This window comes from Leiobunum rupestre, chromosome 1 (genome assembly GCF_980474605.1).
Source record: "Leiobunum rupestre chromosome 1, qqLeiRupe1.1.hap1, whole genome shotgun sequence".
NCBI classification, from domain to species: domain Eukaryota; kingdom Metazoa; phylum Arthropoda; class Arachnida; order Opiliones; family Sclerosomatidae; genus Leiobunum; species Leiobunum rupestre.
Window position 1 is genome coordinate 27,543,328 of NC_143384.1, and position 72,089 is coordinate 27,615,416.

Here is a 72,089-nt window from a genome sequence, read left to right on the forward strand (position 1 = left end):
GATAATGTATAAAAAGCAGTGCGTAAAAGAAAGGATAAAGGGCATGGCGTTTAAGAAAGGATAAAAAGCATGGCGTAATATAATGGATAACGAGCAGGGCCTAAAAGAAAGTATAAAGGGCATGGCGTAATATAATGTATAAAAAGCTAGGCGTAAAAGAAAGGATAAAGGGCATGGCCTAATATAATGGATAAAGAGCAGGGCCTAAAAGAAAGTATAAAGGGCATGGTGTAATATAATGTATAAAAAGCGGGGCGTAAAAGAAAGGATAAAGGACATGGCCTAATATAATGGATAAAGAGCAGGGCCTAAAAGAAAGTATAAAGGGCATGGCGTAATATAATGTATAAAAAGCAGGGCGTAAAAGAAAGGATAAAGGGCATGGCCTAATATAATGGATACAGAGCAGGGCCTAAAAGAAAGTATAAAGGGCATGGCGTAATATAATGTATAAAAAGCAGGGCGTAAAAGAAAGGATAAAGGGCATGGCGTAATATAATGGATAAAGAGCAGGGCCTAAAAGAAAGTATAAAGGGCATGGCGTAATATAATGTATAAAAAGCAGGGCGTAAAAGAAAGGATAAAGGGCATGGCCTAATATAATGGATAAAGAGCAGGGCCTAAAAGAAAGTATAAAGGGCATGGCGTAATATAATGTATAAAAAGCAGGGCGTAAAAGAAAGGATAAAGGGCATGGCGTAATATAATGTATAAAAAGCATTACGTAAAAGAAAGGATAAAGGGCATGGCGTTTAAGAAAGGATAAAGGGCATGGCGTAATATAATGGATAAAGAGCAGGGCCTAAAAGAAAGTATAAAGGGCATGGCGTAATATAATGTATAAAAAGTAGGGCGTAAAAGAAAGGATAAAGGGCATGACCTAATATAATGGATAAAGAGCAGGGCCTAAAAGAAAGTATAAAGGGCATGGCGTAATATAATGTATAAAAAGCAGGGTGTAAAAGAAAGGATAAAGGGCATGGCCTAATATAATGTATAAAGAGCAGGGCCTAAAAGAAAGTATAAAGGGCATGGCGTAATATAATGTATAAAAAGCAGGGCGTAAAAGAAAGGATAAAGGGCATGGCGTAATATAATGTATAAAAAGCATTACGTAAAAGAAAGGATAAAGGGCATGGCGTTTAAGAAAGGACATAACGTAAAAAAGGATTAAAGTCAAGGCGTAAAAGAAAGTATATAGGGCATCGCGTAATATAATGGATAAAGAGCAGGGCCTAAAAGAAAGGATAAAGGGAAGGTATCACAAATGGTGAATGAGGTATGTCAATTACACAAGTTTCAGTCATCAGACTGATTTTAATATATATCAATTTGTATTTTATAATAAAATACGATAGATAATTAAAAAAAATCATTAGAGATAACAAAATTTCAAAAAATGTTAATGTGTTTTCGAATATCAAATTTATATATGAAAACCGATACAAGTCTTAAAATATTAAAGTAAGATTTTCGTTCTGGTTTATGTTTAATTTTAGTAGCGATTGTTGCTTGGATTTCAGGATATTCTTTTTGTTTTCCAGATATTAAAATATGTTAAGACAATGTTGAGGATTGGTCGCATGTTTGACCATGGGATATATTAGACAACTCCGGCGTCTTTGACCAAAGAGAAAAAAATAGAGCTACAATCTGCTAACAGTTGTGAAGGTTTGTCGAACTCCGCAATTACTCCGTTATCCAGAACCATAACTCTAAAATAAAATAAAAATTATATGCAATATTACATGTAGATATATTACAATCAGGTTAATCTTAAATATATAGAAGATTTTATTTTTTGCCACGACAAGCTGCATTTAATCTACAAACTAATGATCGCTTGAGTAACAATGAATTTATTCTTAAAAAGCTCGTTTTGTCTACAGTTAATTAATTAATTTAATTTAAGTAATAATATTTAAATGTTGATAAGTCAAATCGAGGCATAACATAATATTGTAAAAGTAGGTGATAATGGACAATTTTCGATCAAACCATCTGTATTTGAACTTTTTTGAGTACGCTATACAATTTTCAGCATAAAATCTGTTTACCATTTACCCAAAACTGTTAATCTTTAAAGTATAGAGTTTTCTATTGAAAATAAAATAATCTTTGCATTTTTTGAAATTAAAACTTACATATTTTATTAAATCGCCTAATAGATTAATTTTACATAACCCCGTATATGCAACCATATTCCTAGGGGATAAGTTCTCCGAAAACTAGACCTTCAATAAGTTTTGTCCGGTACGAAAGGGTCTTTAGAGATAAGGGAGTGCGTATGCCGATAAGGGGGCACCTGCGGGCGGGGGAAACGGGGGTGAAACAGGCCCCTGTAGGGGCCCCATTTTGCGGCAATATTCGGAGGGGTCAAAAGGTTAGGTCAAAAGGTTAGCTTATTTACGAGGTTAGATGATTTACGATGTTACCCTGGGTCAATAGGTTATCTGCCCCTATGGCGGTGTGGACACGATGCAAACAGCCGTTAAATAGGGGAAATAGGGGTGAAACAGGCCCCTGTAGGGGTCCCATTTTGCGTACATTTTCGGCAGGTCAAAAGGTTAGGTCAATAGGTTAGATGATTTACGATGTTACCCTGGGTCAATAGGTTATCTATGGCGGTGTGGACAACGATGTTATGCAAACAGCCCGTTAAATGGGCCCGTCATAGTTAATATCTGGCGTGGTAACCCATTTTAGGTCAAAAGGTTAGCTGATTTACGATGTTATAACCCATAAAACCCAGGTGTTAACCCATTTTAGGTCAATAGGTTATCTGCCCCTATTCGGCAGACGGTGTGGACAACGATGTTATGCAAACAGCCGTTAAATAGTTTCAGTCATAGTGAATGTCGGGCCTAGGGCACCTGTCTTTCGAGCTGGTAATAAATAGTTCAATGGGTTTTCGCCGACAAACACTTTCAAACACTTTCGGGCCCCTAAGGGTTGTAAAAGGGTACCGTAAAATAGCGGGTGGTCATCGGTAAAAGTGTTATGAAAAAAAAGAGCAGAGTGTATACAAATTATAAGGTTTTATTATTGCTCCCAATCGCTAGAAATTGGCTTTTTTTTTCTATTCACTATAAATCGCAGCAGTTTGCCAGAATTAGTTTTATCTCTCCGAAATAATTAATGTACCCAAAATTGGACCGCCAGTTTATTATTCTTTTTAGGGGGATCTCTATGGGCGTTTAACATTACAATAAAGCTAAACGGTCCAGTTTGGGGTACATTTGGTCCAAAATGGGGTACATAGGGGCGAAAATGGTGACTTTGGTCGTTTTTAGGGTACATTGGGTCCATTTGGGTCCATCCGAATTGCAATTGGAAAACGAAGAGCCGTAATTTGTTCCACCCATCCCTAAACTCCTTAAATTTATTGCTATAATTTATTTATCGCTGGCGAACCCTAGAATATAATTAATAAGGACAAGTTATTTAAATTTAATTTAGAACTTTTGTTTACATGATTACGACTAATCCGATATGATATATAATCCGTTTAAATCGTAATTTATCTATATAATTGTAATTAATTCGACATTTTAAAGGGTTGAAACGAACTACCTTCTGCAACTTGTATAAATAATTTAATAAAAAGTTCTAACTCACGTATTTGTAGTGTCTAGCCGCAGTATCGTCTGACATACGAGGGACAGCGACTTCCCACGCCACCACACCCCACAGTCGCATTTGAATCTTCTTTAACTAAGAACTATCTGCATAATTAATTTTTATAAAGTAAAAAAATATCCTTATTAATAGTTAATTAATAAGACATAAATAATTATGCTTTATATGCTTTACGTAATGTGTTTACTTCTATATTAAGCTATTTTATATTTGTTCCCAGTGGCCGTATAAATCATCCCAGGCGCGCGAAGACATTTCAAAGACCTGGTGTGTGATTTTATTGCATAGAGCTACAGATATATCGAGCTCAGACGTAAAACCCGTAGTAACGAAAAGCTCGGATGAAAGTGAATACCGAGGGTTAACTTTCCGCTGAGTCGGATCAAATTTAGACATTTTAGTAGGCCCAGGAACGTTATCTACACAGCTTCGTTTAGACATGATGCTCGAGAAACGGTTTGTAGTGTACTGCCGATGGATGACGGGGATGAATCCCTTATATAGCGATAATAATTTGATGACGTAATCAGGATGAGGTAATGGGTTGACTCAATGACTCACGCGATTAGTCAAATTTTGCGGTGTTATGTGTATAGCGACGGCCATATTGGTAAACCAAAGAGATAGAAATTCTACAAGTCCCATTAAAAGTAAAATCAACGCGATTAGTAATGCGTTTTTAGGATTGTTCGCGATAAGGCGAGTAACGGGAAAGGCGGGATCGTCCCTATTCGGTAGGGCTGGTGGAATCATCTGACATGATGTTATGCAAACAGCCAGTAGCTATAAACCCGAGTAATGGGCCCCCTACGGCATCTGTCAAACACTTTTTTCCACGTGCGAGTGGTGTTATGAAATAAATCCAAATAGTTCAATGGGTCGAGCCTTTTGTGTATCTATTCATAACTATTTTCACCGACAAACACTTTCCCTGTGTAACATTATTTTCAAACACTTTTACGATGCGCAAAGCTATCCGTCTTACGGAATATCGGCCCTAAGGGGTAAAGGGTAGATAGAGGATGGCCCTTGCCCCCAGCGCGTAAAATAGACACAGCGGGTGTCCCCTCTCGCTAGCTAAAAGTGTCGTTTTTACATCAGGTGTGGATTCTTCGCGCTAAAATAGTTATAACAAACGATTGTTCCCACCAAAAATGTAAAATCCATCTCCGCTGTTCTCGGATGAGGACGTAGCCATTTAAGTTTTTATCAATTTTTATATTTTTAGCTTGGCGATGTATTCCAAAATTAAATGGTAACCACGTATGCGTTACAATTTCAAGATGCAAGATACTCGAGAATGGTAAAATAGTCTATATTTAAAGTTAAAATGCGAAAACTATATTTGTATAGTCGAAATTTATTTTAACGTATTAAAATAAAAATTCATCTTTCTGACAAGAGTCTTACCCATCATACATACACCATCTAATCTGGAATCTATGTTTAACAATTGGAGGAATTCGTGTTTACGATAGGCTCTTTTTTAACGTAACTTAGTACATTAATTGAGTATTTTGAAATATTTTAATATCGGAATTTTTTTTGATGTATTAAAAGTAGAGTTAAGATGCTTTTATAGTATTTTCTATGTATTAGCATATCTGAACTTGCGGTTCAATTTTGGGTACATGGACCACTTACACGCTAATGATATTCAAATGAAGTTTAAAAATATTTCCATTTGAACGAGTCCCTCTTTTTATATCAGCAAAGTACTGAACGATTCTATCTTATGGATTTAAATAGTTCTAACAATAGTACAACTACAACATTTGAGAAAGACACTTTTCCCATTGTGAAAGTGGAATACAAAATAAGAATCACTTCAATTTAAAACGCACTTTAAATTTAAGTATAGACTATTTTACCATTCTCGAGTAACTCTTTTTTTTCTTTAAAAGCTGAAGAAATATTAGAAACGACATCAGTGATCAATTAATTGTTTCCGAGTATGACAGACGATTTTTGATATTAAAGAGTCATTTTTCAAAAGTAAGATTGTTTTCGGTTATTTTTTTTTAAAGCTAGCTTAGAAATCACATTATTTTTATATATAATTATTTAGTTGTAATGTTAATTCTTAATTACTGGTAGCCTTCACTAGAAACTATTATAAGAATTATATATGAATTTATAACCAAGCGTGTATTTACCACTAGTGAATGCAATATCAGTCGAAGAATTGAAGAAAGACGGAATCACGTCATTATTAAGAACTGGTGACTACTTCTGTATATATTGTGACGGTTCAGTTTTTCATGTTCCAACTGTCGGACGGCTAGCATGGTACTGTGACGGATACTCAATCTGTTTGAAGTACCGTAAAGCTGTTTATTTCCAATCAAAAAGAATTCTAAGTATAAGAATTCCTCCAGGTGTATTAAAAGCGTTACCACGCATATATTTGTGTTTAAATTGTGATATGTTGGGCACTAAGAGAGCAGCCAATTTGTCATATTGCGAAGTAACTGGTGGATGTTGTGTATTTCCAAAAATTAAAAAATAATAATAGTATGTGTGTGTTTTTCTATTATTTTTCCACCTATATTTGGCGTATTGAAAGCTATTTTAACGTATTGAACGTAGAGTCAGGGGTTTTTATAGTATTTTACTATCTATATTTACATTTTGGAAAGCTATTTAAACGTATTGAGCGTACAGAGTATTTTGCATTATTTATGGTAATAAAAGGTAATTATTGTAGAAAATAAAAGATATTTTAATTAAAACATTTCGGTGATCTATTCCAAAATTAAATGGTAACCCCGTATGCGTAACAATTTCAATATGCAAGATACTCGAGAATGGTAAAATAGTCTATATTTAAAGTTAAAATGCGAAAACTATATTTGTAGTGTTCAATTTAAAAGAAAATTACTTCAGCTTTTAAATAAGATTTTTTTTCTGTATCTACCCTATATCATTTACATATTATTTTTTTATTCTAATTTAACCATAACTTTAAAAACGTTGCACGTCTGAATAGCTGTGTAGAGTACTATTAACAGAGATAAATATTTCTGGGTTCAGTTAATGTGATGATTCGAGTGAAAAATTTGAATATGTTAAAGTTATTGGATTGAAGGAAACTTCAGTGTTTTCAGAGTGATAATTAAGGGAAGTTGCCGTACAATATAGTTGAAAATTATCTTTTTAAGTCTGTGTCCACCCATTGATTATGTTAGGAAGTGAAAAAATTTCATTTAGCAAGCTTTTCTTCAATTTCGGTATCCACCCTGTATCATTTAAATGCTCAAGCATTGTTTTTATCAAGTTAATTTCAAAAATATCTTAAAACAAGCTTCCCTAAGTCTGACTAGCTCTGTAGGGTAATAATAAAATAGCTAAATATTTTTTGGGTTTAATACTTGTGATGCTTTGTGAAAATTTTCCATATATTACAGTATTAGGTTGGCTAATTATTTTTTTCACCTGCTACCATTCTCAACGGGTGAACATAGAATAACAAAGATAATTGTCCAATATATTTAAAGCCAACTTTCCTTACATTTCACTATGAAAACACTGAAGCTTCTTTCAATGCGATAACTTTATTACATACATTTTTTTTCCAGAATTACAATTATTGAATCGAAAAAAATATGGAACCACCCTAGAATTAACCAACACAGGTATTCAGAAGAGATGGTGTTCAATTTAAAAAAATTACTTTTTTTGGGTCCACCCTATATCAGTTATATAAAACCTGAAATTATTTATTTTTTTCAATTCTAATTTAACCATCACTTTAATAAGGGTAACTTCCCTTAAATTTCAAACTGAAAACACTAAAGTTTCATGCAATCCAATAACTTTGACTTTTGAAATTTTTTCACTCAGAATCATCACATTAAATGGGAGCCACTCTGTATCGTAAAATTAAAAGCTCAAGCAATTTTTTTTTCCAAATTCATTTTTAACTTATCTTAAAACACGCTTCCCTAAGTCTGACTAGCTCTGTAGGTTAAAAATAAAATAGCTAAATATTTTTTGGATTCAATAATTTTGATTCTGAGTGAAATATTTGCATATATTACAGTATTAGTTTGACTAATTAATTTTTTTTCATCTGCTACCATACTCAATGGGTGAACATAGAATAATAAAGGTAATTTTCCACTATATTTAAAGCCAACTTCCCTTACATTTCACTATGAAAACACTGAAGCTTCTTTCAATGCGATAACTTTATTACATGCATTTTTTTCCCAGAATTACGATTATGGAATCGAAAAAAATATGTGACCACCTTAGAATTACCCAACACAGGTATTCAGAAGAGATGGTGTTCAATTTAAAAAAAAATTACTTTTTTTGGATCCACCCTATATCAGTTATATAAGACCTGAAATTATTTATTTTTTTCAATTCTAATTTAACCATCACTTTAATAAGGGTAACTTCCCTTAAATTTCAAACTGAAAACACTAAAGTTTCATGCAATCCAATAACTTTGACTTTTGAAATTTTTTCACTCAGAATCATCACATTAAATGGGAGCCACTCTGTATCGTAAAATTAAAAACTCAAGCATTGTTTTTATCAAGTTAATTTTAAACATATCTTAAAACAAGCTTCCCTAAGTCTGACTAGCTCTGTAGGTTAATAATAAAATAGCTAAATATTTTTTGGGAGTCAATAATTTTGATTCTGAGTGAAATATTTGCATATATTACAGTATTAGTTTGGCTAATTAATTTTTTTTTTCATCTGCTACCATACTCAATGGGTGAACATAGAATAACAAGGGTAATTTTCCATTATATTTAAAACCAACTTCCCTTACATTTCACTATGGAAACACTGAAGCTTCTTTCAATGCGATAACTTAATGACATGCAATTTTTTTGCCCAGAATTACAATAATTGAATCGAAAAATTATCCAACTCGGCTTATTACGCGGATAATACAGAAATATAAATTACTTGATCAAAACGTTTTACGAATAATTTTGAGAGCTTTATCTATTGAATAAAAGTTAACCATCCCCAACCTCAAAGGTGGTATCGCGCTTAGATAGAAGACCCGATATGTTCGCGAATTCCGACAACGACCATAATTTCAAACTATGTTTTTTATATTTTTTATTTCTTTCTTTCTTTTATTTTGTTTAATTATATATATTTAAAATTGAAGCTGAAACAAATTTTAAAATGACTTTGGTTTCCCATAAGACATGCTACCCTCCCCACCTCGCCGTCTTGCGCGCGTGCGCTGTTTTCCCCTGGGGGGGCGCGGTCTGGGGCGCGGATTTCTCGGGGGGGGGGGGGCGCGGTCGGTGGGCGCGTCGCGGTTAATTTAAAAATCAAATGAAAACATAGATTTAAGTGTTTTGCGCGGTTAATTTGAATTTGAAACATGGATTTGAGTGTTTTGACGTCATAGAATATTCGTTGTTAAAGTAACGTAGAATGGAAATATTTTTAAACTTAATTTTAATATCATTGTAGTACTTAAATATGCTTGGCACTTGACCCTATATCACGAGTATTTCTTAAAACGACTATACATCTAAACTCTACTTTTAACGCGGCAAAATACAATTCCGATATTCAAATATTTAAAAATACTTAATGAAAAGAGACTTTAACCGTTTTTAAAATTTACAATATATTTATGCCATCCCGATTCTCTTTGAGCTACGGAATAATATTTCTGGGTTTAAACCCCCCAAAATGACGTAATCTATAAAAATGACGTAATTTAAAAATGACTCACTAAAGATGACGTAATCTACACCATGAAACGTAAAGATTACGTAGATGCGTTGTGGTTTTCATAAGCCAGCCGCTATGGGAAAGAGGAAGATGTCTCCGCTTAGTGTACCCAAGAAATGCTGGATATGCGCGGAAATATACCGGTCCGTGAGAGGTTTCAAACAACATTTAATGACTCATTTATCGTGTAATAGAATGAAAGAAGATTCGGATCTGGCGTGTGATTGTGATGCGAGTGAATCTCTCCATTACACGGAGGTCGAGGAAATGTCAGATGATAAAATTATCGATTATCTTAACGAACTTATTGGGGAATGTAAAAAGCGCGGTGCCACAATGGAATCAACCGAGTCAACTACATCTAACCTGCCAGCCGAATTAAAAATGCCGACTGATCAAATTCATAATATTAAAACCGCTGTAAAGAAAATGTGAATAAACGTTTTTATATTGAATACATTGTTATTTTTAAAGGTGACCGTATAAAGTAAATTTTACATTTGGGTAAATTGATACTTAATATTTTTAAAATTCTAAAATACGTTTATAATATTTTTCCAACGTGGGCGAATGAATGGACACAATGAACTATTAATTACGTAATCTAAAAATGACGCGAGCAATGAGAAATAACGAGTCGGATTTATAAGATAATATAAAATATTTATTTTTACAAAAAAATTTTATAAGATGATATATTACAAAAATTATTTTTCTTTTACGAGTCAAAAAAAATATTATAGTGCGATACAAAAAAAAATTAAAATGGACATCGTATTTGGTTGTCTATTTCAGCGCGGTTCTGGGTAATCCAGTCGGCGAAAAGTAGACTTCGTTCCAAAGAACACGGTTGTCGGGTGTTTAGAGTTTGATGTCTGAATAGACATTTCACTGGCGGGGGCGTATCAAAAGTCACAGCTCGGGGACAGTCAAAAGTTTCCAAATCGTATATGGCGGTCTCAATATAATCGGCTAAAAATTTACACTTTACGTCTCCTTTTGTAAAAATCATATCAGCACTCGAAACAGCTGATATAAGGCAGGCGGGTAGTTTATAATAGGGGAGATACCCCGCGGTCCAGCAAATACCGTGAAGGTTCCTAGACACCCAGCCGTTTTGTCTTTTAATGGCGTTCGGAAGTTGTTGTACTGGATAGGGTTGTTCGAAAGTCCAAGCTTGAACGGCGGGAGGGGTCGATACTGTTTATATAGCTAGTTCCTTCACGACAATGTCGGGGGGCTCTCCGCCGGAGCGCGAGGCGGATTTTCCTAGTAGAAAGTCAAATTCGACAACGGCCATTCTCGCCATGCCACCGACACGATACTGAGGGTTTAGTTATGAATAAAACGGGGTATAGTCGCGCGACGGGAATTTATACTCCGTTTATGATGACGTAACACTAGCCTTTGAGAAAAAACGCGCGCGGCTAAAGAACAGTAGCCTCCACTATATGTATGCATAAATATTTTTTCGTCCCAAAGTTCCCCCCGACCGCGCCCCCCCCCCCGAGAAATCCGCGCCCCCCCCCCCAGGGGAAATCAGCGCACGCGCGCAAGACGGCGAGGTGGGGAGGGTAGCATGTCTTATGGGAAACCAAAGTCATTTTAAAATTTGTTTCAGCTTCAATTTTAAATATATATAATTGAACAAAATAAAAGAAAGAAAGAAATAAAAAATATAAAAAACATAGTTTGAAATTATGGTCGTTGTCGGAATTCGCGAACATATCGGGTCTTCTATCTAAGCGCGATACCACCTTTGAGGTTGGGGATGGTTAACTTTTATTCAATAGATAAAGCTCTCAAAATTATTCGTAAAACGTTTTGATCAAGTAATTTATATTTCTGTATTATCCGCGTAATAAGCCGAGTTGGATAATTTTTCGATTCAATTATTGTAATTCTGGGCAAAAAAATTGCATGTCATTAAGTTATCGCATTGAAAGAAGCTTCAGTGTTTCCATAGTGAAATGTAAGGGAAGTTGGTTTTAAATATAATGGAAAATTACCCTTGTTATTCTATGTTCACCCATTGAGTATGGTAGCAGATGAAAAAAAAATTAATTAGCCAAACTAATACTGTAATATATGCAAATATTTCACTCAGAATCAAAATTATTGACTCCCAAAAAATATTTAGCTATTTTATTATTAACCTACAGAGCTAGTCAGACTTAGGGAAGCTTGTTTTAAGATATGTTTAAAATTAACTTGATAAAAACAATGCTTGAGTTTTTAATTTTACGATACAGAGTGGCTCCCATTTAATGTGATGATTCTGAGTGAAAAAATTTCAAAAGTCAAAGTTATTGGATTGCATGAAACTTTAGTGTTTTCAGTTTGAAATTTAAGGGAAGTTACCCTTATTAAAGTGATGGTTAAATTAGAATTGAAAAAAATAAATAATTTCAGGTCTTATATAACTGATATAGGGTGGATCCAAAAAAAGTAATTTTTTTTTAAATTGAACACCATCTCTTCTGAATACCTGTGTTGGGTAATTCTAAGGTGGTCACATATTTTTTTCGATTCCATAATCGTAATTCTGGGAAAAAAATGCATGTAATAAAGTTATCGCATTGAAAGAAGCTTCAGTGTTTTCATAGTGAAATGTAAGGGAAGTTGGCTTTAAATATAGTGGAAAATTACCTTTATTATTCTATGTTCACCCATTGAGTATGGTAGCAGATGAAAAAAAATTAATTAGTCAAACTAATACTGTAATATATGCAAATATTTCACTCAGAATCAAAATTATTGAATCCAAAAAATATTTAGCTATTTTATTTTTAACCTACAGAGCTAGTCAGACTTAGGGAAGCGTGTTTTAAGATAAGTTAAAAATGAATTTGGAAAAAAAAATTGCTTGAGCTTTTAATTTTACGATACAGAGTGGCTCCCATTTAATGTGATGATTCTGAGTGAAAAAAATTCAAAAGTCAAAGTTATTGGATTGCATGAAACTTTAGTGTTTTCAGTTTGAAATTTAAGGGAAGTTACCCTTATTAAAGTGATGGTTAAATTAGAATTGAAAAAAATAAATAATTTCAGGTTTTATATAACTGATATAGGGTGGATCCAAAAAATGTAATTTTTTTAAATTGAACACCATCTCTTCTGAATACCTGTGTTGGTTAATTCTAGGGTGGTTCCATATTTTTTTCGATTCAATAATTGTAATTCTGGAAAAAAAATGTATGTAATAAAGTTATCGCATTGAAAGAAGCTTCAGTGTTTTCATAGTGAAATGTAAGGAAAGTTGGCTTTAAATATATTGGACAATTATCTTTGTTATTCTATGTTCACCCGTTGAGAATGGTAGCAGGTGAAAAAAATAATTAGCCAACCTAATACTGTAATATATGGAAAATTTTCACAAAGCATCACAAGTATTAAACCCAAAAAATATTTAGCTATTTTATTATTACCCTACAGAGCTAGTCAGACTTAGGGAAGCTTGTTTTAAGATATTTTTGAAATTAACTTGATAAAAACAATGCTTGAGCATTTAAATGATACAGGGTGGATACCGAAATTGAAGAAAAGCTTGCTAAATGAAATTTTTTCACTTCCTAACATAATCAATGGGTGGACACAGACTTAAAAAGATAATTTTCAACTATATTGTACGGCAACTTCCCTTAATTATCACTCTGAAAACACTGAAGTTTCCTTCAATCCAATAACTTTAACATATTCAAATTTTTCACTCGAATCATCACATTAACTGAACCCAGAAATATTTATCTCTGTTAATAGTACTCTACACAGCTATTCAGACGTGCAACGTTTTTAAAGTTATGGTTAAATTAGAATAAAAAAATAATATGTAAATGATATAGGGTAGATACAGAAAAAAAATCTTATTTAAAAGCTGAAGTAATTTTCTTTTAAATTGAACACTACAAATATAGTTTTCGCATTTTAACTTTAAATATAGACTATTTTACCATTCTCGAGTATCTTGCATATTGAAATTGTTACGCATACGGGGTTACCATTTAATTTTGGAATAGATCACCGAAATGTTTTAATTAAAATATCTTTTATTTTCTACAATAATTACCTTTTATTACCATAAATAATGCAAAATACTCTGTACGCTCAATACGTTTAAATAGCTTTCCAAAATGTAAATATAGATAGTAAAATACTATAAAAACCCCTGACTCTACGTTCAATACGTTAAAATAGCTTTCAATACGCCAAATATAGGTGGAAAAATAATAGAAAAACACACACATACTATTATTATTTTTTAATTTTTGGAAATACACAACATCCACCAGTTACTTCGCAATATGACAAATTGGCTGCTCTCTTAGTGCCCAACATATCACAATTTAAACACAAATATATGCGTGGTAACGCTTTTAATACACCTGGAGGAATTCTTATACTTAGAATTCTTTTTGATTGGAAATAAACAGCTTTACGGTACTTCAAACAGATTGAGTATCCGTCACAGTACCATGCTAGCCGTCCGACAGTTGGAACATGAAAAACTGAACCGTCACAATATATACAGAAGTAGTCACCAGTTCTTAATAATGACGTGATTCCGTCTTTCTTCAATTCTTCGACTGATATTGCATTCACTAGTGGTAAATACACGCTTGGTTATAAATTCATATATAATTCTTATAATAGTTTCTAGTGAAGGCTACCAGTAATTAAGAATTAACATTACAACTAAATAATTATATATAAAAATAATGTGATTTCTAAGCTAGCTTTAAAAAAAATAACCGAAAACAATCTTACTTTTGAAAAATGACTCTTTAATATCAAAAATCGTCTGTCATACTCGGAAACAATTAATTGATCACTGATGTCGTTTCTAATATTTCTTCAGCTTTTAAAGAAAAAAAAGAGTTACTCGAGAATGGTAAAATAGTCTATACTTAAATTTAAAGTGCGTTTTAAATTGAAGTGATTCTTATTTTGTATTCCACTTTCACAATGGGAAAAGTGTCTTTCTCAAATGTTGTAGTTGTACTATTGTTAGAACTATTTAAATCCATAAGATAGAATCGTTCAGTACTTTGCTGATATAAAAAGAGGGACTCGTTCAAATGGAAATATTTTTAAACTTCATTTGAATATCATTAGCGTGTAAGTGGTCCATGTACCCAAAATTGAACCGCAAGTTCAGATATGCTAATACATAGAAAATACTATAAAAGCATCTTAACTCTACTTTTAATACATCAAAAAAAATTCCGATATTAAAATATTTCAAAATACTCAATTAATGTACTAAGTTACGTTAAAAAAGAGCCTATCGTAAACACGAATTCCTCCAATTGTTAAACATAGATTCCAGATTAGATGGTGTATGTATGATGGGTAAGACTCTTGTCAGAAAGATGAATTTTTATTTTAATACGTTAAAATAAATTTCGACTATACAAATATAGTTTTCGCATTTTAACTTTAAATATAGACTATTTTACCATTCTCGAGTATCTTGCATCTTGAAATTGTAACGCATACGTGGTTACCATTTAATTTTGGAATACATCGCCAAGCTAAAAATATAAAAATTGATAAAAACTTAAATGGCTACGTCCTCATCCGAGAACAGCGGAGATGGATTTTACATTTTTGGTGGGAACAATCGTTTGTTATAACTATTTTAGCGCGAAGAATCCACACCTGATGTAAAAACGACACTTTTAGCTAGCGAGAGGGGACACCCGCTGTGTCTATTTTACGCGCTGGGGGCAAGGGCCATCCTCTATCTACCCTTTACCCCTTAGGGCCGATATTCCGTAAGACGGATAGCTTTGCGCATCGTAAAAGTGTTTGAAAATAATGTTACACAGGGAAAGTGTTTGTCGGTGAAAATAGTTATGAATAGATACACAAAAGGCTCGACCCATTGAACTATTTGGATTTATTTCATAACACCACTCGCACGTGGAAAAAAGTGTTTGACAGATGCCGTAGGGGGCCCATTACTCGGGTTTATAGCTACTGGCTGTTTGCATAACATCATGTCAGATGATTCCACCAGCCCTACCGAATAGGGACGATCCCGCCTTTCCCGTTACTCGCCTTATCGCGAACAATCCTAAAAACGCATTACTAATCGCGTTGATTTTACTTTTAATGGGACTTGTAGAATTTCTATCTCTTTGGTTTACCAATATGGCCGTCGCTATACACATAACACCGCAAAATTTGACTAATCGCGTGAGTCATTGAGTCAACCCATTACCTCATCCTGATTACGTCATCAAATTATTATCGCTATATAAGGGATTCATCCCCGTCATCCATCGGCAGTACACTACAAACCGTTTCTCGAGCATCATGTCTAAACGAAGCTGTGTAGATAACGTTCCTGGGCCTACTAAAATGTCTAAATTTGATCCGACTCAGCGGAAAGTTAACCCTCGGTGTTCACTTTCATCCGAGCTTTTCGTTACTACGGGTTTTACGTCTGAGCTCGATATATCTGTAGCTCTATGCAATAAAATCACACACCAGGTCTTTGAAATGTCTTCGCGCGCCTGGGATGATTTATACGGCCACTGGGAACAAATATAAAATAGCTTAATATAGAAGTAAACACATTACGTAAAGCATATAAAGCATAATTATTTATGTCTTATTAATTAACTATTAATAAGGATATTTTTTTACTTTATAAAAATTAATTATGCAGATAGTTCTTAGTTAAAGAAGATTCAAATGCGACTGTGGGGTGTGGTGGGGTGGGAAGTCGCTGTCCCTCGTATGTCAGACGATACTGCGGCTAGACACTACAAATACGTGAGTTAGAACTTTTAATTAAATTATTTATACAAGTTGCAGAAGGTAGTTCGTTTCAACCCTTTAAAATGTCGAATTAATTACAATTATATAGATAAATTACGATTTAAACGGATTATATATCATATCGGATTAGTCGTAATCATGTAAACAAAAGTTCTAAATTAAATTTAAATAACTTGTCCTTATTAATTATATTCTAGGGTTCGCCAGCGATAAATAAATTATAGCAATAAATTTAAGGAGTTTAGGGATGGGTGGAACAAATTACGGCTCTTCGTTTTCCAATTGCAATTCGGATGTACCCAAAAATGGACCCAAATGGACCCAATGTACCCTAAAAACGACCAAAGTCACCATTTTCGCCCCTATGTACCCCATTTTGGACCAAATGTACCCCAAACTGGACCGTTTAGCTTTATTGTAATGTTAAACGCCCATAGAGATCCCCCTAAAAAGAATAATAAACTGGCGGTCCAATTTTGGGTACATTAATTATTTCGGAGAGATAAAACTAATTCTGGCAAACTGCTGCGATTTATAGTGAATGGAAAAAAAAAGCCAATTTCTAGCGATTGGGAGCAATAATAAAACCTTATAATTTGTATACACTCTGCTCTTTTTTTTCAAAACACTTTTACCGATGACCACCCGCTATTTTACGGTACCCTTTTACAACCCTTAGGGGCCCGAAAGTGTTTGAAAGTGTTTGTCGGCGAAAACCCATTGAACTATTTATTACCAGCTCGAAAGACAGGTGCCCTAGGCCCGACATTCACTATGACTGAAACTATTTAACGGCTGTTTGCATAACATCGTTGTCCACACCGTCTGCCGAATAGGGGCAGATAACCTATTGACCTAAAATGGGTTAACACCTGGGTTTTATGGGTTATAACATCGTAAATCAGCTAACCTTTTGACCTAAAATGGGTTACCACGCCAGATATTAACTATGACGGGCCCATTTAACGGGCTGTTTGCATAACATCGTTGTCCACACCGCCATAGATAACCTATTGACCCAGGGTAACATCGTAAATCATCTAACCTATTGACCTAACCTTTTGACCTGCCGAAAATGTACGCAAAATGGGACCCCTACAGGGGCCTGTTTCACCCCTATTTCCCCTATTTAACGGCTGTTTGCATCGTGTCCACACCGCCATAGGGGCAGATAACCTATTGACCCAGGGTAACATCGTAAATCATCTAACCTCGTAAATAAGCTAACCTTTTGACCTAACCTTTTGACCCCTCCGAATATTGCCGCTAAATGGGGCCCCTACAGGGGCCTGTTTCACCCCCGTTTCCCCCGCCCGCAGGTGCCCCCTTATCGGCATACGCACTCCCATATCTCTGTCTTTGGTTATTTAATAACTAATTACGAAACCAGTTCAATTCAATCTAAAAAATAAAACACTTATAGTGAGTTGCAGGCTAAGAAAGACAAAATATATAGTGCAATCGGCGCAAGGATGCCTCAGATCGTTTCCGGTCATTCCACCGCGCGAAATTTGAATTTGGCCATTTTACGGTCAAATTCGAATTTTGCTCTTTTTGTCGTCATCAAGAGACCGAAATTGGAATCTTTATTTTTTAATTTCATAATTGTGGTGGCGAGCAAATTTAAAAGATAAGGCATTCCTATCATTCTTAAATTTAAAATAGTATGTATTTATTTTTGTAAATTTATTTCTACGTCTTACCAGTTAAATCAGCAGTTTCTTTTAAAATAGTTACCACGCTTTCTTGGGAGTAACGTTGTCTTAATGAGCTATAGACGTTTAAAATTATATTTTTCTCTTTACTTGTTAACAATAAACCTTTATCATAGTAACCTCTTGGGCTATTTAAAATATTTGGAGCTTCAATTATCGAACCTTCTTTAGCTGTATTCAGTAATTAAATTCGTGACAACATGAAATTAAAAAATAGATTCCAATTTCGGTTCCTAGATGGCGCGAAAAAACGATGAAACTCACGAAATTTGAAATTGACCGTAATGTGGTCAAATTTAAATTACGCGCGGTCGACTGGCCGGAAATGATCTGAGGTATCCTTGCGCCAACTGTACTATATATTTTGTCTTTCTTAGCCTGCAACTCACTATAGCAGCAGAATTAAATAACTAAAATGACATTCTGAAAGCAGTCTTTCAGGTCTAAAAATTCTTAATGCTTTCAGATTTATTTCTAACGGATTTTGGTGTGACCAACCCTTTACCTGTCGTAATCCAAGATGGTCTTTAGACGATGAGCGATGGTAATGACAGGGCTCGCTTTGAATTCCCTTCTGACAGTTTCTTGGATGAGGTCGTCAGTGTCAAGATCAACCGAAGCCGTCGCTTCATCCATAATTAACACCTTGTTGTTCCTTAACAGAGTTCTCGCCAAACAGACCAATTGGCGCTGGCCGACGCTGAAATAATATAGAAGGAAATTTATAAGATGCGCATTTAATTAACCAAATCTCATTAATTCTGCCCGATAGTATTTAGGGTCTCAACGATTATTTCTAAGGTGAAAATTTGTATACAGACTAAGGCAGGAGGTTTGAGAGTCGGATCGCAAAAAATTGAGACTTATAACTTTGTCTAAGCATTTCTCATGCTCAAGACTCTGCATAGAAAGAAAATACACAATTATTTCTACTGTTGACATCATCGGAGAACCCATAGAATTGTATTTTTTGACTTTGGTACATAAATCAATAGGAAATATGCAAAATTTCGAGCGTAAAACCAATTTCATTTATCGTATAGAGCCATTAAATTGGCGAGATGATTTATCTGCAACAGTTTGGGCTAAAACTAAAAATTATTCATGTATGATAAGAAATACCGGGTATCCCAACTTGCTCGGTCCAAGCATTTTTTGCAAAAACTATATCTCATCCAATTGTGAAATTTTCAAGGTAAATACAACACATAGACCTCTTTTTATATTATGATTTTAGAAAAATCTTAGCATTTTTCACGGTTTCAAAAGTTATATTATTTCACCGGGAGTTGGTAAAAGGTTGTAATCAAAATGCTCTAGAGCGTACTCTAACACCTAAAAAAGTTAATAAAATTTTCACAAAGTTACGAGGTCATGGAAAAACAGTTTTTATTTCGCTAAAGCCAATTTTTCCAAAACCACTATAAACATCATTATGGAAATTGTATTTGCTTCAGGAAGACATATATCCCAGAGCAGCAAAATCTCGTTGATAAACCGTTTGCGACTTGTTAAAATTTGGTTGATAGATAAACGTTATGAAATGGTTAACGAAAACGGAGTTTATAAAACGGTTGAAATAAAGTCTTTTCATACTAACAGAAACCCAAGTATTCACGTAATATGATTAAAGTTTTTTAACGTCAATATAAAACGAAAATTAAACTCTTTAAATATGCCAAATGAACCAAGTATAAACGTTATAGAATTAACGTCTATTAAACGTTGATATTAAACATTTATAAAAAATTTAAACAATGTCAAATGCCTGTTTAATCAACTTACTTCTTCTTTGTACGCAGGGCCGTAGCGTTAAAGTTGGCGCCCTGGTGTACAGCCCCTTAACTATTGAAAAGTTCAAAAATACTTCTATATTTAAAAAATTAACATTTTGAATTGTTTCGAGCCCGGGTACCCTTCGAGTCTAGCGCCCTGGTCAAGCGGAGCATTGTACACCACTATTGCTAAATTCAAACCAAAAGTCACACAGTCCATTTTAATTCAGGGCAAATACGCTTAAATCATTGTGAGCAAAGTGTTGCAGTTTCAAAAATTCTTATGAACTACTATGTATTACAAATTATTTTACACTAAAAGTCTGACATATTTACACCAAAGCAACTTTAACATTAAAATATAATTTATGCATCTAAATAAAGCTTCCAGAATATTATATTAAAATATTAATAAATAAAATAGGAAACTTTTAGCTTTTTATGCCTAATTTTTTTTTAACTTCTAGGGTAAACTAATACTTCAAATATGACTCATCATCAAGACAGATCATATTCATTGGCTCAAGAAATTGAATTCAGTTCAAATAAGTTTAAAAGGTGGTTGCCAGCAATGTTTCGCAGTTAAAATCAATATATTTTTATCAATAAGTATTACAAAAAAATATTAGATTGAGAGGTTTAAATTAATAAATAAACAACTTAAACACATTAAAATATAATGTTGCTATATCAATAATGCTTCCACAGTATATAAAATTAATACATTTTTAGATTTTAGGTATTTAACTGAGAGGCTTAAATTTATTCCTAAGCAAATTAAAAAATAACTAAAATATAATAGTTATATCTCAAATGAGTAGAGGTTATTTGGGGGGGGGGGGTAGCAAAATTTATCTGCTAACAGCAAAGCTCTAGAGCTAGATGGACGGGTAACATTTTGTCTTTGGGGAAATATTTTCAAGGCTAGTTGAGTCAGCCATCTTGGGCGCAATAGCAAACATGTCGAATATGAATTGTAATGTTGACCTAAATTCAATTTTTAAATCCTCTGAATATTATGATAGTTTAGAGCTACATGTCAAAAGAAGGTACGTATAAAAATATCATTAATTAATGATACTGATCCATATCTAGTCAAACCAAAAGATTGTCATTTAATTAAGCCTAAGGAGATCGGAAGTTTTAGTTATTTGGCCCCAATATACTTTGCAGATATTTATCTTTATTTAATTGAGGGAATTTAACCTTTCACAAAGAATAAATTAAAACACTATAAAAGTTTAAATGCGTATTACCTTTTCGTTTGTGGATTTATAAGAGAACATTGATGGTTGTCTTTATATTCTGGTTAAAGCCACTGTGAGTTACAAATTTTATGTAACCTCACATTTATACTTATTCTGTTTGTATTTTTAAGGTAATTCACTCCCAAAGAATAAGGGAAACGTCCTTAAAACCATGGATAATAACGGATCAAGATGGCACAATTAAATCTGGACATTGCACTTGCATGGCAGGGCTAGACGAGTCCTGCTCACATATTGCAGGGCTGTTATTCTACATTGATTATGTAGTTAGATTTCGAGAAAAGACAACCGTTACAGGTGTCAAGGTTTATTGGTTGGTTCCTATAACCAAAGAAGCATGCTATACCCCAATAAGTGAAAAGGACGTTTCTTAAATAAAATCGAAAAGAATCGAATTGGATTCAGTATTAGAAGTATATGAAAACACTTAAACTTCATTTCCAGTGGTGCTAACTGAGCTATACGATGATAAATGTCTTGATTTACCACTCCACGAACTATTTAAACATTGTGAAGGAATTAAGGTAGGTTTTACATACTAGCAAACTGAAAAAGTAGAAGCTGAAACGAAAAAAACAATCAAATAGTAAACGGTGGCATTTTTTTCGCGCTGTTCGTGTAAAAGCCTCTAATTTCAAAGCAGCCTGCCACAGTAATCCGGCAATGCCTTCAGCTTCATTAATCGCAACAATTTATTATCCAAGCGAAAGAAAGTTTGAAAATGAGGCAACAAAATGGGGTACCGATAATGAAGAGACGGCCCGAAAAGTTTATTAAATGAAATGCTGAAGACTCACAAAAATTTAATATTGAAAGTTCTGGACTTTGTTTGAATATCAAATATCCCTATCTGTGAGCCTCACCGGATGGATTTTTTAGTTGCGATTGTTGTGGTAAAAGGGTTATAGTGCTGAAATGCCCTTTTTCTATGAAAGATAAAGCTCTGAAGGATGGGGACAAAAAATTATTTCTTCAAGTGAGTGAGAGTGAATTGAAACTGAAGCAAAACCATGCATATTATTATCAAATTCAGATGCAGCTGTTTGTAAATCAAAGAGCATATGCAGACTTTGGTGTGTGGACCAAGGAGGACTTCCTTATTGAAATAATTTATCCGGATGAAGATTTATGGGTAATCGCCCTTAATAAATTAAAAGAGTTTTATTAAAATGCTATTTTGCAAAACTATTAGGACATTTTTTACGAACCATAAATCCGTGAAAGAGGACCATGGGAAGAAATAGGATAAGTCATCCATTGCGCTCCATCTTTTATCTCCAAAAAGGATGACCGAGTCAAACTGAATGTCATCCCCATCAAAAGATTTCAATACTCAATGCAAAGTTCCTATACATTTTTTTTCACCATCTACATCTAGGTTCACCAACTATATTCATCCCCATCAAAACAGATTACGCCTTCAACACCCAGGGTTTCTCAAAATTTAGGATCAGCGACTAAAAAACTAGTGCAATCTTCTCCAGGAGCAAATGTGAAGTCTGGTGTCATTGCCAACTACCCGAGTCTGGTATGATATGCTGTGATAATCAGAATTGTCCTATTGAATGGTTCCATATTGATTGCTTGCAGATAAAACGGATTCCGAAAGGAAAATGGTTTGGCGCTGAATGTTCAAAGGTTAATAGGGAAAACGGATCAACGAAAAGGAGGCTGCAAATGTGATTTTCCATTTTCGGTTCATTGTTCCTATATAAAGTCAGAAATATTAAGTTTTAAAAAAATTAAAAAATAAAGTAAGGTCTCAGCTATAAAGATTTATTAACCTATTCAATAGAAACTACTGATGGTAATTCGTTACCGCACAGCACACTGTAGCAATTTTGTCAATTGTAGCAATGTTTTATTCCGGGGCCCGATGTAGCAATTCTACCGGAACCTTGGTATGTAGTATTTTATATTTTTGTCTTAGTTAGCCGATAACTCTTTCAACGTTAATTCTTACAATCGCTAATTGACGTGTACTTTCTACATCATTAGTGGATAATGGTTTTTTCCACCGGTGAATTCTGGGTATTTCATTGATGCACAATTAAATCCGACTGAATCGTCAACATCAGGCCCCTATCAGTGATAATTAAATCTCCAGGAATTAGTTTTTATAAAAAACCACAATGTTCTGTTACATGTTTGTCTGAAACACGACCACGGTTTGTAGATTCTATAAACCGTGACACGACCACCCCACCCTTTGGAAATATAACTTTTGGAGCCTTGAGGTGTAATACCAATTAGAAATTTTACAGTCCTATTGTGTATATAGCTGGACCACATATTTGCTCGTGTAATAACACTGGGTGGTTTGTCTGTAAACACCTCAAAACTATCAATAACCACTGCACATTTTGATCCAAATTGTTCCCTAAATCACATTGGCATTGTTGGCTGTAGTTCGTCTCTTTCAGGCCACTCAATGAAACGGAAAATGCAATTGTACAATGCATTTAAAAAATTGTAGAAAATTCTGCTAACAGTTCTTTCAGAGATAAAAAACCTGTACGGTAATTCCCTATTTGATGTAGCCACTGTCAGGATAAATTGTTGTTGGAGTTCTTAAATAAGAATGGTGAAATTTCTTCAACTTAAATTTTTAAAAGCGTGCTCATTGGAAGTGGTTTCAGTTTGAGTTGAGTTCTCACGGAAGAGGGTATCTGTTTGATTGGAATGTTCCACCATGTTTGATAAACATGGTTGGGTAGTCTGCGTAGATAAATTTACATATGATGGATATAAATGTTCTTCAAATGCATGATCATTTTCTAGTAAAGAAACTCTTTCACAGTAAGACGTCAAATTATTTTCTATATTAATGGAGGAATTCACATCAAGCGACGCAGTGCTGCAATCAGCAACCGTCAGCAGGGTTTTATATTTTGGCGTAGATGTAGCACCTGCTAGATTAGGACGAAAACTATTTCTGCACTTCGTAGTTTTGGGCGTATCAAAGAAGTGAAACTTAGCTCTCTTAAGTCTTCTTATGATAGCGCTCTAACTTGTGATCATTGTCTTCAATCCAACTAATGTCACCTTGAGTAACACTAGTAGGTTATTCAGTTTTTAGGTTACGACTAGGAAGCCATTCAGGATGTGTTGCATCATAGAGCGTTGATGATTTTCCAAAAAAAATAGTTTATAGTTTTGTGTTTTAAGCGCTTTTAAGATATAAAAATAAGAATTCCTGAGGCAAAATGCCTTGAACATATTCGAAGTTCTTCGTCGTATCCATTAAGCCGTAGTTTATTGACCCATAGGCGCTGCCTATCAGATGATACTCGTTCTGATTTATCCACTTCTATAACGCTTGGAATCCGGTAAAAACTGACATTTTCCGATGACAATATTTCTCCTGAACAACCCTTAATACAACAACGCTTACGTTTTTTACCCATTACAAAAATCAAACCCAAAATGTCAATCCAAAATTACCCGAACGAGAACGCGCCTAATATGGCTGACCAACGAGGGGAAAAAATCGCTTTTTTGTGCCCCCCGGTTACTTCAGTTCCAATCTGCCTTTACTTTACGGAGCTCCCACAGAATATATATTAAAATATTTATTATTAAAAAGAGCTGTTTACATTAATTAAATTGTACCCCATTCGATATCGAGATAAGTACATTTTGTGTAAAATATTGAATTAAGCTTCACATTAATTTTGTTACTGACATTTAAATAAATGGAAACTGCCAACTATTCCATTAAGAAAGCATTTTAAAACAAGCACTCTCTTTAATTTTTCCTGTCTGGCTGACAGTGCTAACGGTTCTCTTCATTAAGCCTAGTTGTAACCCGGCCACCTGAATTAAAGACTTCATAAGTCGCTTGATGACTTAGGCCTAAGGTGGTGCCTTGGGTATTAGCCTAGCTGATTATTATTATTATTATGCTCATTTCAAACTAAAGTCAATAAATAAAATTAAGGTTATGAGTAGATGTTCATTTGTTATTTTCATTTTGAAATGTATTTGGTTTTAACCTTATCTATCGCAGTCCACTTGACTCAACCTACCTATTTGTAAATAACTCTCAAGCAATAACGAACACGTCCGTAAAAAGACGTCAGACAACACCCGACTTCTTGAACCAGGGCTGCCAGAAAATATTTGGTTTGTGACGCCCAAATTGTCACAAATGTAGCGCAATTTCCAGCCAAAAAAACCGTGACTTTTAAAGAAGCCCAAAATTTCGTCCAAATAATATTAATAAATAGCACATTTTTTTCCCCCAAAAAACGGTTAATATATTTTTTAAATGTCCCTAAAGGAGAGCTTAATATTAATGTTTGGAATTAATTTTGAAATAATAATACATGCAAAACTTTATGGCGGGATTCCACGATCGTTTGAAAGTTGGTCAGACTTTTATTTTATAGTTATTTACAGAATTTTAAAAATATGCATATTTTTAAGATACATACATGTACTAAAATCTTTGGCTAAATATAACAATAATAAAAGAAAAAGTGTATGTTGAGCAAGTATGCAAATCTGGCCAAAGTTAAGTCTATAATGATCGAGATATTAATAAATGGAATTGTTGAAGTTTAGATTTGGTGGGGGAATAAACTCCGAAATTTTTAGTCCAAGTCTTGTCAAACCAAACCTGATATACAAAATACTATCTAAAAGCTCAAACCCCATACTATTTCGTAACTTATCTTTGACGATGTTAACTTGCGAAAATACTCGCTCAACAGAGGCGTTTGATATAAGAAGGCACATGATCTTTATTGCACCTTCCGCGAGTTCCTAAATTACCCACGGCATCCTCAAATTTATAAACCTTTTTCCAAAATTCCACTGGATCGCTTTTATTTTGCCAAATTAGAGAATTTACTGTACTTAATTGATTTTCCAGACAGCCCATTTCTGCATCAAAAAATTTGCTCTCCTTTCCCGCTTAATCAACTGGCAATAGCAATAAAATAGTTCCGAACGGGGAATTAAAAAAAAATCCTTTTACTGGTTAGTTCTCGAATACACAGATCTTCTGAGTCCATATAACTCCAAACAGTGGCATTGCCATATTAATTTGCATATTTTTTACCTTTAAATATAAATCGCACACAAGTTCGGCCTAGAGCCCCATTCCCGTTTCGTTAGCTTATTTCCAAAACCAGGTTTCTCAAAAAATACGTTTTGTGAGTAATTTCTTTTGTATGTGCTGTCTCAAAGCGAGACATGTACATGATTCATCAATAGAAAGAATATAAGGTTAATGAAACCTTTGGGTTCTAGGGTCAATCAATTTGGACATTTGATAGCTCTGAAGCCTTAAGGGCGAGAAATACATATAGTATATCAATCGATAGGAAATAAATTAAATGTCTTTTACTATACCATTTTGGTATGCGACAAGGATATGTTTTTCCTAAAAACATTATTTATGGCGGTAGGCACTCATTAGATAGCAAAGGCTCGGTTACTTATGTTACACCAGTGGACACTTTAATTAAACAGCGGTACCTGAGATTCTGTCCATTCTCTGCAATTTCGAAGTTAAAGCCCTCATGGAAATTTTTAACAGTTGGTTTCAAATGAGCTCTTTCCAAGGCAAGCCAAATCTCTTGGTCCGTGTGCTTCTCGAGAGGGTCCATGTTTGACCGCAAAGTTCCAGAAAAGAGTATAGGGTCTTGGGGAATGATGGTCAGCCTGGAGCGCAAATTGAACAACCCTAGTTCAAAGATGTTCAGGCCATCGATCACAATTTGGCCACTGACCGGTTCAATTAATCGGAAAAGAGCCAATGTGATAGAAGACTTTCCAGCTCCAGTACGACCAACAATGCCAACCTGTAAAGTTGAAAATAATAGATAGCATTTCTTAAAGTCCTCGTTCATAAGGAATGTATCCTAAGAAGTTTTATTTTGCCCCACGTGTCATTTGAATCTTTAGTATGCCCCACATGGACCATCTTTCTTTTGTGTCCTTGTTTTAAAATTGAAATATCTAAGAGTCTCATTAATCGAATTAGTCAGTTGATCCTGAATTTTGAAAAATAATAATTTTTGAAATGGACCTCAGTCGCTCTCGAAATTTATTTTTAATGAACTTAAAAACATGGTTCAAGGTCCACCGAATTGTAATTATTTCAAGACCCCCGGATATATTTAACCCACATTATTGCTATAACAATGGTATAAATAAAAAAATATTGATTTTTTGTATGAACCTTTTCAGTTGGTTTGATGGTGAATGAAATATTTCATAAAACGAGGTCTATTCCTGGTCTGTAACGCGTTGAGTAGTTGCAAAAAGAAATTTCTCCGAAGTCCGGCCACGAAGCCCTTATTATTAGGTTATCTTTTTCCCAGTGAGCCTGTTTTGGGAAAATTTCAAAAAGTACATACCATCTTTGATAAATAGTGAAATAAATCCCTGAAAGATCTAATTTGATCTATCCCACTGTGGAAAAGATTAAATTTTAAATCTTTTAAAATTGACAATAAAATACGTTACTTTATTATCATAATACGTCAAGAATCATTCCACTGGTATGTTATGATAACTGTGATTTCGAATATAATGCAATACGTATGCCCCGACCTTTTCGACAAACTTGAAATTCACAATTACCCTGAAACTTTCTAGATTTACCTCTGATTTCAAATTCCCGTATTCCAGAATGCGCTCCACGGAAATCATCGATGTGTCCAAAGTGGTCAAATGTAAGGGTATAATAGATAAGGAAACCAGAGACTGAATCAAGAAAACTCGATAGTAATAAATTGAATATACAGTTTAGGCATAATATTAATTATGGTACATGTTGCAATGTTTGTTACACTTTTTTATCGAAATTTGGAGAGCTATTTTCTCGCCGTCTCTCTCTTTCCTACTTTATCTTTCTTTCTCAGGTGTTGGGTTGAGATTGAAAGACTGACCCGACCAAACAACACGAAAATAATATTTTAACCGTGTTTTGGTTATGGCAATTCATATGCAACTCTTATTTATTATACAGGGTGTCCGGAATAGCTCTGACTGATCATTTATCTCAAACACTTCAATAGTTAGAGTTGCGAAAATTGTTTGGTATTATTTCAATATGGGAACGCTTCACATAAAAATTTTCAAGAAAATCTAAAAATATATTCACGTTTTTCAAAAAAAAAATCTGTTGGGTGGTTAAAATGTTAGAAGAAAACTTTCAGTGATAAAGTTGTAGATTATTACTGAAAATGTACAAAAAGGTTGGTTTCACTCAAAACGACCAATTTTTCCCGGAGATACGAGGTAATAAAAAACAAGATCGTCAAAGGAGGCCATAGTTTTTAGAGTTTTGTTCTTTAATGTAAGAAATGGCTTAAATGGTTCATGTTCATTTTTTTAAACAAAAGTATGTTTTAATTCATCCAACAATTAATTCAGGCCTACTAGTTGATACCTCAATTTTAATTAAATACCAATATAACATTTCATGTTGCTTTTGTACAAAATTCCGGGTTTTACTAAGTATTTAAAGCGAAATCTCTCCGTTTTAAAACCATTCTATAACGATTTTGAGTCTAATATAAAATTATATCACTTTATTCTCGTGAGCAGCGCGCTTTTATGGTAGACTTGAATTATGGAGATGCCAATTGTTATGCTCATATAGAGTAAGTGATTTGTTTAGTATTCGCTATTCTGACAGGAGACCAGGCCACAACACCGTTCTTGGAGCTGTTCGAAACTTCAACGAAAACAGAGAGGTCAATCCCAGGTTCCATGGAGCAAATCGTCAAAACCTCAACACGAAAGAGACGGTTCTGGCTTACTTTAATGCGTAACCTCAAGCAAGCGTTAGAAACCCAAGTTACGATTTTGGTTTGTCAAGTTACAGCGTGTGGAACACTACGCCATCACCACTTCCAACCGTTTGAGTGACCCTCCAGGAATCTCTGAATGAAGGTGATACGGATCGTCGATATGATTTCCTCAATCAACTTTTGGTGATTGACGAGTGTTCCTTTGCGTGAGATGGGCCTTTCAACAGACAAACCTCACTGGTGTTTCCCCCACCATCAACAATAACAATTTAGACTAAATCGTCTTAATGGACAAAGTTACTTGGATATTTGGCACAATGAAGTAGCAGGCATGTTAGATGACTTTCCACTGGCCACTTACAGATTACTATATAACCATCCCATCAACCTCGAGCTGTTGTGAAGCATCTGAACAACGAGTTTCCCCAGAGTTGGATTGGTGAAGACGGTGCCATTTATTGGCCTCCGAGGTCTCCAGAACTATCGCGGATGGAGTTTTTCTTGTGGGATTTCATTTTAGAACGAGTTTATGGGACGCCTGTTGCGAGCATCGAAGATTTATGGCAACGAATTGCAGTCTTCAGACTTTTTAATCCTGATATGATTAAACGCTCATTTCGAGAGGTGGCCATTCATGCTGAAACCAGCTCACTTGTAAATTTTGTGCATTTGGATGAATATAAATTTACTTTTGGTTAAAACAAGTGAACCATTAAAGTCATTACTTAATTTTACGTAAACATGTCGAAAAACCTTTGCCTATTAAGACGAGTTTGTTGGTTTTCATCACCTCGCCTTTTTCAATGTAAGCCACTTTATTGTACATTTACGATAATCCACGCAAAAACCATTCGGTTAAAAATTGCAAGGTCCTTTAAACAAAAACGTCACGTCCTATATTACTCCAGGCCATAAAAGTAGTGAAATCCAATAACTGGCAAGATCTGTAATTATATTCCCATAAACGTCATAAACAGGACTTAATTTAACGACAAGCCCTATGGCGGACAACCCCCACCCTGACACTCGCAAGACTATTGTTGTCGAACTTAGCGTCCATTTTTACCTACAATCCACCTATAAATATGTTGCATACATAGTTTCCAAGTATATCCGTCATAGCGGACTATTTTTTCGAACACAGCGCCACTTTTTCACCTAGAATCAACCCTCAAACCTTTTGCATTATTTTTTTAAATCCCTGGTCGCTCCGGTATAGTACTTCTTGTGTGTTTATTACTCCGTGGTTTCGTTACCAACTCGCTGAACTGTACATTTGTCGCCATAGCTCAAGAACTATACCAGGACACAATGGGAGCTAAATTTGAAACTGTATACCAAATTTCAGATAAATCGGTTCAGTAGTTTTTGCTGTAGAGCGGTCTGCGAGGAGAAGATGGAAGAAGAAGAAGAAGAAGAAGAAAAATTAAGCCTTACTTTGCCCCATTACTACGAAACGTCGCCTCAACCCTGTTCGATGGAATTCGTATATGTGTGTCGCGTTCCTGTAACTTTTCGTACGATACATCACTTGTTTTGATACGACCTATAGTTTTTGAGATACGAGGGGGTAAAATCATGGACACTGTATCTCTAACCGGACGGGAAAAGCAGCTTAAAAAGGTACCCCCCCACTGTCCGTTTGCGTCCTACTTCGTGTTAGCTCAAATAGTCGGCCGTATTCGATTCTCAGGGCCGTCAAGGTCATTCGGAAGTGTAAGCGTCCGCTATCTGTTTAAAATTGCGCGAGCCACGGGATTATCGGAAAATTTAGGTGAAAGTTTAATTTTAAAGTAAAAGGTATTTCAAATGGAGCATTCTTACAATGGTAAGTAGGTACTATTAATTTTTAATTTTATAAAACGAATTATGGCTTTTAAAAACTTAAAAAATGACTTTAGATTAATTTTATGCTAAGCCTTGTCTATGTACTACTGTTTTGAACCATTTAGAAAATCTAATTTGGGGAAAAAACTTGAACAGTTGGATGACAATTTTTATGGAATCATGGAATTGAAGGAGGAGGAAAAAACTGCAATAATTTTTAACCATAATGTTGTTAAAAACGTACCATATTAACTAAAGAACTGATATTTAGTCCATAAGTCTATTTGACACGGACCCGTTAAAATACAATATAAAATTACCTCCTAAATAAAACTAATTTAATGAAATCGAAGAATGTAAACCCGCAGTTTCAAACGGAACGTTTTGTTGATCACGTGACCAGTTATATAGCCTTGACAGCCCGGAATTTTTAAAATTCTCCACCCCCTCGCCCCCTTACAGATGGACGGTGGCGGCGGCAGGTAATTTTGTATGGTGGAAGCTACAGCTTTTCCCGTCCGGTTAGAGATACAGTGTCCATGGTAAAATCAGCTTCATTCTGACTCGAGATAACATAGCAAGTGCTCGGGTAGGTGCTCTATTCTATACCCGGAACTTGCATAGGGACTACCATCCCTTTTCATTATCTACAACTTTCATAGTTAAGGATTTCTTTTAGAATTATCCCGCAAAAATTAAATTTTCCGGTTTTTCTTAAAATTATAATGAAAAGCGTTCACGTATTAAATATAATACCCTAAAAATTTCGAAACTCTAACTCTTGTAATGTTTGATAAAAATGCCCAGTCCAAGCAATTTCGGACAGCCTGTATGTTGACTTGAAATCTAAGAAAATTATAAATTTCTTGGTTTTATTTCATATACCGGGTGTCTTAGGGCAAAGAGCCAGAGTGTTTCTTTTTAAAGCTGTTTAATCTACAGGGAGCTGTAGAACGTTCTCTGGAACTTTCAAATAAAATTTCTTCCATCAAAAAAGGTTAATTTAAACTTAGATATAACGTCATGAACCGAAACAAGTTGGTACTATATAAAATAGCTTTTGTGGAGACATTTCTAATGCATTTTTTGTTTAATCAAACAATAAGACATTTATGACTTTCCCTTGCCGAAATATACCATGAATATTTCAGAACTCTAGAGCAAATAGTTTTTTTTAAGAAAAATGGGGTATTCAGTCGTTTCTATGTTTCTTAACACCCTACCAGGACTGACATTAAAGTAGCATTTGACATACTGGTGCATCTATGATATCAATTCATACTGTATCACAGCTCGGACGAGTGACGAAAAACTCATGGGCAGCAAGAGGACCATATTGCTGACCTTCATACCTTCGACGCAAGCCACCCAACTCTATAAAAGACGCATCAATAAGATGACCACTCCTCATTTCACCCACAACTGCCGGAATAAGACGGGATGCTATTGCATTACTAGCAGAGACCCAACCCACATAGAAAGGGAGCCATAAAGCCCCTTATAAAAGGTACCAAAAGGCAGGTCGCTCAGCAAACCGCAAACCAGCACCCCTCTTAAAGCTGGCACGGGATATTCCTGTGGGATTCCAAAACGCGGGAAAGCAAAGGGCAAGGAGCCGAATAAAAACCCCGCTAACGCACAGCTAGAAACTGACTCCAAAGGAGCGCCAGCGAAGCTGAAACCCTCTCTTTTAGTCCATACCAAAACTCAGTTTCCGGTCTCTACGTAACCAAAGTCGGAGGAACTTTGACCACGGCTAACATCTCCAGTGCACCACCGCCCGTGCAGGGTTACAAGTGCCCGACCTCAACAAAGCCATCAGTTATTGCACATCGTTGCCCCTTAAGGACGGGACCGACTAAACACCAAATCATGTCTTCATCGACTACAGCCGCTGCATGCCCTATGACTATTTATACGAAGTGCCACAATTGTCTAGGTGCCATGAGTGTCCCGATCTCTGCCCACTCCCAAAGCCTGCCAAAAACCAACACAGATGAAAAGACCGTTACCAAAACAACGGCGAACATAATTTTTCCTTGCTCGACTACATTTCTCATGGCTCCAAGCTTTCGCGTACATATATTGGTAACTGCAATCTCGCTTCATCACAATCCTTCTTAAATAACTAACCTCTACTCATCTCAAAGAGTCTACCACTAATAAGAAGTTAGAGCATCACTTGTTTACACAATAAAAGCCGTGATACCCCCGGTGTTTTATTTGCCACCGATTTCTTTATTAAACGACATCCTGCAATCAAAAGTATCGATTATAGTTCGCATCCGTATCCTAGTCAACTGTGGTATAATTATTCGACACATCAACCAAAAAAATCTAATTTTGAACTCTACCCGAGGGGCAGGTCACTTTTGGGTGCGTCCTAACCATGGTAAAATGATTAAATAAGGGTAATCGTGATTAAATAGAGGTTAAAAAATTTAATCAATATTAGAAAATCTAATCACCATTTAATCAATCTAATCACGATTTAAACGAGATTTAATCATTATAATCATGATCTAATCTCCTTAATCAGGATTTAATAATATTTAATAATTTTAATAATATTTAATCATTTTAATAATATTTAATCATTTTAATAATATTTAATCATTTAATAATATTTAATCATTTAATAATTTTTAATCATTTTAATACTATTTAATCATTTTAATAATATATAATCATTTTAATAATATTTAATCATTTTAATAATATTTAATCATTTTAATAATATTTAATCATTTTAATGATATTTAATTATTTTAATAATATTTAATCATTTTAATGATATTTAATTATTTTAATAATATTTAATCATTTTAATAATATTTAATCATTTTAATAATATTTAATCATTTTAATAATATTTAATCATTTTAATAATATTTAATAATTTTAATTAGATTTTATCAATAAAATGGGTCGACTCGAGATTTTAAAATTAAAATCAAAACTAAAGTACGATTAATTATTAATATTGATGGTTCTATCGCAATTGTGTTTCATTGAAATGATTGAAAAATTAACTTATCACATTTTATTTCAAACAGCAGAAAACATCACACAGTTTTGTAACACGAGTTATCACAGCTTAGGTATTAAGGTAAAATTATTAAAGGAACTACTTTTTTTCATATTAAATTGTTCTAATCCGCTCGTTCTAATCACACACAATTATAATCTTTCCAATCACCAATATAATCATTCTGATTCTCGTTCAAATTTCTAATCGCGATTTAATCATACTAATCAGGATCTAATCGTTTCAATTAGGAATCAATCAGATTTAATCATTCTAATCAGGATTAAACGTGATTTTATCCAAATAATCGTGTTAATTAAATTGAATTTAATCAAAATAATCACGTTTAAATTGGATTTCATCCTTGGAGGGGTGCGTCTTTAATCAAGGAAGTGACCTGCCCCTCGACTCTACTTTTACCGAAATCTTCAATATTTTAGATCAAAATGTTTTTGCCCCAAAGAAGACGATTGGAATTTTTTTAGATAGATTGGTTCTACCCATAGACATAATAAAGAAATAGACCCAAGATTCTACGGGCGGTTAATACGGAGGCGACGCCAAGCAGACAGCCGGTATTTGTTCCGTATTCCTGTGGTACTACTTTTAAGCGACACCTGTCGATTAGTGAGAAAATAAAAAATTGTCACGTGTTTTCCGGAATAGAGAATAGTGTTTGTAATCTTTTAGGTAATCTGACGTGGTTCTCGAATATTTCGGCTGTGATAATTTAAAATAAGGTAAATTTTCATTATAATTTGTAAATAAGTCATTTCATTGTTTCGAAACCCAAATAAAAAGCAGCAGATGATCTTTTAATAAAAAATAAAAAAATTCTAGTCATATTTTGTCAAAGGCTTAATGTACTTTCATTTACAGGTGTTGTGGTTATGGCTAATTGTTATGGGAATATTCTGATTATATAATTATGAGTTTCTAAATTGTAAATAAAATTAAATCGAATATTGATGAAATGGATGTTTCTTGAAAAGGTATGAGGTTATTGTCCTTGAAATAAAATGAGCTTTGACAATTTATGTCTGATGGCTTGACCCTTAATTTCTAGGTTTTTATCCTTCGCTAATTTGTGGAGTCTGACCTTGCAATATAAGTTAATAACCTTCTTAATCAAACTAATGCGATGGTGTTCGATTCCCACTTCAGCATCAAACATATGTTCGTGGAGATCTGGGAAGATGTCCATGCCAACAATATTTCGTAATACAGCAAGTTCAATGGCCAAAGATATGTTTTTGCATTTCATGGTAATTGTAACGTTTTGGCGAATGCATGACTCCGTCATGCGACATAACTCGTGAACGCTTTTTGAGGGTTTATGCAAGCCACCATTGTCTTTAAGTTGGGTGAACCTTGAATGCCTATTAAAAAAATAATCGTGTTCGCTTGGATGTTCATCAAGCGCTTGCAGGCAAGTTTCACATTTTATGACTTTGTTTAGACGGGAAATCACAAAGCCGGCAATATAGAAAACTGCATTTTCGCGAAAAATTGAGGACTTCTCTTGATGAATATAAAATTCCTGTATCTCATCATCTTCTTGGTCTTGGAGGTCTGGTGTCATTAAAGGTTCGTTGTTATCATACTCAGTATAACGCTGAAAACTGCAAAGTCTTGGAATTTCAGTTTCATCAAGAGGCGTAACATTTCCGGTTAAAGTTGGAGTCAGACGGGTTGCCAGAGATCTTTTGTAGGCCCCTTCAAACTGTTTGGTGGTGGGGTTGTTATTCCAGCCACCTTTTCCACGGATTGTATTGAAAAATAATTCCAAGTGGTCTTGGGAAAACTTGTAGGTGAGTATGTAACTATGAGATAAATATTCTTAGACTGGAATTATGTTTTAATTGTTTTTTTTCCATTAGCCAAAATTATATTACTTTAATTGAGGGTTTGTTGGCATAAGGTATGTCTTTGCAATCTCCAACATACTGGTTATAGAAATTGCCAAACCCAATGGACCGGTCTTTCGTTTCCCCTTAACAAGAAGGTTACCTTCTACATCTCTGAGGTTTACGAGTAGTTCTTTAGTTTCCTGCAACTGCATTTGTTTAATTTCAAAATTTTCTTTCCTTATAGGAGATTTGTAGCCTTTTGCGAAAGGTGACCGAGAATTAAGAATATCGAAACACCTGAAGGTAGTAAATGCTTTGTAGGTTTAAAGACATAATATTTGGTTAATGGAGTACCTGTCAATTGACTCGATGAATTTTACGGTTGGTAGGCAACCTTTGAAAGCTGAAGCTCCAGTCTCCTCCAAAAATGTCAATGACTTAGCCACAGAATTACTTAAAACTTGAACAGCCAACTTGACTTTCATCTTCTGTGTTTTCCAATTGATATGGAATTTGGTGAGTTTGTTGCCTAAAGTTAACCCTTCCTTAGATTGAAAATTTTGAAGAGATTTGACAAACTCAAAGTCAATTTCCTACGTTAGTAATACAGAATTAAAATTATAAATTGATTTGTTTAGGAAATAAGGAGATTTCCCTTACCTCATCTGTCAAGCCGTTGATTATCCTTTTGAAATCTGACCAAAGGTTGCGCATGAGTTTTATCATGTGGCACACATCCAGAATGAGAAATATTTGGTCATTGGGATCTGATGGATTACCAGGATTGGGGAAGCTTGTGTTAAGTACTTCTGGATCCACATTTACTCCTAGCATTTTTGCCATGGTAATATTGCTGTTTAAACCATCGCATATTAATGCGATACATTTTATTCCAGTTAAATGAATGCGACAAAAACATTCCTTAACTAGGTTTGTCAGCAGCCATCCAGGAGTACCATGCAAAAAAAATATCCTAAAGGAATTTTCCAGCTACCGTTCACTGCTACCAACATAAAAACAAGAACCGAAGACGCTACGGTTTGTTCTTCTTGAGCATTATCAGAAACCTTCCCATAATTCACGAATCCTGTAAACTTATCTCCGCACCATGCCACATGTTTTCTTATTGACATTTCGTCGATGTTAAGGGCTGCTAAGATTTGATAGTTCTGTTTTTGAGCTTCTTGTTTCAAAAATTCAAAGCTTTGCCCTGTGAATCCAGGTTCTCCACCAATCTTATCTGACCACTCCCTTATGTTGTTCTCATGAGGCAAACAAAAATGTTTCCTCAAAAATTCATACGCTTTTGGTGAGTAAAAATGTAGAGTTAGTGAAAATTGTTTAATTTCATCTGAATAAGGCTTCTTTTTCTTGTTATTGTAGCCAAGTTCACCAAGGTCTTTGAACAATGCTTTTGATGTTGCAGAAAAGTTTTCATTTAGCATTACTAAGTGTTCGTTCAATAGTAAGTTTCTGTCTTTTAATTCTTTAAGTAGGTCTTTCAAATTGGTAATTTGCTTATCTTTTCTATCCAGTTTTTCAGTAGCATTCCTGAATTTCTTCTTTAAATTATTGTTTTTCTCTTCTAAACATTGGACTTTTCTTTTTAATGTTTGAACTAGAATTTCTGGATCACCACTGTGGTATGTATGATCCAACTAAAGAAGTAATATTTAAATTACTGAATCTAACAAAACATTTTTTTTTTCAGGGGCAATAACTTACTAAAAAATCTTCTATTTCGCCTACTGTATTTGAAATATCTGAAGTATATTCATCTTCAACAGTGACCTAATGGAAGTGACAATTTTTTCTCTGACTGTTTGGTTGGAAAACATTAAACAATATATACCGAAACTGAATTCTGTTCAACCGAATGTAGAACCGTAGCTATTGATGAGTCCACACAACCCGAAAAAGTAACCTTCAAAGGATCATCTAAATTGGTAGAGCTTTGCTCAACTGAAGTAGGAATTCCGCTATTACCAGGAAAAACCGTTATTTTGGAGGGTTCCTGAATGGACTCGATAACTTGAAACCGTTCATCATTATCATTTTCACCATAACATTTCTGTAATAAAGATGTTTCAACTGTAGGTATGGTAAAATTTCTAGTTCTTAGACTACATTTCTTTTATAGAGAGAGGAATATCTCTTCATAACAACTTAACCAAATTGGCTAAAAAGAAAAGGAGATCCCGCTCAAATTATAATAACATAATTATTAATTAAACCTACACGAAATGATCGTGGTCAAAATTTAAAGGTAAGAGGTTAGCATCACCGGTTTTTTCTATTTCACTTTCAAGTGGATGTAATTTCTTTACATTAAATAAAAAAAATTATTTAGAATGTTTTTACTTGTTTTAATTTTAGAGGAAGAAAACCTGAGTTGGAATGACTTTTGGCGTGAGCCACCTTTTGCCATTTACAATTTGTATATCACGTTCTGAAAAGTGATCACTACAAATGAAATCATGATTTGAAGGTGTCCAGTTTTCGCGATTTAAAGCAATTATCCATTGGCAAAGTATTGTTGGTTTAGATAAAGGAAACCTATAGTTATATAAAGATTTTAAATAAGAATGAATATTTATCTAATTAATATTATAATTTAATCCTACTTATGGAATGAAACATTTTCCGGTATTGTTTTACTTGTTGAAAAGTTTTTGCAATGCGTAAAAGCACAAATTTTTACCATTTTTACCAAATAAAAATAGATTTTTTGTAGAAAACACTTAAATAACTGCTTTTTAAGTAAAAAATCATAAAAACTTAGGTCAAATTTTTTATAATTAAATTTCCTAGTCATAAACGTACAACGCATTTTTCAAATTATCCGCTTAAGTTTTTGCGTCTGTTTTTAAAGCCAATAAGCGTTAGGTGGCGCTTTACACGGGTACCACAGGAATACGGAACAACTCCCGGCTGTCTGCTAGCTATAACTCCCGTATATTTTTGGAAAATCAAACTCCGCGTAAGGTGTCTATTTCTTTATTATGTTTATGGTTCTACCATTGTTGAGATACAGCTTTGGTCATTCTGACAACCGCCCCTAAAATATTTTTATAGACTTATAATGGTCGTAAAATATCGTGCAAGACCATATTTCGTACCTTAGTTTAAATAAGTCGTTACTCTAGCTTTAACAAAGCCAAAGTTACGACTTTTTTAAACTAATGTAACGATTTTATAGTCATAAAAAAAGTTTTTTTTTTCCAAAACACAAGGTCATGTTCTTGTTACTCGCCCTCTAGTAGCCTCTAATGCGCACGATTCACTTAAAATCCCTTTCCTAGGATCCCGAGTGAGTTTTTATTTTATACCACTCGTACTTCAAAATTGGAAATATTTTATAAAACTAGACTTTTAAGACCAAGAGACGCGTCCGCTGAGTGCTGATTGTAAATGTGTCAAGAGTCAAAGGGATGACCAACATTAACACATAACCATTGATGCTTAATAATAATCAATTATAATTAGTTAGGCTAATACCCAAGGCACCACCCTAGGCCTAAGTCATCAAGCGACTTTTAAAGCCATTAGCTCAGGTGGTCAGGTTACTATGCGTAGGAGTGTGATGGCAAGCCCTTCATGCCACGTGAGCCAACAGTTCAATACACTAACTATTACCGTTAACCTCTACAAGTTTTTAGGGAAAAGGAAACCGAAAAGCTCGGGGAAAACCCCTTAAAACAGTGGGGAGAGAACTTGCAAATTCAACGCAAAAGAAGTGGTTCCTAGTTTTCACCCAGTGCCACAAATTGGGATCGAACCCGGCTCCTCTTTTAGCAAAATTAGAAAGTAATGATGATAAGATCTACAGTATTGACTAACAGAGAGTTAATAATTGGGGACCTTCTGGGGAATATATTTAAAATGGAATAAATAAAAAAATATTATTAATAAAGTAGTATATCTACAATTGAATATTTGGCATTTCAACAAAACCGTTACCTTCCACCAACGATTGGTAGAGTTTTTACTCATATTTTCCTACTTCACAATCCAAATATAATTTTTGTTACATTTGGCTTGTTAATATAATTCATTACTTACATTTAATAAAACCACAACAGTGTATCCCACTTCACTTGATGATAGGTATTGGGCTTTCCAAACCAGAAATGTTCCAAACACCAAGAAGAGTGCGGCATTGCTAATGCGGCCTCGAACAATACACCAACTATCAAGTATAAAAGAAAAAATCAGTAGTCATTAGTTTTCTTAAATCAATAAAACGATAAGGACATTGTGAACAATTTCGAAATAGCTGCTTGTTATTCTTTGAGAGGAGGTTACATAATCGTAACGAATCACAATTTTTAGGATTTAAGCTTTCACCGGAGATTTTTTGAATAAGGAGATAGCTACTAACAAAGTCATTATTTAACTTGGGTTGTTATTTTTTTACCTTATGGTCGTATTTTCCAAGTAGTCAATTGAGTTATTTATGTCCAGCAACTCTGAGGTTTTCTCTTTGAAGCGTTCAGTGGCTTTCATGGACCTGATGACAGCAGCGCCGTTAATTGATTCCGAGAAGTGAGACAAAAGCGTCGATACTGAATTGGCGTTTAGTCGCTTTAAGTGAAGACTGACTCGTTTGAAATAATGCTGGAAATAAAATTTGTGATTAGGCAACCATAAAAATACTTAACAGGAAACGCTTCATTAGCTACAATATTAATTTGAGCGATCGAGGGCCCAGAAGTTGATCATAAGTTAACTAAAGTGTGATTTTTGCCGAATTTGACTAGAAGCAGCGCCGTTCGGGGCCTAGCTCTTCAACCGCAACGGATAAAATGCTAAGTGATCAAGAGTCGAGGAGGGCGAAACTTTGGCAGTAGCCACATTTTTGATTTTGCGGAACTGTAATAAACTCGTCACCCGATGGAGTTAGAAAAATAGATGATACATCTATCGAAATGTCCCCATCCTTACTGCTCCTATATATATATATTTTGCGATCCTGGTTCCAAAACCGAAATAGATCTAGTTTCAATTTGCACCATGCCTTTTTTGATTTCGCATCGATGTCGGCAACTCTTCAGCCAATAGGGTTTAGAGGGTGAATATGACATCAATTTATACGAAATTATATGGCCTCGATATCCCAGTATTCGTTTTGGCAACCAAAAGCTTAAGGGTTGGGCAATGTCAGTTTTCATTTTTAATGCGTATTGTATGTATCGCTCCAACGCATTGGGTTAGAAGAGTGAATAATGCATCAATCGGAAGGAAACGTCACACTTAAGCTACCCCAATATTTTCGCAATCAGCGGCGAAAGTCCCTGTCAGCTAGGGCAGCTCGAGTATTGTGATATAGAAATCTAACTTATCTGATGCTATTTCAATAAATAGTATTTAAACTACTTTTTGGCATGGGAAATCAAATTTTGGAACCAGATAGCTTTAATGAGGTGAATTTCTTTTTAATTTTGATCAATGGACGTGTTTATTGAGAACGCGTTGGATTTTCTTTTTCTTTTGGTAAAAATACCTTAATGTATAATCACTTGTTTAAAACAATATTTTATGCTCGTTTATTTTTCAATGGAAACGGCGTTTGTTCCAAAATCATATCCTTCCATCATTAGGATGGAACTTTTAAATGGTAATGGGACAGTTATATCATTGTGCCAATACTTGAATGAAAGGCACTTAACTCAAATCAAATTTTATTTTACATTTGAAATAACTTGCACTTTTTACTTAAAGAAGCCAAATATATAAATAATTGAAAATTTTACTGCTTGAGGTTAAAAAAGTTGTATCATTTACATATTAAATATCTAGTTGAAATATGTTATTAGGGTGGTACATTTTTACGTTTTACCTTTATGAAAATCTCTAAAGTAATCCACCAGAATTGACCATGATCACCGAACGGAGTTTTTCTTAATGATTAAATCGCATCAACGTTAAGAAACTAGGTCTGTTTATGATTAACCAATCATCCAATTGGCCAAATCTTAAAACTATCTAGTTAATCTGTAGCAGACGATTCGTGGCTTGTTTATCGTCTAATTTTTTTACCTCTGCTACTGGAAATATGACAATGAAATAATTTTAACTTTTGACCAAACATAAAAAGTCAAAGTGTTTAATGTCATTTCCTAATGTCAAAGTGCTTTTTAATAACTTATTTTGGTTCACAATTCAGTTTTGTAAAAATATTTAATTGCAAAAGTCTCATGCACAATCTTACTGTAAATTTCGGCTACAATGTTACGCATTGTAAACTTTGGTCTACTAAGTACACTCTAATAATATTTTAAGTTTCTTAAATAGTTTCCTAATTAAACATTTATCCTGAAATTTTCATGTAAGTAACTTAAATACGTATCGAGAAAAATGACTAAATCGAACAATTTCCAACTACCTGTATGATTTAAATGAATTTTTTTTAATTGGCTTATCTTTAATATAATGACAAGAAAACATAAAATGAATACGAAAAGCCAATTTTCACGAATAGTAATTGTACTCCCAATCGCATAAACCACTAAGTTCGTTCCGATGGTTAAAACCAGCACAGCTTTAATTGCAAGATTCGTGTCCAGTTCTTGTACGTCGTTCGAAAATCGATTAAGGATTCTTGCAGAAGGAGTGCAATCAAAAAACGATATTGGAGAGAAGATCACACTGTGCAGCATCTTGGAATGCATATTTCTTAACGCTTCAAGCACACGAAGGGAAAGAATTAATACGCCAATAAAAAGTGACGCAATATGACCAATCACAAACAGAGCAGCGACGAAAATGTTGTTATTTTCTTTGACGCTTGAACCGTTGCCCCAAAAGGTGACCCAATACCTTAAAGCTACGATAAAACCAACGTTGACAAAGAAACACATTATGATAATTGCCAGCCAAGACCACCCAATTTCCTTTGAGAGTGTTCTATAAACAGTCCATGTTACCTAAAAACATAAACAGATAAAAAAGCATATGTGTTGTTGTTATTTATGGTTAAAGTGTAAGTGAATTGTCAATATTTAGCACACTACGGAGTTTTCATGACTTTCAGGAAAATCTCTTGGTTCTTCACTGGCCATAGGGGCGGACGTGTGTTCGCCCGGTGCACCCCTAGTGGTCAAAAAGGCCAGGGGCAACTAAAATATCATAGGCTACAGTTTAAACTGAAACCGTTTTAGTGTATACACAAATAAACATTATTTATATTTTCTGTTCCGATATTCATCAGCAGGTCAACTCTTACTCTGAGGACAAAGGTAATGAGATGAATATCTGTAAGACGCGGAAAAAACGCTGTTAAAAGTGCTTTATATATTGCCTTAAATTGCTGTGCATATACAACCTCCACGACAGTGATTATGATAATGTATAACAAGTGTACAAGTTTTTAACACGCTTGCCCTGCACTCAGGTGGAATTTAAAAAAACTTCTTCCAATTAACGATGCGAAAATCCAGACTTCGATCGTCTATTAAGTGAGGGCTCTTGGGGCCTTAAGTAATCATTGGAATTGAAAAGGAAAAACCAAACATGTTGCGTGTCGTTGAAATTGTCTTGGAATTTGCCAACTCACCAGAAGAACTTAAGCGTAAACTTAGATAAACATAGAAGAGTTACAAGAGTAAAGTCAATTGAATGATACTTGCTGTAATATTTTATCTGATTAGTTATAACGTTATGATACGATGATAATAACTTTTATTCGTTACAAATTGGTACCGGTCGTCATAATAAGGTTTTTTGAATTTTGAAAACGTGCTGTGCTTTAAACCAAATTAAGTCGATTGTAACACTCTCGGCATTTCAGTTTGAAGAACAATTAAACATTATATCGTTTTCCAAACTGGATTTTATCTTAAGAATTAACACGAATTTCCAGGTTTTTAATTAAATGTTTTTAATTTACAGACTGTCATGATTTAATTAAATATTTAAAACATGTATTTAAAATAATAATAATCACAAGTGATTTTAAATAATAAAATACTTCTCGTTCATAAACTCTCACGTATCATTCTGAAAATCAAATTTTCGGATTTTAAGAAAAAAAGTAAATAATTTTTTTAAAACGCTTCAATAAAACCGGTTCAAAAGTGTCGAATCTTAGACCAAGAAACACAGGGACGTCGCACGGTAGATATTTCGCGCCCGAAGCTTCGTTGTGGCTGCCTATTTCCTATTTATCTCGCGCTGGGTCGTTAGTAGCGAAGGTGAGTCCATTTTTATTGACTATTTGAGTCACGTGCACAGCCCGACAATCTGTCAGCACGTGGCCTGCAACAGCGTGGCTCCAAAAAACGAAATTTTTGGTATGTTTTTTAATATTTGTGTCCCTAAAATATTAAAAAAATATAAAGTAATTTAAAAATATGTAACTCTTAGCTGATTATTTTTTTTCAAGTTCTTTAAAAAACGTTGTTTTTATCGCTCATGGATGGCGCCTATTGACTATCTGTATCACCTAACCCCCCTCTCCTTACCGCAGCCGCAACAAAGCCCCGCCGAAAAAAAGCGTTGGGTATGCTTTGAGCGAGACGTCCCTGTGTTTCTTGGTCTATGGTCGAATCGGCGTCGGCACATGCTTTGGGCATTACAAAAATTAGCCAGAAATAAAAGCTGGTTTTGAAATTTGTAAAAACTCGGCGACGCACAACAATGTATTAGACCTATGGGAGTTTTCCGTATCGTTGCTGGTGGTCGCCATGGTTTGTTTTAGAAAAAATAAAACCTGCCTTTAAGAAAACGTTCCGCAACCCAACCAAGTTATTATTTGTTCAATAAAAATCTATTCTTGGAAAAAAAATAATCAGGCAAGGGCGGGTTACAATGCAAGCCGTTCATATCTCCGTACACTTACTCTTATTGTTAACCCTAAACAGGTCTTAGGAAAAGTGGAAACCGGAGAACGCGAGGGCAAATCCTTTCAACCAGTGGGAAAAATGAGTTGTAGTGCCATTAGATTTGATCGAAACCCGCTTCTCTTTCTGTGAGACGAAAGTTCTAACCAGGTAGAATTATAGTATAAGGTATCCGTCGCCATTTTGTTTTTTAATTTTTTTTTTAAAATAATCAATGGACAATACATTTTTTTTTAAATAAACCCCCGCTTTTCGAGAAACATTGAGAATTTATGGTTTATTTTCAAAATCACAAATTACGTTATTCTATCCAATATAGGTAGAATATAAAGAGCCATTTTGGACTTGACGATAGCCGGAGTAATGCACCTCATTTTTATTGGCCGACGAAACGTCGCAGAAATAGTAGAAAATCATAAATACGCACCTATATTACGAAATCAACCTAACCTTACCTAACATGACCTCACCTCACCTAACCTAACCTAACCTCACCTAACCTAACCAAACCGGGTATATCTCGTTTTGCCTCTACTCTGTTTGCATTGACTGTGTTTGCATTTACTGTGTAAAACGTAGTTAAGTCCAAAAGTAGTGAGACTACCGACGTGTACCCTACTATCTATCAATCTATCAAAATGAATAAATACGACCAAATTTGCTCTGTATATTCTACCTATATTGGATAGAATAACGTATTTTTTAATTTTGAAAATTTACCATAAATTATCAATGTTTCTTGAAAAGCGGGGGTTTATTTGAAATAAAAATGGTTTGTCCATTGATTGTTTAAAAAAGAAAATGGCGACGGATACCTTATACTATAATTGCACCTCTAACAACTTCACCACCTCACCCGGTTGACGTGGTTAGGCTTAAATATAGATTGCAGTTGACTTCTTTGGCTAGACTAGAAATCAAGCCACCGAAATTGTTTTGTCGGGTGATGACGATTTAGATACTAAGGGAATAGAAAGGAGAATGGATTTTTATAACGCTTCTATCGTGACGTCACCAGTTCGTGTAATATACTTAATCGCAAAGATTTTAAGAGATCAAAGACAATGAATTTATTATGGTTCAAAAATATATTTTACCTTTGAATGCAACTCATTGGAGAAGGATATTTAGAATGTGTATAAGTTGTGTCATCCATTAAATTATTATGACTCAAGAAGAAATCTCTAAACGGACCATTTCTGCCAAGAAGTTCATCGCAAGAGCCTCTCTCGGTGATCTTGCCGTTTTTCATGAAGTATATCTCATCCACATCAGCTAAGAACCTAATATTGTGAGTCACAAGAATTCGAGTCTAAATTTTAGAAATAAAATAATTTATAACAAACAATAAAAGAAAGAATGTAAAAATATTTAAGATGAGGTTTTAGGATATATAATTTAATTTAGAAACTTCTGACATCAAATAATATTAATTTAAATAAGCAATTTTTATGAGGGATGAGGCCCAAGCCGTATAGCGTTTTTTAACAACGATTTGTTTCAACCAGTGGCGGCCCCAGAGGTAGGCAATCGCCTTGTAAGGGCCCCAAAAAGGACCGAAAATTCTACTAACGGTCAAAAAAAATTAAGAGGCTTAAAGCTGCAGCAATTTTTTTAAATTTTGTTTATAAAAATTAATTTATCCCAATGTCAGAACGATTTTGCATTATATTTAGAGCCATTTAACTGTAGTTTAGCCCAAAACTCACTTCTTAGTCATGCTCCTACTTAACATTGTATCCAAGGAAACGGAATAATAAAGCAGCCGGCCGCTGCACTACTGCTTATCAGACACATTGTGAGACTCACAGAGTTGCCAGTCCGGCTATTTTCTCGCCCAATTGGGCTCCTTTTTAAAGCACTACGCGGGAAAAAATGGCTTCGGCGTGTGGCGAATTTTTGGGCTTGTTTTCATGGTTTCGACCGTTTCCACGAAATAGCAGCAGCGCAGCGGTTTAGGGGGTAATTATATCAAAGAATGGTTAAAATGAGGGGAAAGTTTAATTCAAAACGAAGTGAAAGCGGCATCACAGAAATGATAGAAGTCCCGGCCCTTCAGTGGTAAAAATTATGTGTGACTAAAACCTCAACTCCGTGCGCACGAGAAGGGAGACTAGGGGATGAAGTTGAGAACGGAAAATTTCACGGAAAGCCCAGGAATGCTTTTATCGTCGAGCTATCATTTATGCTGTCTCTTCAGTGCCATAAACCCTAATACGTAACAATGCATTGACCACTTAGTGGGAAAACCGTTTCTTGGAAAAATACGGAGTTTTGAGTAAAAAATTATAAGTCTACAATATTAAAATATTAAAAAACTTATGAAAATACTTGTTCTGGTGTTCTTATTATTTGTATACGGTAATTATTTGAACAAACTTCGCGCTACTAGATAAAATTTGTCTATAAATTATGGGCGAGAAGTTTGTCTCTATTTTGAAAACATACTCAACGGAGGGCGGTTTTTTGGGCTTGTAAATTTTATATGGCAATTCTGGAGACAATTTTTGAAAGAGTCGCTAAAGACGTTTGACAGAAGAAGATGGGCGCGCTCGTATCTTTTGATACTTTCAGGACACGATTTGACACTTAATGAAAAACCGCTTAAAAAAAGAATCGAGTTTGAAATGATAATAAATCTTCAGAAATGATCGCGATAGAAAAATGGAAACAATTCATAAATCGAAAAATAATAAAGATAGAGTGCGAGTTTTAATCGAGTGAAGAAAATAATCTGCGAGAGATAGTGTCGTCATCTTTTAATAATACCCTGAAACATTTTCTACACATTTTATTTGTTTAGAGAGGAAACGTTTTAGTGCCATCTATACTTAAAGGAGAAATGTCACCAAAACCATAATTTACGAGGTTTTTTTTACAAAAAGATCATATATATATAAATATATTAATAATTATGTCCCTGGAATTTTATAGTTATTGGAAAAGTATTTAAAAATCTACGCTACTTTTTCCGCAACCTACATCAAACGGCTTCAAAAATTTCAGAAATCGCGGTTGAACCTACGTGCAGCACCAAAAGAATGAAGCGGCAAAATTTTTAGAAAGGGCGGCGTTTAAGGCGTATTAAAAACACGATTAACTACAATCTACCAATATACCTAGGTTTAAAAGCCAAGGAAAATGGCGTTCACGAGATGGTGCTGCAGGTAGGTTCAACCAAGCGATACTAAGATTCTCGAGTCGGAGGGATAAAACACGAAATTTGGTTGCTTATAATAAATCAAATACTGGCAATATTAACATGAAATTTTTTTATAACCATTTTCGGACGTTCTCTATCCATTTAAATGGGTTTTAACCAATTTTAGGGTGGTGACAGGTCTCCTTTAGGCAAATACAATATATGAGCGATTACATCAGTAAATAAAAAGAGCGGAGATCAGAGGGAGTGGTCACACCATTTTCGTTTGAAACTTTGCCGTCAGTTGGCGAAGGGGGGGGATAGCTGGCCTTAGGTATTATATTTCGTTCCTTTTTAGTTCCACATCGATATATATATTAAATAAAAAATTCTTTTATCAAAGCAGTTGGAAGGTTGATTTAAGGGGTAGTTCGGATCTATGAAGGCACAGATATTAGAAATGTTTTAAATTAAAGAGTTATTTTTTGGAATTATTTTAAAAAGCAAAATATATTTCTAAAATAATTTCCATAAATTGTCCCTCACCTTTTATATATTTTAAAACCATTTCCTTAAATTTGAGCCTTGAAACTGTAACAGTAAACTGAGAAAATTTTCAATTGTAAAGGAGTACGCGTGTTTAGTTCAGAATTAAGTATATTCTAATGGAAATATTTAAAATTAATTTTAAAATCGACCGCCATGGATATAAAATAAGGCTGTGGGATAAAAAAATCGACAGAAAAGACATACTACGAGCTGAGTTATTTTGCTTGATAAGGCACCATATTTTTGAAACGCTTATTTCTGGCATTTATTTTCAATGCTATAGACGCAGTGCTTCCATATGCGGGGAATTTTTCCTTTTTCCAGAATTTTTCAACCTTTAAAAACGCTGAAAGGGAATAATGCAATTTAAAAGGGAAAATGGGAAAAGCGATGGAAATTTAATAAAGGGTCATTATTACGATATCTTGTAAGTTAAAAAACAAAAGATAAGATATGAAAATATTTGAAACATTTGTTTAAATTTAAACTTCGAAATGAATAAATTGATATATTCGATAGTATAAGACAAAAGTTTGAATTTTGAAATATTTTCTATTTGAGGGAAATTGTACTTGAATAATACCCTAAGATTTTGACAACAATAAAATAGTTTAGGAAAGATATAATTTCAATCCCAATTGTTTTGACAGACCATGAAAGAATTGTATAGAAAAAGTTTGGAAAATATGTTAATACTAAATGATACTCCCGCGATCTATGGAAGTAATTAATATACAGGAAAGATATTTAAAAATTTATATTAGCGACAAAAATTTAAAAGATATTGTCACTACTGTCATCTATGAAAAAGATTGAAAATGATTGATATAATTTTTTTTGCCCATCTTTGGGTCACAGAAATGGTAATTAAAATAATAATAATTAAAGAATTTAAAACAAAGTTCTGCTACTTCATGGTATACTTTTATTTAAAAATACTCGGGACGTTTCGGACCGGGGTCCTTCTTCAGCCGCGTCTACCCCAGTAGCACCATTTAGTCGGGCCGATGGACGTATAAAATCAGTCGGGTCATAGTCGTCCGTCTCGTAGTTGGCCATAGTCGGGCCGTAGTCGGCCATAGTCGGGCCGTAGCCAATCGTCTTGGTCGGGTCGTAGTCGGCCCTCAGCTGGTTAACAGGTCGAAATGTCACAGCCTGTTTTATGGTCGGTAGAGTGTCGCTGTATTGCTATGACCCCTACCAAAATATCAGTCGGCCCTACCAATTTTCGACCCAGAAACCAAGACTGTGTAATAGTCGGCCCTACCTGTAGTGAGTCACTTTGCTTAGCAAAATATTAAGACTATATCAGTCGGGCCTACCAATTTTTGGTCACTTTCCTGACCAATAAATCACTGCATAAAAGTCGGCCCTACCTATTTTTAATAACGTTATAGACCAAACATCAAGACTATGTCAGTCGGCCCTACTTAATATAAGTAAATTTGCCGACCAAACATCAAGCTTATCAGTCGGCCCGACCAATATTATGCTGTTTTGCCGACCAAAAATTAAGGATCTACCAATATATCAATTAACAGTACTAATTTCACATGGATATAATTAAATGACAAACATACATTCTTAAATGTTTAAGAGATTTTAATTAAAACATATTTAAATACTTTGGCTAACAAACTTTCGTTACTCTCGGAAAAAAAAATTAGTTGAACAATTTGATATATTTATAGGTCAACTTTTAGACACTGTTAATAACTTATTTAAAATGATTGATACTTCATGACAAATTTTAATTTAATAATGTAATATTTTATTTTCAATAGGATAATTTTCAAACCGAAGTTCGTTTTCAAGTCATAGTTAAGCATTTACCCAACTATGCCTTGAAAAGGGACTTGGGTTCGAAAGCTCGCCTATTGAAATTAAAATGTTATATTAATATAAGTTTTTAGTCATGAAATATCTTGTCTTTTTAATTATACGTGACTTATTTTTTTTAAATTCATGATTATCAATACAAAATAAGTTTTTAAACACTATCTTCCTGGTCATTTTTTCAGTGTCTTTTAACTCCATTGCTTTTAAGCTTCTCCTTAGGCATCCCCCGTTCCTATCCTTAGCAAGTTTGAACCATAATTTTATTGAAGATTCTACATCTATATCTTTTCCCAGTTTCAAATTGGTTGACCGTTTTACTGCTTCTAGAAAAGAGATAAATCATAAGGTTAAATTGTTAAACATTTAGTATTATTTACACTATACCAATGATTAAATTCTTTATTAGCATGTTTACAAAAGCTTCTTTTTAATTTGCTCCGATCCAGTTACAATTTAGAGCAACTTCATTTGTCATTACGTTTCGCATAATGCTTATTGTGGAGTTAGATATCTTTTTTGCAACCCAAGTTGAAATTTTGTCTACCTAATTAGTAATATTTTTTTTATATAACAACCAAGTATTACATAGAACAGTTTCAACACCAATAACTGAGATAATGGAAATTATTTTTTTTTGGGAATGGATAAAAACCAAATATTTAAATGGAAAAGGACATTTTGGCTTTATTAACAGGGTTCAAACAACAGGCTCCAAGGCCCATAATTTGGACAATGTATGTACCAATTATCTTTCACCATAGAATGGGAAATTATACCTCCCTCAATTGACCAAGTAAAATACCTTAGCTGTTAATCTATCAATTTGTGGTTCCTGATACCCCGTAATTTGGGCACTTACTGCCTCACGTACCTTTTGAGATTGAAATTTAAACTGTGCGAATTTAGAAATCCCAGCTAAGCTAAGCTAAACTTAAGTACTAGAATATTATTAATTTGAAAACCTGAACTAGATACTCGAATGCTGAATTTTTGATACTTAAAACGACTAAAACAAAACAAAAGACTTTCACGTGCTCCCTATAAACTTTAGCCATTAAGCATGCATTCAAACTTACCGATTTTCTTCTTATGTCACTATCACACAAGAGTTCATTAAATTCTCTTACGTCCTTGACTTTGTTGATGGGAAATTCTGGCAAGCCAGTATAATCTATATCCATTGGTTTTCCACTAAACTATTGACCACTTCAGTTAGAACTTTTATGTTTGTAGTTATGTCGCACAACATTGAGATAACAGATGTTTTTTAAACTCTTATCTGAAATATCCGAAAGCAAAATCGCATTGTATTTGATTCACGTTATATATTTAAAAACAAATGTAATTATTCCTGATTTACCATTTATAATGCTGGGGATTGTAGAAGTTGTTGCACGTTGAGACTTTGCACTTTCTAAAAACATAAGGCAATTTCTCTATTTCCATAATGAATAATAATGTAGACCCAGGCCTACCTCTAAATCTACGAAAGTTGGGATTTAGAATTATAAATAAGCTTTAAACCCGTAAATGTTATGTAAAATACCGAATATTATTTAAAAACTATATGTAAATACTTTTATGGCCGGAAAAAGAAGAAAAGTCGCTTGGAAATTGACTCGGATGGAACCACGGATTTAACTACCGCTTTAACAAAGGGCACAAATGAGCGGGAAAACACACGCGTGCGGAAAAATTATTATAAAAATACACAGACTCTCTAACCGTCTAACGATCTACAACCAGTTTGGGGCACGGCCAACTTCGATCAATTCGTACACTCGCCTAGTATACGAGAAGATATAAGTTGGTGGTCTTAAGACGTAAATAATCAAAAAAATGATTTAGTAAAAATTATATAAATCTAATTTATGCACACATTTACGTATTAATTATCGGCTATCTAACTTTAAACTGAAAATAGTGAGAACTAGATCAATAAAAAAATATATAGCGAAAGCTTCCATCCCACTGACCTACTGTATCACAGCCGATGGAGATAGCCAACCACGTGCTCTCTTAAAATTCACGAATTATTCGGCGTTAGAATATCTTCATTTAGTTTAGGAAGCCCAACGACCATCGCAGTCGGCACAACTAATATGACTATTATGTAAAATTTTAAAAGGTGTTTAATTCTTAATTATAAACTTAATTTTTCAAGTTTTATCGATCTTTTACGAAAGCAAAACCCATTTCCGACCACAAATCGGACTTTTTGAGCGTGTGGAGGAACATCGGGCCGACCAACCTTTGACAATTTTTACACAATAAAACGCATATTTTACAGCTGCTCAAATTATAGTCGGCCCGACTGCGAGGAATATGTATTAAGTCAGCGTAAAACTCACAATCGGTTTCTATATTTTCGAAAGCAAAACCCATTTCCGACCACAAATCGGACTTTTTGAGCTTCTGGAGGAACATCGGGCCGACCAACCTTTGACAATTTTAAACAATAAAACGCATATATAACAGCTGCTCAATTTATAGTCGGCCCAACCGCGAGGAATATGTATTAAGTCGGCGTAAAACTCACAATCGGTTTCTATCTTTTCCGAAAGCAAGACCCATATCCGACCAGAAATCGGACTTTTTGAGCTTCAGGAGGAACATCGGGCCGACCAACCTGTGACAATTTGTATACAATAAAACGTATGTTTTACAGCTGCTCAAATGATAGTCGGCCCAACCGTGAAGGATATTTAAATCAACCATATCAGTCGGCATTGAGTCGGCAAGACGCACACTAGCCGACTCCGACTACTACCCGACAGCGCGACCCCTACCCGACCATAAAACGCACTACGTGTGCTACTGGGGTAATCATATTTTTCATATCATTATTTTTAAATAAAAGTATACCATGAAGTAGCAGAACTTAGTTTTAAATTCTTTAATTGTTATGTTTTAGCCATGGTCAAAAAAGAGAATAAACAGAATTAAAATAATGTATAAAATATTTCTATATTTGTCATTACTTGTGCAGCAGTTTTTCTAGTTTTGTTTTATGATAGTTAAAGAATTCTAAATAGATATGCAGTACTTTTACCGTAAAAGTTTAACTTTTCAATTCACCTTAAATTATAGCATAGGCTTCGCCGATCCTTTGTTATAAATATGGCCTTTATAAAAAGGTGGGTAAAAATGTCGACCCCCGCAGCAATAATTTAATTTATATGAAAACGAATTTCCTGTCTTGCGTAGTTTCGTGTTTTCGGTTTAAAATCGTCTGCGGTTTCTTAAAGGTCTTTCACATAAATTCAAATTTTGCTGGGAGGGTCGCCATTTTTACCCACCTTTTAATAAATGCCTATTAAATATGAACTCTTACATGAGTAGAACTGGGAATGTGACGACAAAATTATATTGAATTTTGAGTTGACACATTACTAACTTTTGTCCCATGCTTATAATAGTAGATGAATTTGCTAAAATAGGAAATAGAACAATATCATTCATTCTATAACTTAATTAATAATAAATATTAATACTCAAGGAGCAATAGTCTTTCATTGTAGAGTTTTTAAAATGAGTCTTTGAATGTTTAGTTTTTTATTGTGTCTGTCCAATATACGTTTTTTGTAAAAACAATTTCTTATATAACATTTTGTGGTATGACTATCAAATAGGGGATATCAGTTCCCAAACAATTTAAATTACGGAATTTTATTAATTGTGGGTTACTGAATCCTAAAAATAAATAACGCGGAAATATTTTAAAATAAAAAATTAACACTTCTTAACACAGTCTTTCAGAGATTTCAGTTAAATTTAACTTTGTCAGGTATCCTACGCAATCGTATTTGTACATTTTTAATATATGTATTAAGGAGCCACACGCTAAAAGTTGGGGTTTTGGGTGGGGTAAATATATATTATAAATTAATAGATATAATAAATTAATACGTCAAATAAATTAAAATGAAGGAGCCAAAACGATACTGAATATGTCTAGATTATTTTTAGCGTTTCTCCAATTGGGGCCCCCGGTATGCTCCTCCGTTTCAAACAATTCAAATAATACTGCAATCTCATTGGTACCTTAAAAATAACGTTTGCCGACGCGATTAACGTAAACAACTGGCGTGAGTTACGCAAAAATTAAGACCGCCTCCTTTTTTATCCCCCCCCCTCCTCAGCATGACGGCGTTAGGGCCTAACATGTCCGTGGATAGTCTCGACATATCCATTATCCCTGAGTATAAACTAAGACAATTTACACCTGGACTACAATAAAGGTAGGCGTTTCGTTTGGCCGACCACAAAATATGCGTTACGCCGACTGTCCATTTATCTGACTGAGAAGTCGGACAAATGGACAGTGTCAGAATTTATAGCCTGGTGTACATAGTAACAGAGACCATACCACCGGAGGCATATCATCATAGTGCCCTACGCCAGCGTCCACCAAGCCCGGACAGGTGACAAATCCAGCATGGGTAGCAGCACCCTACTACTGTTGGTCGCAACTTTGACGCAAGCCACTCAACCCAGCAGAAGGAGCAGCAATGGGTGGACCAATCCCCACTTCGCACACAGAAGTGGGATTAAGAGGGGATGCTGTAGCAGCTCCATCTGACACCCTACCTACGTAGGTATAGAGTCAAACCCTTTGAGAGAGCTTCTAAAGGGGAACGACGAGCACACAGCAGTCCAAGTAACCCGGCACAGCTGGCACCGGAGATCCCGGCGGAACTCCAAAAGGCCGGGAAACACGACCGCCGTGCCCTCATACGGAGGCACACCGCCCCACAGCAGGCTACCCAATCCGCCGAGGTGGCCAGTTTGCATGGATCCTCTCCGTTAGCCCGAGCCGAGGCTCAGTATCCAGCCCAAACCTGGCCAAAGTTGGAGGTGGAGATAGGACCATTTTATCAGAGCTAACATCTCCCAGTGTGCCACTGCTCTATGGGTTACTAGAGCTAGACCATGACTCCCCGGTAAAGCCACCAGTTATTGCACACTCTAACCCATTGAGGGCCCGGTCAAATGAGCAGTCGTTCAAATGAGCAGTCGGTCAAATGAGCAGTCCGCCAAATGAGTAGTCCGCCAAATGAGTAGTCGGCCAAAGGAGCAGTCGGCCAAATGAGTAGTCGGTCAAATGAGTAGTCGGCCAAATGAGTAGTTAGCCATATGGTCTGCTCATTTGGCCGACTGAAAAGTCGACCAAATGAGCTGTCGGCCAAATGGGCATTCGGACATATGAGCAGTCGGCCAAATGAAAAGTCGGTCAAATGAGGAGTCGGCCAAATGCACCCCACCCGGCGTTGTTGTTAGGCTAGTGTCACCGCTACCCCAACGCCACCATCGTTATTTAGAGGCAACTCTCGTCCACAAGGGAATTTGGGCTGAAAAAACGCGTTCACTTCGCGCTCTTCTCCCGACATTTTACTCGGTCGCCCCGCGAGTCGTTATTTACGGCGTCAAGAGAAAAACAGCGGAAGAGAGCGTGAACCATTGGCCTCCCAAAGAAGGGGGATCAAAAAGGGGGGGGGGTTGCTGCATGTTTGTGGATTAGTATCGCGGATTTTCTCCACTTGGTGGTGTTTTGTAGCGGACACTCTGAAATCGGAGTTATAACGTTGGCATTGTAGTCCAGGTGTAATTGGTCTTAGGTATAAATAAATACATTATTAACCTAGGGAATATCAAAATGTATTAATATGAAAAAAATTGCGCCCTCTACTGGTGTTAACACTCATAGTAAAATCGTACCGTAAATTATATAGATGAAAAAAAAGAAATGAAAAATGAACCATAACGGTAGTGTAGGATACCTGACTAACAAGGAGAGTACCCGAGGTGTTTATTGCCGATTTTGTTCAAAGTCGGCCGTAATATAGACCTATATGAGATATGAAATTTCCCAAAAGGAGACCCATTCGATTTTCCATGGCAACAAAAATAAGTTTTTTTCCTTATTTTACCAAAAATGTGTTACAAATTTACCACAAAAATGTTCCAATTTACCCAAAATTGATGAAATTTACCTAAATGTGGTCCAAATTACACATTTCGTGATTTTCATTTTTTTTTAAATTTTCTTAGCTGTGAAACCGAGAAAATCCCACTCTTTTTTAAAAGGAGATTTTTTGGTTTTAAGTGATCAAAAACATTTTCGGTTGCCATAGCAAATTGAATGGGTAGTGCAACTTCTCCTTTTGGGAAATATCATATCTCATAAAGGTCTACATTACACCCGACTTTGAACCAAAGCGGCAATAAACACCTCGGGTACTCTCCTTGTAAGTACAATAAAACTACAATCTGTGAAAAACTGTACTACCAAGTGTGAAATTTGATTTTTAAATAAGTCCGGAACTCGGCATTAGATTTTTTGGCTTCAGCAACCCAAAATTAATACAAATCCTTAGTTTCAATTTATTTTATTTATCCACTATTCGATAATCGTACCCATTTGGTTAGAGGGGCCCCTTTTCAGGGGTTCGCCTATCCTGGTTTCAACTAAATTACACATTTGTTTTAATTAACGTATTAGAAATAAATGTCAATTTTCAACGATTAAAAAGCAGACCGTACAAAAATTATTAGTTATTAATACTTAGATCATAAAAAAATTACTATATAAAATTTGGTACTTTTTAGGATTAATGATTAATATTATAAATTAGATGTTTCAGACCTCATCAATGGAATTATTTTTGCCATTAAATTTCAAGGTTAGAGGAAGCGTCCAAATGCTCTTTCTTTTCAGTGTGATTAAAGTTTAAAACAGTACAGTATTGAAGTATTTAAATGTTTACTTTATCTTGGAGCATTCCCTGGGTACCAATGATGTTCTCGAAAATGTGTTTCCCAACATGAGAGTCAACAGCGCCCAGAGGATCGTCCAACAAGTAAACATCGGCGTTCAAGTACACTGCTCTGGCCAGGCTGACGCGCTGCTTCTGACCTCCGCTCAAATTTATTCCCTTAAAACAAAAATCATGATTAAGTATATTATTTAATTAGCATATTTTCCACGTGATGCAAATAGATACCAATTATCCGATATAGCCCACTAGCTTTCGCTGCTACACTGGTTGATTTTTATCAACTGCGCTAACCAGAGTTTTACGGCCGCTTGTATTATTAATATTTTATCTATTTTAATTTAAAGTCTAACTGCACCCAAAAATTAAAATTTAGTTTTTTTTATAAGATTATGTATAGTTGTGAACACTTTCAAAATTTCATATTAAAATTTTTATTATTTTATACGTTTTTCCAAATAGAAAATGTGAATTTTAGCAGACAAACTTTCGCATTCAATTGATGAGAAAACACGCAACCTTGAATGTATGACGCCAAATTGCCTAGATCATGATTACGTATGGCAACGTTTGGCTCACCTGTCGTGCAAGAGGGCTCGGGTTCGAATCCCGGCCGATTAAAAAATTATACTACACCCAATGACAAAAAGAGGGCGCTTTTGGAAAAACCTTTTCCCTGATTCTAAGAAACTGGGTACGCAGTGATTACCCTTTGCCCCGAAAATGCGAACGCGTTCGCAGGCCTGACAGACCCACCCACCCACAGACATACAGACAGACAGACACGGTGGTTGTTTAACCCCTCCTAGGGTACAGAATTCCCTCGGAAAGGTAAAAAGCCATATTTCCCGTCGCGTTGTACGATGAAAAAATACTAAACATTTTAAATACCAGTGGATGAAACTATCTTTACCCCATCTGTATGATAGAAACATTTCTACCAGGGAATAATTATTACAGGGTTGGCGCTGCTGTAGTCGAAATGAGTACATTAGCGACACGAATTAAATCTTATTTACATTCAAGCCCGCCAAATTAACTATCACCTGTGACCTCAGTAATGCTATAAATTAAGTCACGCGCACTCTTAAAAACGGAATTAATTTCTATAGAAGGTACTATAAGGAGATGCACCTAGAAAATAGAAGACAGTGCAGGTAGACCTTAAGAATTTTCTAAATAAACTGAACAAAAATGACTTGAAATGTTTACATGTCAAATAGTTGAAATGTTAGGAATACCATAGGGTTTTAAAGGTTTTTTGCGATTAGTAGTCTTGTGGTGGTCTTTTTTCCAAATTTACTATCTAAATTATAACCAATGTAGTGTTCTTAGCCGATTCCCATTTCACAGTGCTGTTAACCTCTAATTAAAAAAGAGTTTCTTTCTGATGATGTATTCAATACCTTTTCTCCAATTTCCGATTCATCGTTTGCTGGTAAAATTTTAAAATCCTGCGTGAGAGCACAACCGTCTACCACAGCTTGATAACGGATTGGATCAAATGTTTCTTCCATAATTATGTTATTCTTTGCCGAAGCGTTCAAAATCCAAGGCAATTGTGGAACATAAGCAATTGAACCCTGTGATAGCAATTTAATAATAATAAAAGCCTTATCTTTAACGTCAGCTTTATCATTAAAAATGGTTTATCAAGTGGAAAGAAATATTCCATGTTCATTTGATACTAAATTTATGACTATGAAAGACTTTTATTACTAGTTAGGGAGTCCCACTTTTTTAGTAAGTCAATTATTATAAAAGGTAAGGGTTCTGAAAGAAAAAATCGTTAAAATTATTATTTTTTATTGTAAGTTCACGTAGCTTGGGATAATTTACTTAGTTGCAAATTGCTCTTAATGTTGCCGGTAGCAACTTGTTAGTTACCTGAACTGTTACGGTTCCCTTAATTTTTGCCATATTTCCCAAAACTGCACTTAGCAAAGATGACTTTCCGCATCCCACTTCTCCAATAACTGCCACTAATATCCCCTTTGTGACTGTAAAATTAATATGGTGAATGATCGGAACAAATTCCTCCCAAGAAAAGGATGCACCCGACAGAGAAATTACTGAAATTCAATCAAACAGTTTTCATGTTTAGAACCACATGTATTTTGAAATGTTACAAAGATAACCTTTATCCGTTGAATTTTCATTACTGAAGTCGACGCAGTTTTCTATTTCTTCATTTTTCAAAATATCTCTTATTCTTTCAAGAAAAACTTTAGCCTGTAAAATACTTATATTCATTGTTTATTCATTTGGGCGTATAATTATATTACACCAAAAACGTTTTGATAAGTTTCCTGAGCATAATAATTAAAACGCTTCTCGTAAAAATACATATAAATCATATGATCTTTTTAAGTTAAGTTTTAAATTTCTATCAAAGTCTAACCAAAACAATGTCTACATTTAAATACAACATTCATAATGAATATGGTTGATTAAATTTTGAACACATTTTGATCAAATATTGGACCAACCACACCATCATAAAAATGTGATCCAATATCCTTACAAAAAATGTCTCAAGAAATCTTGCGAAAATTCTAGGGAGCTCTCAGTGGTTTTTGGGGGTTAAACGTTTGGAAATATTATGATAAGAATTCTTTGGAAATATAAGGGGAAGTTTTGAGAAAAATTTCTTTGGAATATATTGGGAAAATATATCTAAGGATTTCTAAAGAAAATCAAATGAAAATTTCGAGGGATAACTTTTAAGGAACTTTTGGGAAAACTTGTCTGTGGAAAACGTAAGACAAATAAGGGAATTTTAGACAAAAATTTGGTTTTACTTGGAAAAATAGTCAAATAAACTCTATTACTATTTTTCCAAAACAATGGCATATTTAAGAGGTGCGGGCCCAAAGTAAACCTGTTTGAGTTAAAGGAATAAGTTTCCTGCGCAAATATAACTAGATCTTGTTATAAAAATTATCAAACATTTTAATGGGTTTAAATATTTTATAACCATTTAAAAATTAACAAAAATCATTTGATAAGAAATCAATTACCAGTTGATTGAGTTTTCATATTCAAAATTAAAATTTATCTGATTAAAAAATGTCAAATCAAAATAGACGTTCTTGGGGAAAAGGGGTCAATTTTCCCCATACTTCCCACAGGAATTCCCGAAGATATTCTAAACAATTTTTTAAGATTTCTTGATAAATTTTTATAAGGGTTTGATGATGGTCTGAACGGTCGAATTTTGATTAAGGTTTCATCAACCAGATTCGGTAATTTCACACACAAAACCCAACCACCCACCCACCCATTTCCAACACTACACTACACTTCACTACACTATATTGCCTGCCTAGTCCAAAACAATCTTTCTTTTTCCAATAAAGTATTCTGTTATTATATTTCATTTTTATTGAAATTCAATATATTTAAAATAACGTACCAAAATGAAAGAATTGATGGCAGAAGGTATGGATTTAAAAAGCGAGCGACTCTGGGAGAATATCCTGAACGCAAAATAAATGGTTTTTGATGAAATAACTCCAACGGTTTTGCTTTTCGTGAACATCGCCAAGGATAAAAGAAATCCCTAAGATATCATTAATACGTAAAACAAAATGTTATTAATTATCAAAACTGGCCTTCCTCGGGCCGGCACCAGTCCTACTTTCAATTTCATTCAAAATTTTAACTTCTCGTCGGCCCTCCAAAATTAACACTTTTGACTTTATGAAACAAAAGCTTTAAAAAGGCCTATTTTAAAAGAACCCAGAAATAAATGTGTTCTAAATATTCAAGTTGTGGGAAGTTTTTAATATATAACTTTACGGTTTTTTTTTCATTTTAGGCAATTTTGTCATTTTGTAATTTTTTTATTGTTATAGGGACATGTTATAATTTATTTTCATATAAATTTCGTAAATAACGGCAATGACTTTGGCCTAGCTGATTAGAATTTTATTTGGCCATTTCTTTGATATGGATGATTTTGCCTTGATATCTCCATTCTTTTTAAAATTAACTTCAATAATGAAATTATTCTTAAAACAGCTATGAATGTATGAAAATATTTTCTATTTATTTAAGTTTCCTTAACTAATTACTAGAAATCCACCTTCGGGTTAGATCTATAAAATACAAACCAACACCGATTAAAAGGTTAATCTATTCTGAAACTAGGGGCAAAAATACACTTCCTACTAAAAACCGTTATAAATCTTTGTAGACAGGCATGCTTTATTTAAAATGACTGCACCCATTTTTTAGTGCAAAACGAAATCTAAAATGGCATCAATACACTTTATAGTAAGTTCGCCGGTCCCCAAAGACCGCGTACGTGCTATTGTTATATTTCAATTTAGTATCAAATAAATATTTAGACACATGCACCATATATTTTCAGATATTTGATCTAAAACCTAGAAAGCTACGGTAGCCTAGTAAACGTTCGCTTTAACTAACAATGAGAATGCTACATAAACTGATTTTGTTATACATTTTTGCAATGACTATATGTATATTATAGCAGTTACATGTAGTGATAGAAGGAAAATATATTAGTTTCGTGTTCTTTGGGGTGGCGGAGTGGTTAGCACTTTCGCCTCGGAACAAAAGGAGATCCTGGCTTGTGTCACTGGATGAAAACTCGGAACATCTCCTTCTGCGTTGAGTTTGCCAGTTCTCTCCCCACTGTTTTAAGGCGCTTTCCCCTCGAGCTCTTCGGTTTCCCCTTCCATAAAAACTTGTCGAGGTGAACGATAATAGTGAGTGTAGGGAGCTGTTGGCTCGCGTGGCATGAAGTGCTTGCCACCACCCTCCTACGCATTGTAACCCGGCCACCTGAATTAATGACTTTAAAAGTCACTTGGTTACTTAGGCCGGAGGTGGTGCCTTGGGTATTAGCCTATCTGATCGTGTCCGTGACATCTTGTTTACTTGGAAAAAAATATGTTTATTCTTACCGGAAAAGCTAGGCAAAACCAAATCGTTGTAGACAAGGAGTTTAAAATGGCCAACTTCCGTAAAATCATATTTTCCCGCGATTTGATTTTTTCAATGTGCTTCTCGAAAGACATGTCCCATCCATAGAGTTTCAATGCTTTCATTCCGTTCAAAATATCACTCATTTTCTTCACTCTTTGATCCATTACCTTTATAAAACTAACCTACAAATGAAAATCATATTTTTTAAAGACTGTGTTTTTTATAGTGAAATTATATCGTTGAGAGTAAAAAATATTGTAAAATTTAAGAGATTGGAAGCAACGGATTTGAAATTTCTTCGTTCCCAATGTCATCAAATATTTAAAATTAATTACATTTGTTAGACTTTGTAAAGCCGGCATTCGTATTCGCAAATGTAGGCTTTGTCCCTAACAGCCTTTCCCTTTACTTCGTTGTTTTGAATCATAGCTGCTGGGGAAGGTAGGGATGACTCAACTTCGCTCGCGTCGTCCATCTTCGGAATTCTCCGAAAGTGGCGACCTCTGACCCGAAGGGTTAAGAGCAGGGTAAATTTACCGATGACGCTTACTATTGCACCACATTGAGTCCGCAAAGATTTCTTGGCGGGCTTACTTCTCCAGCCAATTAGGTTGGAGAGCGGTAGCGTCATCCGAGGGGCCCACTATATAAGGGACGTCCGGACACTGGACTCATGGATTAACTAACTAAAGGATGTAATCATGTACCTCAATCCGTAGACCTGCGTTCTAAGATTATTTTAAAGTTCCCTAGTTTCCCCCCGCGATGACGTCTTTTACTGGACCCTCCAGAAATAGATTTGGAGCGACATCTTTTAAACCTAGCGGTAATTTTTGACGTTTTCGCTGTTGAATGTCAAAATTTGAAAATTTGCAGAGAAAGAGCTTTGTCGTCTGATTTACTAGAATTCATGCAATCCTGTTTGTTGAGTCATTAAATAAGTAAGTATCCTATGGAATAATGTTTCGTTTGTTAATTTATTATATACTAAGCGTAATTTCTTCCCCTTGAAGAATTTAGAAATCAAAATGAGAAGAAAGGCTTGCGTTTATAAAACCTGTAAGAGCGATTCACGTCTTGGTCAGAAACCTCATATGAAAGGTGTTACTTTTTCCCCATTTCCTTAACCCAAGCACAATTTTGAGAAATGGAAAAATTGGTTAGACTGGTTAGGTCGAGGTGTCTACCCCATTGGAAGAATAAGTGGTGATACGTATCGGTGTTCAAAACATTTTGTCGTAGGAGATGGACTACAAACGACTTGCCAGATCGAATTCATTGTCAAAAGGTAAGTTGGAAATTAAATCCGCTGTGTACCAATGGATCACTGTATAAAATACGATGTTTTATTTTACAGTATCAATACTCCGCTTAAATTAAATTCAGTCGCAGAAATCGTTAAAAATAAAGAACAATATCTTCAGGTTCAATGTCTAGAACCGAGCATTACCAATCAATTTGATTCTAGTTCTAATTGCATATCTTCTGAGGTTAACCAATATGCTGTTGCTGAAATCATTCCTTCCCGTACCTTTTGTTGTAACGTTTCAAATGATAACTTATCAAGTACGACTATGGCAGAAAACTTTAAATTACCGGCGAGGGATCTCTTAAACGAATTACCAACAAATGCCATCGAAAGTAATACAGCTACTAAATAACCAAGAAACGCTACAATAGTAATACAAATTATAGCATTTACATAATTGATATTTCACTTATGAGATGATTAAAATGTATTCTTTATATTTAGATTTTGGAACATAACTACAGAGGTGTTAGCGAAACACCAAGCAACTTTGATTTTGATTCGGTATTTGAAAAGTTTTCAGCACCTTTGGGTTGGACAGTCACCAAGCTAAAAGATTATTTAAAAGTGCGGAAAATATGTGAAGAAATAAACCAAACTGTCTTAGGCATAAGCATAAATGAGAATTTGGAAGTTGATTACATAGTGAATGGCAAATGTTTGACAAACAGAAGTGTTTCCCAATAATATTAAATATTAATGAACTTGCTAGAGCGAAAGATATTTTATCGGAAGCAAAGCTATGTGTTGGTAACACTGAAGAAACTTACATTAACATCTTTCGAAATCGCAGTGAACCTTTAGGCTTTGAATATAATGGAGGAATTCATAGTAAACGCTGTACTCTTTTCGTGCAAGATAATAGAAAACAACGATGTTTTTATTGCTTAAAACAACGAACTAGGTTTTCGCTCCATAGCTCGTAGAAGAGAAAAACAGGAAACCAAACAGTTAAACAACATGTCTAGAACTGAACTGTCTGATATTTAACGGAAATCGAAATTTTCAGAGTTAAAATTGAAGGCTAAAATCAGGCGTATGAAGCGAAAGCTGGAAAGAAAAATTAATAAGGAATGGCTTGATTTAGACAATGATAAGCATGACTTATTTATGAATATACTGGAACGAAACACAGACCATAAATCGAATTAAAATGGCCGGACTTCATAATGCAGATTCTCGAAATAAATAAAACGTGGATTTTGCCAAATTATTCCAAAAACTTAATATGTGGAAAGTAAAGCACTTAAAGCGAAGGCAATGGCACCCAACTATTATCCAATGATGCTTATTTATGTATGATAAATCCCCCTCCCTTTACGATGTCATGAAAGAATCCGGAGTCTTACAATTACCATCTAGAAGTACATTGCGCCGTCATGCATCTAATTTACATTCGCCACCTGGATTCCATGCGGATGTCTTCAGTTAAATGAAGAAGGATGGTGAAAAAAAAATAAAATCTAACGAGGAAGCAAATGATTATTATAGCCCGGTCCTTGAAAAAATCAAGATCGAAGAGGATTTAGTTTATCGAGTGGGTTCTGGACAAGTAATAGGCTTTACTTAGCTAAGCAATGAAGATGAAAAATTGGCTGCATTATCCAATGAGAAGTATAAAGAAAAAAATTGCATTGCATGTTTTGCAATTTATGTTATCCTTTGGTTTGTGGCTTTAAATTTTTAATTGTAGTAGGGGAGGGAGCAGCTACTAATAGAAAATGCTTTCATATTAACAGCGATGGCAGTGAAGCAGACTAAAAGTGAAAAAATGTTTTCTCAGGGCCCGAAGATCGATCAATTTATTACATTTTCGACTGTCCACATCTCATAGAAAACTGTCCGCAACTCTTTGGCCAAAAAAGTTGGGTTGTTAATACAGACTAATGAAAATAAACGGTGAAAATTTAACATTGAATAAAATAAGGGCTTAAATTGTGAAGGAAATCTGGTTAAGCTCCATAAACTAACATCCAATCACATAAATTTGCAAAACAGGATGAAAGTGAAGTATGCGACTCAAGTCCTGAGCCCATCTGCAGCTAATGCCATGAAATTGTAGTTTGCGGATAATTGTCCCGAGATGGTCAGGTTCATAGAAATGTTTAACAAATGGTTCGACATTATGAACGTTGGCCAAGTTATGTCAGGGTATCATACTCTCAATCCAAACGTATATCCATTCCGCTCACTAAATGATTGTACGCTAAAGGTTCGTTTGTATTTAAATTTTTGATGCAAATAAATTTTTAAATTCACTTCCATGTAAATAGTGGCTTAAAGATGTTTTCCTCGCATACTTGGATAAATGGGAAGAGTATGTCAAGAGTCTACCAAACAATCCGAAGGAGAAAAAAAAGTGTTACGCCAATCAAGTAAGAAAATGAAAGCTAATACAATGGTTTAAAAAAACGCTGGTTCAATAAATACTTTTATAACCAAGCGTACAATTGAATTGGTACCCTGTTTACTGAAAAATGGAGCGAAGTTCGTGTTGACCGACCACTTCAACCAGGACCGATTGGAACAGTTGTTCAGCAAACACTGACAAGCATGCAAATCAGGGTTGAAACCCACCTTATATAATTTTTCACAGAATACTAAAAGACTGAAACCATTACAAGATGGAAATATACAAATAAAAAGTAAAGGCTGCAAAGGTGCAAACACTAACTAATGTTGATTATAATCACTTTCGTTAAATATTAAAATGGAAAGAACCGCAAATTTGTAATATAACCCTTTATTGGATTGTATAGGCCCACAATAATTGAGAGCTCAGCAACGTAATTATTGTAATTTATATTAAACCCATTCGTTTCTGGAAGTTTTATAAAAATTCTTCCCATGGATGGAAAAAAGATATTAAAAACCAGTTTATTGCATTTTAAATTTGAACACCACAGATTTATTTGACATACTATATTGGTTTACATCAAAATAGGAACTGTGGTTCGAAGTTCTTGTTTTATCTCGTTAATTAGTTTTTGCTTGGTTTTCTCTTTGGATCTTGCTTTGATGTCAAGTTGTTTCATTTTTTCAAGACCTTTGTTTTCATTTCGTTGTTTGTTCGTATAGGATTTTCCGAGGGTGTTCATAACTTTCTCACTTAACTTTATAATAATGGCAGCTCGTGTCAATATTTTTAACAACGCACCTTCTATACTTTGGTCTGTTTTAATTTCAGTCATTGCTCGAATTTTTTTATCAGGGAAATAAATATTGCCAAAATACTTCCCAACGTGACTTTAAATTCGGTGAAATAGATTTGTTGTTTCTTCAGTTGGAAATTTTAACCCTCCTCTATTCTGACTCACTGTGTAACTTTTTAAATTTTCAGGGACTTTGGCCAAGTCACGTTCTGTAAGCTCGTTGCCTCATTTTTTCATCTCTTCTGAACTATTATAATTTAGAAGGTTATTTAGGGTATAACCAACCACTTAGTAAAACACTTCTTCTGTAGTGCTGATTATTTCATTTTCATCAAAATTAGACATTGTTTCTTGGCGAAATGTTTTTGTCTGATTTAAAATTTGTGGCAACAGTAAATGTACACCTTGGATTTTTTCTTCAACCTTCAAACAAATTGGGATATAATTGCTGCACAATTGCTATATTATTAAATCATACTTAGCTATTGCCGCCCCGGGGACCCAGCTTTCTTAAGCCGCCACTGATACTTACAGTTACTTCGCTGTCCGGACAAACTTATATGGCTTTTGCAATGTACTTTGTCCTCGAGAGTCGTTTAAAGTTGGTATATACCTTCTCTTAATTTGTTCGAGAAAGTAGCGTCATAAGTTATCCAGTAAAATATTCAAAGGTACTGCCAGCATCATCCAAACATTCAATCCAGGCAATTTTCCATTGAGGGAAATCCGTAAAATTCTGGTATCTCCAGAAAGCTACACTGTATGCTCTTTTCCAAATAGTTTGAAATTGATCATAATAATACTTTTCTGAAAGTTTCGAACTTACATACATAATTGAGAAAAACTATTGAAACAGTAACACATGTTTTACCATTAATAATTACATCGGCTTCTTTTACATTTTTAACATTTTCGTGGTTATCAACATTTATACAATATTTCATGTACATAGTTAAATTGTGCGTAATTAGGTAAAATGATAGTAACTTTTTTACAGTAAGTAATTTTAAATAATTAACTTACAAAATCCTAGTTCGTATCTTTTAGATTTGCTGGTACATTTTGGAGTAGTAATATTTAGTTCAAAATCAGATAACCCTGAGCAAGACGAAATGTTTGGTGTTCTTTCATCTTTCCAAAATAAGATTAGTTATTAAATTATCACCCCATTATTTGTCCAAAAACATTAGAAATTAAATTGAATATTAAAGCCTGGAGCTTTAAATCAACCAAGGCTTAACATTATATTCAATTTTAGTTACTATAAAACATTAAAAAACGATAATAATCTTACCTGAAGATGATAAAACGGCCAAATTTTCTTTATTTGTGAATTTTTGGGACGTGATATGTCCAATAACTCAAAAGTATGTTTAGAAAACATTACTCTAATCTACAATGACCGAACTCAGACCGATGTTTTGCATGACCAAACCACGTGAATTTGTCGGGGAGGGGCAATCGGGTTCAGCAAACCTAAAATTTTCGTTAATGCTTATACATGTAATGTACGCTAGATGGCGAGTGAAACACAATGCTAACCGATTTTTACTCCTGATTTATAACCTTTAGTTAGTTAATTTATGCGGGACTCATCCTCTTTGGTTACGGAGTGCAACCTAACCAGTCGATTCATCGAATCTTTTTATATTCTCTCTTCTAGAGCATTTTACTTAGTAGCCATGCCTTGTAACAATTGGTAAATTTACATATTATTAGAAATAAAAGAGTATTTCACATTTTGACTCTCGTACATGGTTTAAACATAAGCCGACAATTTCCAGGCTTCACAACTTTTATACCATTGCATAATAATTTTTAGAGGTAAAGACTAATATTAGGCCAAATTTACTTGCACTTGCCATTTAAAGCCTGGTTTTTAGAGTAAGTAAACACTTGTAAAGATTAGGCTTAGGTAGCGAATGACAATAATAAATCAACCAGATGATAGTTAAAAGGTCTAGACGGTTATCTCGCTAAATAACGTTTGTAACCTAAGATATCCAATAATTTGGCAACATGGTGAAATATTGAATAAGAGCGGGAAAAAATTTTGAAAATCAAAGCCACACTTTAATTCACTAAATTGTATGCATAATAAATAATGAAAATTCTAAAACAATCAAATGAGAGTTTAAAATCAGGTCAATTATTTAATCATTTAAGGTTAGAAAACCTAGAATAGCTTATAATTCTTTTCTTCATTGATAAGTTACCAGAATTTATTTAAATTATTGCTTCTTAAATGTAACAATATAATATTCGTAGTTGTCTCTAATTTATGTCAATGAAATTACTAGTAGACTATTTGGAGTGTAAACGTTTTTTTTTAAGTTGTTTTAAAACTTGTTATTGGCGCTTTAGTACTTGTACTGTTCGAACGCGCAAGAGTACATGTAGTGTCAGAGATGTGTTTATGATCTTCCAAGACACTGATTAATCCGAGAAATCACGGTTTGATAAATAAATGAAAATCCACCAGCTAAAACCTGTAAATTACTATGGTAATCAAACGGGGCTAATTATAATTGGAGAATTAAACTAACAATTGAAACGTAAAATTTTGAATTTACCAAACAAATACCTAGAGACTTAGTAACTATTCCCTTTAATTCTCAAGGGTAAATAACCACGCTATTTGAAATAAAAAAAATAAAGCGATTTCGGTGGAATTTATATTAGTTTCGTTAGTTTATAGAGTTAAAATCGGCAATCGTTAGTAACACAGACTTAAATAGTTGAGCAATAACATAACGCTTTGTTTTTGGTGTCAAAAATGATAATAAAGAACGTTATGTTGCGACATGCATGTAGCGCGTACTTAGGAAGAGGTTTCATGAAACTACCCAAACAGGTTAATCCCAAAAGTATTTATGCCTATTCTACTTATAAAGAAACAAAAATGTTTTCAGTGAGATCGCTTTTATGACATCAGGATAATATAACAAAAATATATGGTTCATGAGCTCTGCTATGTCCATTAGTGGCGCTATCTCAGTTTGAAATCGATACTCTAACCTAACGGTTCTCTCGTATTACTGTCACTTCATGGCCTCCGGGACGAAAAAACAGTTAAAAAATAACAATGTGTTTTCGGTGCAGATAAGCCTTTCCTTTTAATGTTCCTTTTAATATATTTTTTTTAAATTTGGGTAACGGCTTAGTTGCCACGGTTACACGACCGTTTAAATCAAAAAAATTAAAGTTGTTAACCGATTTCAGTAATCATGTGTCCAATTTGGCCAAATGAAGTGGGTTCTGCTTTTTTTCTGACATATAAACCATTTTTATGTTCTTGTGAAAAATCATTGAACACAAAAATGATAATGTGATTGGGGTAGACTACAGCTACGGTAAAATTACTAAGGACCGCAACTATGCGGGCTGCATCGTTCTCGTGTATGCTTGTTATCTAAGGCTCGTTGGAACTGCTTTGCATAAATTGGCATTAAAACCATTGTCTACTGTTAGTTTTAAACCAATGTGTTCGTGGCTAGAGAGATACGTACTTCCAAATTCTCTTTCATTTTCATCAAAATGCAAATTACGATAACGCCAAAGAAGTTGAAAACCATTCCGTATAAACCAAAAACTCCAATGGCAAGATAGGTGAAGTAAGAGACAAGCGTTAATTGAAAAGGAAGTGATATTATGTAATGCAGTTGAGAAAACGCGTTTGTTATACGCTGAACATCCACGGAAACGAGACTCAGCAGTTCTCCGCTTGAGCATTTGCATTTCGCTGTGCACGATAGTTGGAGAGCCTAAAAGTATAATAGTATTAGTGATAAGTTTATGCAAACGTAGGGCTCATGCAGAGACGTTGTTTAACTTTCGAAACTTTACAATCCTCACGCGGCCATTGAACTTACAATTTTTATGGCGAAAACGGTGTGCAGAGACAATAAGCTTGTAACTTTAAGTTACAAGTGCTATGGAGGTGTCGTTAAGAAGTAAATGATTCGAAATATTCAAAACAACAATGGCGGAGTTTGACGCTTTGCTCGCGATGCGAAGAGCTGAAGAAATTAATCGAGGAATAATAGTTGTTGAACCAGTTGTTAATGAGAAAATAAATCACGAGAGACGAGACCCTTTGGAGTTATCAGACAGAGTTTTTAGCAAATAATCGACAACCAAAAAGGGTATAAATAAAATGTTTGGATGAGCTAAGGCCCGACCTTGAACATGAAACATTGAAAGGTCACCTGATTTGTGTGCTATCGACCTCCTTTGATTCCGTAGAAAGCAGGCTCTCCAATTAAACGGCAAATTTCCAACTCCCTTTCATTTGGACAAACTCTGTTTTTTTTTTCCCTATCTAGGGCTTGGGCCTTACGCTTGACAGTTGATCTAGAAGTTCGTTCCTTTTTTTCTGCCGTCTGAATAAAGCTCTTAACAACACCGGCAACCTCTTGCTAAATTTCACCCGAGGCCTTCATCTTCTTTACTTTTATACTTTTTGCCCATGCCCATTTCTCTTTTTACCAAATCCACTCTAGCTTCCAAACCACTGATAAGGGATCGTAGCTCTGTGGCGCCAAAATTTAGAAGTCTCTCCTCTCCTGGTTTTATTTTCCCCTTTTTTATCGGAAACAAAACGTATAATTTTAGGTGAAGCTTTGAGAATAGCACCGAAGTAATCGAACAGCTATCACACTCTTCTTTCAAAATGGAAGTGAAAACTGAACAACTGAGAAATTTTATGTCAAAAATCGCACTTTTTATATAGGTGGGCGGAGGTTAAAAAATCCCAATTCAAATAAACTAGACTCGTCATTTTCGAGAATGTGAAAAACTTCTCTGCCTCGCGATTCTGATTAACAAAATCGTAAATCAGCTCTTTTATCTATAAAATCCTCGTAAAATAACGATAATTTATAAAACGTCCCTGCACGGGGCCATACTTCTTTTGGTTAATAATATATAAAAATTTACATGTTTCTTTATTTGTTTGTAATTAATGTATAGATGGAAGAAATAGATAACGATAACCTTACAATGGAAAGAATTGATGCGAAATTCTTAGTTGGAGAGATTGCATAAATTTTTCATTTAGTGACTAGTGTTGAAAATCACGCGGGAAGTTGCGAAAGTCCGTTCGACCTATTCAAAAAAAATATGGGGAAGCATCACGAATGATTTGAGCAACTTCGTCTAAGATTGGCGAATTATACGTTGTTTATTATTGACTGAACCTCACTGTTGCCAGCGGAATGTTAGTTGGTGTTAGCTGGGCAATACAACAAATTAATCATAATAGGTAAGATACGAACTTCAGAAATTTCCGATTTTTCTTTATTTAAAACAGCATAAAAGTGTTAATTGACGTTGAAGTCATCTTGTCAAGCTCAGAAGCTTTACACGAAGAACGAGAAATAACCAGGGACATGGACGGAGTGGCAATAGAGACCGACAGCAGACACGCTCAAAGAAAAAATTATTTCCACTCTGACGTTGTGGCACTTTATATGGAAACTTATTAAGTTTTGGAACGTCCAAAATGTGAGAAAAACAGACTACTCAAGTAATCGGCACGCGTTGAATTTAATAAAATTTTGATAAACTGAACGTCGTGGTTGGTGTGCATGCGCACGACCGAAATTTATCAATAAATACAATGGTTTGGGAAGAACGTTTGTATACGCACACTTCTAATGATTGATGGCACGTGGCCAAATTCAAAGGAAAAGAGTTTTTAGTCATTGCAAAAGGTCCGTAAAACCTTCACGGCATAACCTGGCACAGGCAACTCTCCGATAAAGCTGCGCCAACAAGAAACCAATAAAACTGGGTGATGGACCACTGCATAGGAGACCCAGATATTTTGAAGCGATTACTTCTCAATATCGTAGCACACTTTCAAAAACATCACACGGATTGGTATGAAATGTCACGGTGCAAGAAAAATAATTACGCTATGCAGGCACAGACCTAGTTGCGATACACTTTCTAACGAAATGTTTTTTGAAAAGCAACGTTTTTAAAAATCAGGCTGATTACATATACACTCAAGATACGTATTTTTTCGAATATTTCAACTATACATGCCCGGCTTACGTCGGCAAATGAGTTCGATACGGTGTGAACAACTAACGAATGAGGATTGCTCTTGCCGTATTGGATTGAAATTATCACGCTGCAAAAA

At 34.7% G+C, this 72,089-nt stretch overlaps 1 long non-coding RNA gene and 1 pseudogene across 2 annotated transcripts; both read right to left on the reverse strand.

Moving 5' to 3' along the window:
- Positions 1-1,603: 1,603 nt before the first annotated feature.
- LOC149962028 (ATP-binding cassette sub-family C member 3-like) lies at positions 1,604-58,777 on the reverse strand (annotated as a pseudogene).
- On the reverse strand, positions 49,544-50,995 carry LOC149962029 (uncharacterized). Of its 2 annotated transcripts, XR_016480835.1 has the most exons (3): positions 50,825-50,995; positions 50,133-50,292; positions 49,544-50,071 (listed from the first exon to the last, which is right to left on the reverse strand). It is a non-coding gene; the product is annotated as an uncharacterized LOC149962029 (long non-coding RNA). The 2 variants fall into 2 exon arrangements; XR_016480825.1 differs by having other exon boundaries at positions 49,544-50,292.
- Positions 58,778-72,089: the final 13,312 nt, after the last annotated feature.